Raw genomic sequence first — 72,089 nt, 5'->3', positions numbered from 1 at the left:
TCAGCCTAATTTCATTCAAGTCTTACTCTGCAGCTGCTGTTAAATTGAGTCCCTGAAGAGAATATAAGTTTGGAGGCATAAGAGGGCAGAACAGAGAATGTTTCTTTAATTGTTATTATCCACCACTCGGAGTCACTAGAATAGAGGAGTAATTAGGGAATTGTGGTATATTTCAGTAAAAGCACCACTTCCCTCCCTTCCCTCTCCTTTTTTGTGGAAACCATATTTCAGAGTTTGTCACATTTATAAGCCCTAGCAAGAATCTCATATGCAATAATCCCAACCTAATCATATCTTAACTAAGCCCTTTCTGCTGAGATTTATGGTGACTGAAAGAAGGCAATAGTAAATAACCATAATAGCAGGCACAGTGAGACATTGGGTCTGTACTTCGTGATTTTTTTAGCTAGCACCCCTTTTGCAGCTGGCCTGGGAATAATTGGTTCGTTCTTTGCTGCTACCCAGGAGGTGAAGTTCCCAGTGCACTGCAGTAAACAGAATTGCTTTGGGATCCCCAAAACATATGTGCTGTTTTTACTACGGTAGGGAAGAGTGTCAGCATCACCCTGAAAGAACAGACCGTATGAAAAGGCTGAAGGGTACAGCTTAACCGGCTGTTCCCCACAGGCAGAAACTGCACAGGGAACTGAAGAGAGTACAATTCAGGGAGCCTGATAAATACAGTGTACAATCATTTGGGCTCAAAGCATGGAGCTGATATAACCACTCTTTGAAGTGTGTGTTGTAGGAGGAAAAATGCCTCCATGAGTCTGTATTCTTCAGCCTGTTTGACTTGACTGATCAGGTGAAAAATTTATACTGCATTGACCTCAGAACAAACTATTTTAATTTGGCAATCATAGCTTTGGGCCACCATTCTCTGTCCAATAACCTCTCTTCAAAGTGCAAGCTGCAGGATGCCAGCAGAGTTGAGGGAATGACTGGGGGGCAGAAAACCAAGGGGTAATGCAGCAAGTGAAGGGTCTGCCCATGACCTTTAGTTTCCCAGGGTGAGAAGAAGGAACATAGCCATAAATAAACAGATTTTAATACAAATTTTGGCATCATGTAGTTCTACGTGCAGAACATGTGTTCTGCGTGCATCGCTCTAGGCAACTTAAGCATGTGGATGTTATCTTCCTTTCTAACGCACACTGTAGACATCTCAGCATCTGAGACCAACGTGTAAGGTGCCATCTCACATGGGATGATGGCTGATGCTCACCTACCAACATGTAGGTCAAACCATATGAAGGGAATGGCCAAGAGGACTGGGCTGTGTCCACTTACAGGTATTGTCTAGCCATATTCCTGAACTTTGGCTATTTTCTTCTATTTCAGGGGAAGCGAGGAAAAGAAAATAAATCACTCGTTTCATTTTCTTTTCCTCCATCAAATCTGAAAAATATCAGTTATGTTCACAAGTTGAGAGACTCCTTGAGTAACCACTTAATTTGGGGAAAACAAGTTTGCTGTTTTTTTAGCAAGAATTAATTAGCCTCAGTTTCCCTCACTACTGCCTCCAGCAACAAGAAGGTTAGGCAGAGCTGCCACACAAATGCCTTTTATCTTGCTACGCATTGCTCTTTGCAGCTGCCTGTTGGACTCATGCTGTTGAAAATCAACCTTTTTATCTTCCAGTTGGTAAGAATTAGTAGTTTTCTGCTCTCAGGCTGCACAAGAACTATTTTCTCCAGGCTACCTTAGAAAGACTGAACTTACACAGGATCAGTGTGTAGCACTGATAAATCCACTATCTGTGGTTTCCCATCTGTTAACTGCTCCTCAGTCCTGATATCCAGGTCGGTGTTTGAAATTCATTGGATAGAGTTTTGTAGTGAGGAGACTTCAAATCACTGCTGCTTTGCTTCTTGAATTTGATTCAAGAAGTAAGGACAGGTCAGGAAATAAAGACAGCCTCTTATGCTTAAACATTTGGTACAACAGAAGACCACTAAACATGTCCAGTGGCATGAGGCCTAATTCTTCTTTACTTGTATCAGTCCCATGTTAATGTAAAGCACTTGCTGCATCCCTGACATAGCCCTACTTAAATCAAGTCCTTTACATGAAGTATGGGTTAGTCTGGTACTTCCCTGAGGAGTCCTCTTCAGGTGTTGCTTGCAGGGAAAGATAGATGGCACCAGCATCAGAATTGAGAGCAAAACAAGTCAGGATGGACATCCTTCTGTGAAACCCACTGTTTCTCCCGGTTCAGTGACATCCCAGGGACCCTCAGACTTGCATGTTCAATCCCTGGAGCTGGATCAAAGGATCTAAATGTATATTAAAGCTCCTTTGGACTTGGTGTGCCCATTTACGCTGGGCTCCAGGAGGTGCAGAGCAGCACATAGGGACCAGCTTGAGGTTGCTCATGTTACAATCTATTTGCTGGAGGAGAGACTGAAGTTCACAGTCCACAGAAAAGACTTGTTCAGCTGCTGGACACTGACAGACCCTGAGTGCCTCTTGGCTCCTTGGGGGAAGAGCTCAAAGCACCTTGGACTCATCAGGGTCTTTAATATTGGGATATCACCTATAAGCGGTGTTGCACCCTGGCATGGTTTGAGGGACATTTCTTTGGGAGGTGTTCTGTTGCTTTGGCATAACAGTGAAGAGCATTGTCTGGAGTGGGAGAATCTCATATAGGTATTATCTCATTTTTGCCCAGCAGAGCCAAACAGCTGGGTTGTATCAGGTGGGGGAATGCCTCGGGAGCCCTATGAGAAAACTGTTTGAACTGAAAAAACAGCTGTTTTCAAAACCTGCAGGTTTTACTGTGAAACCCTGCTGCTTGTTTCAGAGATGGTTCTGTTGCTGCTCATCCTTCCTTTGTGGCTTTTCATTCAGTTTTTCTTCTAAGATCTGGTGCAAAGTTGATGGCAATTTTCCTGTTGACTCTGATGGGGCTTTATATCAGCACTTAACTGATTTACTAGCTCTTTTCCTAAAGCAGCTACACATACACATTATTAGATACACCTGATAATTTAATCATGCCCTCAGATCACGACATCTAGATTCCTCAAGATCTGAGGGACATCATTCAGGAAATTTAAGGTTTCAGCTATTTCAGTCTCCTCTGGCCTGGGTGAGGCCATTTCCTCACCTAGAGCAATTGAACATTGTGTGTGGTTTTGCCAGTTTTGTTCTGCGTTTATCTGCTAAATGCAGCAGCCCTACCTGGTTATGTTAGTCATGAGACATGTAGATTAACAAAGTGAGAGGGTGAAACATGTACTGGCCTCAATATTTGTCTGTCTGGCCAGTAGAGGTGGCTGCATGCAGATTTCTTTCTCATGATTTCTTCTTTATCGTGTTATGTACTTACAGATCACAAAACAAAAAACTTTTTTTTGGTGTATCAGCATCCCCTTTCTCTTCTGCTCCTAAAAACATTAAATCAGCACCATAGTTTTCTGGAACTATATTTTACATTTTTACTGCCTTTCCTCCCAAAATCAATAAGCCTTTGCTGCAAAGTCTTATTTCCAGGTGATAAGCAGACAGTAGCTGCAAAACTGTTGTATTCAATGATGCTTAGGAGTTTTGATAAGGTGGTACATTTTTTTAGGGAGAGGCAGTGAAATCCTGAAAACCCTGAGGTGATTTCTTTCTGTCAAGCAATATTTGAGATTCAAGTTCTTATAGCGGAACCAAGAGTTTTTGTTGAATATTTGAACTTAATAGGTATTTATTTTTATGCAGAAAAGGTGCTGTGCAAGTCCTCATTGAATAATTACATAAAACTTTTTCATACCATTAGGTCGCACTGGTGGGCAGCGTACGCAATTTCAGTATTTAAAACCTTTTCAACGGTGATTAATACTTCAGTCTTTGATTCAGTGAGTGACTGCCACTTTAAAAACCCTTATGGAAAAGGAGAGGGAAAAGAGAAGGGGCGGGGGGAGGGAAAAATAATCAAGTGTCAGGATAGTGTGAGAAATGCCCTGGGGAGGTGGCAAACATTTCTGCAATTAGCGGTGTGAAAATGGTAGATTTGTTAGCGATCTCCATGCATTATTAAAAGCAGCAGAAACAAGAGGTGCCCACTGTTCTCTCTCCTGATAGGGATAGTTTCCTTATTTTTTCCTTGTTTTGGCTCCCATCTGGTCACTTTATCTGACACACTGGCTTCGTTTCAAGCCTGGCTGGGAAAGCTGTCCTGGGCACTCACTCTGAGCATCAGCAATTTTTTTTCCTCCCCAGCCAACTGCTTGGCAGCCACGTCTGAAACTAGATCGCCCCTGCCCCAGCCCAGATAAGCTAATCCCCTGCTTGCCTGGCAGAGCTGGGGCTTGGTGATGGCTTCAGGTGCTGTGAGAGATGGTTGTCCCACATCTTTTCTGTCTTTTCTGTATATTACCTTAATCCTTCACAAGCTTGCCCTCAGCAAACTCACACAGAGACAGGAGATGTGGGTGAGCAATAATCTTCTCTCCTGCTCTCATAGCCAGTTTGGTCTGTCCACATTATCTCCCTGCTGCAAACAGGGACATTAATATCTACCTACCTCCTCCCAGAAACAGGGCTGACCACATATACCTGCCTCCAATGCTCCTTTCCCTATGCCAGAGCTGAACCAGCTCTGAATATGTTCTCAGGTCCTCTTCTCCCCTGATACTAGCTAAGCACCAGCCTCTCTGCACTCATTGCAACCTCCTGATCCTCCCTGCCACAAATCACTATATTCAGTTTTTAGTCCTCAGCACAAGGGATCCAATATTGTACCTGCTGCACGCCATGTTGCACCTTTCCCTCAATCTGGAGTGCTTTGAAGCACAGCTAATGAGAACTTAATAATGACACCATCTGGGCACTAAACTGCATCTTCTCACACAATTTGTCCCGCTAACAGTGCTGGTATAAGAAAGTGATACATGCACAAATATGCCCTAACACAAAATTGCCTTATTGCTGTAACTTGTTATGCTGGTACAAAGAACATCCTAGATTGCAGCTAACTGCTCTCACACCAGGTTTTGTACTGGTATATCAGTACATAAGCTACACAAAGCACAGACATCTTAAGCTATAGGGAGTAGCTGGCTGGGGAAGGCCTTGCTGAATTTCCGGAAGGCAACAGCAAAGAGCTGTCTCTGGGCTACTCTTCACTAATGAAGCCTCTCTACAGTAATCATCTGTAGAGAAAACGGTTTAAGCCCAGTCCTTTCTCTGGAAAATACCACCTGGTGCAATACAAGGGTCTGTTCTAGCCTCCCACTTCAGTTCCCCTACGCAGCTTTGCAGGGTGGGTCCCAAATTCTCACTGGATGAATTGGGAGGCAGAAAGATGATGTGAAATTCAGGTTTACCAAAAGATGGGGCTAGAGACCTCCTTCCCCAAGAAAGGTGCTGCCCAGCTGGCACCCTGGGTACCTGCCTCTGAGCCCTAAAGCAGCTCCGGAGTCCTGTTTACCAACAGATAGTGCCAGAAAGCTTCACATTTTCAAGCTGCCAGGCTTCAAGGAGCTATTCTGTTAAAAGGCAAGTGTCAGCAACAGTAGAGCCATTATATTTATACTTTAGCAAGGCAGGACAAGATATATTGGGCCTCCTGGATATATATGTTTAAATTCTGATTTATTCAAGCAGGAGGGGAAAGCATCTTTTGTGCATGCTTATTCAGTAGCAGCACAAAACAAAAACTAATTAGGTCAGTTCAGCCCGAAGAGGAACTGTAATTTGCTAGCAGCTCAGCCACTAAAGTAAAAGCTAGTTTCTTATGCTAGATGAAAACGTGCTAGTAGAATCACCCTGTACAATCAGACCTATATTTCTGCCAAAACAATGTTTTCTTGATTAGTCCCACAGATGCCCAAAGGCAGGTGTCTCCTCTGAGGTCCTTTACAGCTCTTCAGTGTAAGATGCATTCAGAGATGTATGTGAGAACAGGCCAATGGCTCCTTGTCATCCTGCATTCACAAGGACCCTTGCATACCATTGATTTTTATTTTTTTTTCAGAGGAATTAATGTTACTTGTCACAGTCCAGCTCCTCCATCTTCAAAGCACCTTGGCAATCTTGAAAATCTAGCTGGATTTGTTCTGAAGTTGGGTAGATTTGCCTTCTCCCTGTGTTACATGATTTATCTGGCCAAAGTAGAGATGGATTGACGAAACTGCTGTGTGGAAGAGGGAAGCTTTCTTTATCAATGCTTTTGCAATACAGATTTTACAAGCTGACAATAGGGCTTAATCTCTGAATAAGCAAAGTTAAGTTCCAAACAAGTGCAGTTCATCTTAGTTCACAGGCTTGTCGTCAAATGTTTTACAAGCAGGCTATATTATAACAAAGTAGTAAAGCTAGCAGCTTGAATATTTTCAGGGCTGTCCGGCTATGATACATGCTGTAATACATTGCTAAGTTGTTGGCTCTATATGCAGCCCTTAAAGGCAAGCACATACATAAGCCCTTGCAAGATTAGAGTTTAAGAGTTAGGCCTCCAGCTCCAGTTGTGGTGGGAATTGGGTACCTACTGCTTAAGCTGCTTTCAAAATCCTATCAGCTTCTGTACTCTCTATTAACCTGCTGAGACAAAACTGATGGCACGATATATTTGCACTGAACTGTTTCTTTCATGATGTACATGTTTGTTGCATTCAGAATAGTTGAGTCATTCTTAATACGGCCACTGTGTTCTTCCGCTAGGTGCAAATATCATCACTGTACTGTCATAGGCAAAGGTGGAAGGAAAAGTTGGTGTCAGCCTTAATTCTGTGTTTCCTGGAGGCTTAAATTGGTTCAAGAAAGACCTTTCACACCACTGGGATGACTTTTGGATTTCAGCCCTCAGGGAGAAGAGGTCAGCATGAGTTTTACAACAAGTAATTTATTTGAAAGAGCGTGGTCAGGTTCATAGGCCCAGAACTATTCTGCTGCTTGCAAAGTTCACATAATTCTTTGTGTGCTGTTTCTAAGCAAATCTATCAGAGCTCGTCTTCCTAAAAATAAACCAGCAGATGCAGCCCAATATGTCTGAGCTCCTCTAAAGTATACACTGAGTACACAGTATCTGAGAAACATTACTATGAAGAACTGGGAAAACATGCCTTAAAAGTGTTTGTAGGTATCTGAGCATATAAAATCTGGTAGTCTGTGAACCTTCACATTGAAGACTTGATTAAAGACAAGCCTTTCTGCTGATACTGATGGGCTTGAATTATAAGTGTCTGCACAAGCAATAGATGCGTTGTTTGCAGAAGTGCTCATTGCATGCAGTTTGGAAGGATACTCACACTTTCTTTTAATTTTTATGTGGTAGACTTAGTCATGTTCATTGGCAGATAACTGAGGAAGAGAACTTTTACCTGCTATTAAATGTCAGGAAGAAAAGACAACATTAAATGTCTCATTGACTGATCCCAGACACAGTATTGAATGAGAGCTGGTCACTACTCAGGCAAACCAGCTAACAAAACACATGGCAAATTTGGTGATGCCAACTACTCCAGAAAGGGCAATGGCTGAGAATTAAACTCAGAAGCATTGCAGACAGTAAACTAAAAGTATGGGCAATTTAGAGATGGATACGAGGTATTCTGTGGGCAGCCCAGGCAGCCTCATTGCCCAAGGGAATTGAGGAAGCTGTGTGGTCATGGGTAGGAGGACATTCCTGCCTGGGCAAAAATGTGATGTGCCCCCACATTGAGTCTGGAAGGAGCTGAAGAAAATGAATCTGACCTTCTGGGCCACATAATAAAGGGAGATAAACACTTAAGGCGGAAAATATATTAAAAAAAAAAAATTCTTTAACAGCATCTGTTGATAGCAACAGCACTATTTCTAGTGAAAATGTAATAAGCTACGAGATTAAATGTGTATCATCTTTGCACTATGAAGCAGGCTGAGATAGCTTCCAGGGTACAGCAGAGAGATTTGCACAAACACATGAGTAAAAGCAATGTTGTCTGGGCTTCAGGCTCAATTTCTGCTATTCAGATACATAAAATTATCTAAATCCTATCTCGCAATCGACAGGCACCAGGACAAGGTCAGTTAATCACAGCAGAGTGGTGGTGGAAGGGAACGGTTACTCTGATATATATGGTTCAGAAACAAGAGCAGGTTTGCCAGGGTTTCAGCTGATCGTTGCTTCTCCTATCTCACAATGTTAAAAGCAGCTCTGTGTGGGTGACCGTGTGGGAGGCAAACACGAAGAGATGGACTCCTTGCTTGGCGAGACTGCAAGGCAGAGGGCCATCGTGAGGTTGAGTAAGGATTTGCTTTGCTTGCAGGGAGTGGAAGAATTACTGTGACTAATTGTAGGGTCCTGAACTGCAATTTAGACCTGAACCATGTTAGAGGAGCCAAATTTTTCTAGGAGGAGGACAGTGATTAACCAGTTAGTTTGCACAGAGAATTTTAAAAAGGAAGAAGAAAGGTCAGGGATAAAAAAGATTAAGAGGTCTGTAAGGATGCAAAAGCCTCAGAGGGGGAAGAAAAACCCGGATAGATAACAGAAACATGTATTCACCTAAAATTTGCATTGTTGAATCTGATAATCACAGAGTTAGGGCTGAAAAGACTCTGAAATTATTACATAATCCATCCTCCTGTCTCAAAGCAGGATCAGTTATACCTCTGTCACATCTGGCGGGTTTCTGTTTGCCTGTTGCTGAAGGTTGTTCAGCAATGAATCCTTCACAGTCTCTGCAGGAAGTCTTCTCCACAGCTTTACTACCTATTGAAAGCTTTTCCTAATGCCTAACCTAAAACATCCTGCAGTAATTTGAGCCAATTCTTGTCTTAGCTAGCACAAATACAAATAGACTGTTCCTTTGTCACTGCAGCTCTCTTCAATATTTGAAGACTGTAATATTCTCTCAATTTTCTCCTTTATGCACATTAACCTTTTGTTAAAGATCGGATTTTTCTAGACTTTAGGCTGTACTTGTTTGCCTCTCCACTTTCTCCATTTTATCTTAAGTCTAGCATCCAAAACTGTGCAAGCATAGATGACTCTAGCTACAGCCTTTCCAGGAGTGAATAGAAATAGTTCAAGGTTCTCACAGACTCTTTTGATCTGTGTATCCCTGTTTGAGGTTGGTCTTTCTTACCATGGTGCAACATTATTGTTTTATTGTGATCCGCTATTGCTCCCCAATTCTTACCCAGCAGAGCAACTCTCTGGCCTGCTGTGCCTATCAAACACAGTGTGCTCTAGGAAGACAAAAATACACATCTTGTCACATCACAAGGATGAAATATCTGATTCGGGTCTACAGGCACTTTTTTCAGTAAAGCTTAGTCCTCTTCCATCAGATTTTACGGTATCACCCATAATATCTCTCGTGACTACTTTAAACAAGTTCTGTGAGAAATACAGAACTACTTTAAAGCTAAAATATGGGCCTTCCACTGATTAGCTGAGTTTTGTGGTGATAGCTGTTATCCCAGTAGGAGGCAATTAAAGCCGTTCCTGTGGGTATGTATGTGCTGCAGTGGGATGGGAGGAGGATTCATCTTGTGTAGCTGCAGCCATGGGGACCTGGGGGTGGGCACAGGAGACTCCAGCTCCCTCTTTAGTCAATGGAGAGAAAAATGCTTCTATGGAGGGCAATCCCATGTATTTTAGAATCACAGAATCATTTAGGTTGGAAAAGACCTTTAAGATCGAGTCCAACTGTAAACCTAACACTGCCAAGTCCACCACTAAACCATGTCCCTAAGTGCCACATCTACATGTCTTTTAAATACCTCCAGGGATGGTCACTCAACCACTTCCCTGGGCAGCCTGTTCCAGTGCTTGACAACCCTTTCGGTGAAGAAATATTTCATAATATCCAGTCTAAACTTCTGAGGCCATTTCCTCTTGTCCTATCGCTTGTTACTTGGGAGAAGAGATCGACACCCACCTCGCTACAACCTCCTTTCAGGCAGCTGTAGAGAGCGATAAGGTCTCCCCTCAGCCTCCTTTTCTCCAGGCTAAACAACCCCAGTTCCCTCAGCTGCTCCTCGTAGGACTTGTGCTCTAGACCCTTCACCAGCTTTGTTGCCCTTCTTTGGACATGCTCCAGCACCCGAGTACAGGGAGATGATCACTTCCCTAGTCCTGCTGGCCACACTATTTCTGATACAAGCCAGGATGCTATTGGCCTTCTTGGCCACCTGGGCACACTGCCGGCTCATCTTCAGCCGGCTGTTGACCACCACCACCTTTTCCGCCAGGCAGCTTTCCAGCCACTTTTCCCCAAGCCTGTAGCGTTGCATGGGGTTGTTGCGACCCAAGTGCAGGACCTGATGCTTAGCATTGTTGAATCTCATACAACTGGCCTCAGCTCATCGATCCAGCCTGTCCAGATCCCTCTGTAGAGCCTTCCTACCCTCAAGCAGATCAACGCTCCTGCCCAACTTGGTGTCGTCTGCAAACTTACTGAGGGTGCACTCGATCCCCTCGTCCAGATCATTGATAAAGATATTAAACAGAACTGGCCCCAATACTGAGCCCTGGGGAACACCACTTGTGACCGGCCACCAACTGGATTTAACTCCATTCACCACAGGAATGGAAGGGTAGAAGCAATTAGGCCAGATAGCTTAGTCAAGCTGAGCTGGCTATGGAGGGCAGCATTACCCCTTACTACTGGAAGATTTCCTAATGATTAATTCCTGTACTGAATCACTTTCAAATTACCCAAGTCACTAAAATGCCTGAAGTGCCTGGGACAATTAAACAGGAGCATGTGGCCATGCATACTACTCGCCAAGGTAAAATGGATCTGAGGTCTGTTCCGTCTCCCCCCCCATGTCAGTGCCTGGTTCACAGCAGAAGCTTCTGGAGGGGAAAACCACACACAGTGCATTATTTGGTCTCTGCTGCACTAAAGGAATAATGTTTTGCTCTTGCCTATTCCTTTTCCTTCTCCACTGCAGGTGCTCACCTGTCTCTGGCCCAAAGCATGAAGGTCAAGAGCTGCTTCTTTGTCCTTGTCAGTGGCTTGGTGCAGGTGCTAATCCAAGACATATAAGTGCCTAATCCTATTTTGAGACTGACTTGTTAGCCCTGTAAAATGCAACAGTTCGCAGGTGTTTGGAGGAATAGTTTAGCACATTAGTACACTTTTTTGGTGATTATTTTCATGGAGCTCTTTAAATAACCATTAAGCTTTGACAGCACCAAGCAGAGGCAGCAGCTATTTAAAAATAAAATGAGGAGAGGGATAAAAGCAGTGTGGTTGTAAAAAAGTAAGCAGTAGGCTCCAGTTAGCCAGCCTCTCCTTTGGGATCAGACTGCCTTTGGGGAACTCAGTACTCGCTTTGCTGGCACAGACCTATAACAGATTTTTCTGTTGATTTCCATGGCATTTCTCTGCCCCTAGTTATACTGCTGTTCTCATTTCTGTGCAAATGCATAGTAGGAGTTCCTGCCTCAAAAGCGCAAGTGCAGTTAAGGATAAGTCTAACCCCACTCTTGAATTTAGCTTTTCTTCTCAGTTTTCTCATGCTAACATACAGCTGGGCTGGATTTTGGCTGAACTCCAGAGCTCACTGGAGGCTTCATGTCCTGCTGTGGCTGCCTCTGTTTCACCCTCTGGGCTCCTGTACCTGTGATTTTGATGGATCAGGTGTAGGTACCATCCCACGTCACTGCCTCATTATGTAGCTAAGATTTAGCCTTGCCAGTCACAGCATCATCCTGTTTCCTTCTCAGATTTGTTTTATGTTCACAGCAAAGCTGATCAAGGGGTTTCTATCATGGCAAAGAAACATCTTTAATTTAAGGCCTGGCTTCTATAGGGATATGCTTGTCTAACTGTGGAACTGAGACACTGTGCTGGTTTTGGCTGGGATAGAGTTAATTTTCTTCATAGCAGCTAGTATGGGGCTATGTTTTGGACTTGTGCTGAAAACAGCGTTGATAATACAGAGATGTTTTTGTTATTGCTGAGCAGTGCTCACAGAGTCAAGGCCTTTTCTGCTTCTCACCCCACCCCACCAGCGAGGAGGCTGGGGGTGCACAAGAAGCTGGGAGGGGACACAGCTTGGACAGCTGACCCCAGCTGACCAAATGGATATTCCATACCATATGACATCATGCTCAGCACATGAAGCTGGGGGAAGAAGAAGGAAGGGGGGGACGTTCAGAGTGATGGCATTTGTCTTCCCAAGTAACCGTTAGGCGTGATGGAGCCCTGCTTTCCTGGAGATGGCTGAACACCTGCCTGCCGATGGGAATTGGTAAATGAATTCCTTGTTTGGCTTTGCTTGTGCGCGTGGCTTTTGCTTTACCTATTAAACTGTCTTTATCTCAACCCACAAGTTTTCTCAGTTTTACCCTTCCGATTCTCTCCCCCATCCTGACACGGGGGGAGTGAGCGAGTGGCTGTGTGGTGCTTAGTTGCTAGCTGGGGTTAAACCATGACAGACACACACAAAAAAAAATCCCCTGTTTTGTATTTCTAAGGGCCTTGTCCGGCTTAAACCCCCAGAGATCCACAAAGTGGGTATGTTTGTCCTGTTTGTCTCTTCCTGGTGCACTGCCCTGCATGGGGAGCTCTGCCAGCCGGAAGCTGCTGCTTTGGAAAGTCCTTGTGCTTGAGCAGCTGGAGCAGCAGCGCTCTGTACATAGAGTGATTTCATTGCTTTTTTTCAGCAATGTTGGCAATTTATTCTGTGCTTTCTCCTGTCTTCTCTGAAATAGGGAAAAATGATGGCTGTGCCACTGAGTCACAGCACGGAAGGATGCTCTACGAGTGTGTACACACGCAGGTAGGCAGTGCTGCGAGGTTTCCTGGGCTCTCCTCTCCAGCTGCAGGGCATTTCTTTGAGCAGCACTGGGTGAGCTGATGGCCCGGACCTTTCGCCATCTGAAATGAAAGGAACAGTAATTGGACAGGACAGAATTCACACCACTTTTGATGTCTGCAGAAAACTATGTTAAAAACGAGTACCACAACTCCTGGAAAACAAAGGTGCTCGCAAAGGTAAAAGGCCAAAAGCAGCTCACACCACAAAGCAAACAGAGGCAGGATTAAACGCCTGCCACTTAGACTGATGAGCAGAACGAGAGAACAATGGGAAGAAAGTATTAAGGGTTAAGAAAGAAAGGGGGAAAGGAGTCCTTTATCTAGGCATTAAAGGTTTAACCCAGCAAATCTCCCTCTTTCTCTTATTTCTGGGATAAAAATAAGAGCACTTGGAATGCTTAAGGGCTGGATTTGAGAAGACAGCCATGAGTATAAGGACGCTCAGCCACAACTGGGGACTGTAGAAATCCCTAAGCTGCTTTTTCTTAGGAGAAAAAAAAAATTACCACTTAAGAAAAGTCTTATGATGTGTCTGCATTTTTAGATGACTGCAGTTTTTAAAAATGGCCTTATAGTGGCCTTCATTTACTTAACTTCACTGGCAGGAGCAAAACTTGAGGCATTGGGTCTGCACTTGCCATGCAGCTGTGGTCACCAGAAGCACCTGGGGAAAGTGGTCTTTTTCCAGGCTAAAATCGGTGTCCAAGGGTGATTAACCCTCTGGAAGTGCTTGCCTCTCCTCATAACCGCTATAGCAAATCTGTCCCACTAGCTCAGATGAATGAGGTACTAGGTTTCATATAGGTAAAAATGAATGCTGCCCTACGTGAGTACCCGAAGCTTATCTGTGTGCCAGCTCTAAAGTTTTGTTCTGCAAAACTCCTCTTGGACAGTATAGCTTTCAGGTTTGAAGTGGAGAGGGGCTTAAAGACTAGCAAGCCTGAATCCCCTCAAACGCGAACCATTACCAGCTCCAGAATGGTTTGGCCCTGAATTCAAAACTCTTAAAAACTAGACAAACGTTCCCAAAGGTAGTGTTGTTTTTGTTGCTTTCCCAAGTGGACCCTGTAAAGAATCTGTTTTTCTACAAAATCTGTGCAATTTCTGCAAAGTTCAGATGTGCACAGAGCAAACTGAGTGTGAGCTGTACAAAATCTCTATGCACCTTGTTTTTCCGTGTTGATCACAGAGGACTGTCCTGTCCTCTGTACTGGTGAAGCAGCCACTAAAATGTAAAGAGAGAGCGAACCGAAGACTAAGTCCTGAGCACACCTGGCTTTCAGAAGTGTTTTCCCTAAAACCTGGTTCTCCTGCAAAAGGAGATCTTGGATTAGGATCTCTCTCAGCAGCTTTCACACCATGGCTGATAAGGGCAAGAAAAGGTTCTCACGTGGCTGGGGCTGCGTTTTGCACCCTGGAGCAGGGAAGTCAAGCTGTGCTCTCGGCTTCATGTTGTTCATCATCTTCAACATGAAAGATCCAGCAATGAGACCCTGCCTGGCAGGGTTCGCTAATGTTTGCATGAGACAAACTGGAATACAGCTTTGCAGCTGTATTAGATGGCATTAAGAACTAACTTTCCCGTTAAAGTGAGAAAATGGAGCTGCTCAGGAGACATGCATAGAGTGTATACTGAGGAGCTGTTCTCAGACTCAATTTTATGGCCAGAATCACATTTGAAGCAGATTCCTGTTAAGACAGGAAATACTGTGCTTACTGCAAAAAAACAGGCCTCTTCCATAATGTACTTGGGGTTATTTGCATTTTATGCCAGCAATAAAACACAGCAGATTTACAGGGAATCTGCCAACCTGTTTATTGGACTTAAAATCTGACGTCCCCCTGCTGCTTTGTAATAAGCAATAAATGAACAAACATTGTTCCCCAAGCTGCATCCATGCCAGCCGATACAACCCAGGATGCTTCTCTGCAGGGAGAGGCTGAATAAGAAAGAGGCCTCTGTTGTCTAGATCAGACATGCTGGTTAAAGTAATGTTGGGCAGAACATTAGCTGGCACTAGTGACAGCTTCAGTGTCCTCATCTGGAGGAGTTTGCCGCTCTCAGGACAGCTGAGTCGATACTGGGAGATACGTGGGTCAGTCACCTCATCTGATCAGCTGGTTTGTTTCATAGGCTGATATAATGCTTGTGAGCTGCAGAATGCTCTGAATCTTCCTGCTAAAGAGAAATCATTCTTTCTTGGAACACAGAATAGTTTTTTTTAAGAACAGATTTTCTTTTTTTCTTTTAGATACAATGTAACATTAACAGCAGTCCAAATCTAAATGTTTCTGGACTATTTTTGTTACTGCAATTAAGAAGTCACTATTGGTCATTAGCATTAACAATTTTGTTAATCAAAGAACATTTAGTCATTTAGAGATGAAAAGAGAGGATTCTTTTCGGCAAGAGGACTGGTCTTTCTCAATTCCTCCCCAAAAGGAAGATAATTTTGAAAAGAGTGGGGAGACTAAGGAAGGATACCCAAGAAAATAGGATTTACTATCAAAATCTGTGCACTACCATTTCCATATGCAATGCTCATGCAATGGACTGTTAAATAAAAATTAGATCATAAAAAGTAATCATAAGAAAATCAGAGGTCACACTGCAGAAGTGCAACCCCAAACAAAGAAAGACTCCTTGCACCAATGTTTTTGTAAACAGCATCTGCTTAAAAATTAAATCTTAGTATACTACATGCATATAAAAACTGGCACCTGTGAGTAAATCCAGATATAGAGTCAAAATTACTGCATTTAACAATATCCGCACAGACCTGCATCCACCACTGCTTTGGCTCTTCATCACCCTTCCTCCAACTTAGCTCTGTTCCTTCTTCCACTGCAACCATTGCACTGACTGAGATTTCTCCCACCTAATTTTAGCCATCTAATAATTTGGCACGCATTGTAATACAGTGCTCTAGCTTCCCTCTGTGGTTAGTGGAGACAAATGGGGGAATGACCTTCGGGAGGTACTTGGTTTGGATACCTACCTTAATGAGATGAGCCACACTCATTTTCACATTTCTGAAAGCTGGGAGAGAGGATCTGTGCTGTGACAGGGAGAGTAGGGAAACTTTCCTTTTAATTGTATTTCGGTAATGCTTGAATGGCTACCACACACATAGGAAAAGGCGATTCCTTCTCCTGCAATGCAGAGATGGAGGGAGCCCAAGGCTCTGTTTCCAGCAGGACAGTGGCAGAAGCAAGAACAGACTTTGCCTCTCAGTCCCTGCTCCTTCCACCCATACCCAATGCAGCCCTATTTCTGTTCCCACCCTTCTACCTCTCCCCCCTGTTTCCAGCTAGGCTTCTGTTTATGCCAGGTTTCAGGCACAATTTTCTCTCTGCTCAGATCACCTCTGTTTCCGCTCTGAAAACAGGTGGACAAAAATGATTTGATCCCAGTGGAGCTAAACCTCTTTGTGGTTCAGTGAGCTCCTTAGGAGAAACGCAGGGAGATATGAAGTTCTAGCATCAGTGAGATTATTAGAGCTTAGTGGCTTAAACCAGCAGCTGATAAGGGCAGCTGTGGAGCACAGCCTGGTTCAAAAGAAAATCTGTAGTTTGGTGTCCCCTCAGAGGAGAAGGATAGGATGTGACCTACATTAACTAGATCCTAGTTTCATCAATTGTCAAACCTAGAAGAAGAAATGGGAATTTGGCTAAAGGATTAAATATAAAAGAATAGTACAAATAGAAAGGGACAGCACTAAAAAGGCAAAACCACAATTCGATCCAAAGGAAAAGAGAAAGAGCACAATTGATTAAGGGTATTAGCAATAAGAGGATAACCAGAAAAAAAGCATCTAACCAGGAAAAGGCTATCTTACTGAAGAGATGAGAAACCTAACAGTTGACAGCAAAATGGAGGTTGAAACATTTAATACACTTTTATAGATATTACCCAGTTGTCACTAAAAAAGACAACCATTTTGTAAATAACCTGTCCAGGTGCTTGGTACAAAGGTAGAAATTCAGAATAAAGCAAGTATGCATAGCTCATGCTCCTTACAGCACTTTCATTGGGATCTGAACTGATATAAGAAACATGTAACTTGCCCCACAGTGCATCTTGCTGCATGGTTAGTGTTTCACCAGCCCATGATACGTCCTGGTGGATTTTGACACGGTAAAGGCTCTGGTTATCTTCAGCACTTTTCTAATATAGTGGTCACTTACCAGTGCGAATAGTCTAATTATGTTGCCTTCAAACTGGCAATGCAAAACAGAAGTAGGTGACATAGTTCTCAGCATCACGTATAAATCCATTACACATAATTTTAATGATTTTAACTGCACAGGTGGAAAGATATTCACTTTTCCTTTCAGCATTTCCTTTCAAGTGGATGCTTTCAGGTTGCTAGACACTGATCAGGTACAAACTTATTGCTTGGGGTGGACACTTGATTTCTGAGGGAGAGCTGAGCAATCTAGGGTTTTTTCTGATAGTAGATGCGCACTTCAGTAAGGGAAATGGTCTTTAATAGAAGCCATTCATGTGAGCTAAGAATTAATATTGGCACATCAGTGTTTCCAAATCAGTTTTGGGTTTTCTTCATGTCTTTGCATTCTGGAATATCCATGTAGATTCTTCACAAGTCAAAATTACATGCAAATATTTTTCAGCCTCAGTTTTATCACTAATCTGTGCTCTAATCTCATCCCATTGAAGTTTGAAATTAACCATATGGGCAGTCATTGAGGTTAGAGAGCAAACACTTATTCCACAAATAAACCTGTAAAGAAGTCTAGTTCTGTGATGTCAAGTCTGGATGCCAGCTATTCTGAGATGTCAGCTTAAATGCCCTTATATTCGGTGAAATGAGAACATGGTGAATAATTTAAACTTAAACAATGCATGTGCACAGATACACATTGTCTCTTCAGTACAGCCATCCAGCAACAAGGAGCAGATCCTGTTCTTGACGGTGTTCAGAAGCTATTGCAGCTTTGCTCCCAGACCTCCTCTTAACCACACTTGGAGTTCCTGCTGCAGGGTTTGAGAAAAGGTTTATCTTACTTCAGCCCCCAAAAATTATAAACAAGCCTCCTGCTGTCCTTCCCTCTCACTTTTTAAAGATTTACTTTGCTAGCATATTGGGAAATTGTCATTAGAGGCCTGTGTTTTCCCTGCTAGAAGCCATTCTTCAAGCTGGTAAATCAACCTGCAGGTAGCTTCTGTCATCAAAGTTAGGTGACAAGGATATGCATATGATAAAACTTTGGGATATGAAAGCAAGATGGGAACTAAATTAGCCTTAAAATCTGTCAGACACAAGGCGCAAATGTACAAGTCTATATCTCAGTAACTAAAGTAATTTCCTGGTAAAAAGCTGCATGCTGTTTGGGTCAGGATGAGTGCTAGCAATGAGGTTCGTTTGCATATACTGCATGAAAGGTAGCTCAGACTTACTCTGCAGTCTGAGTCAGGGGAATAAGTAACTGAACTTAAAATAGTTCAATAAGTCTGCAAAAGGTAGTTTGCAGTTGCTATGCAGCTGAATGGCAAGTATAAGGGAATGGGACATTTTAATATCAACTGCTCTTATATCCTGCAAGGACTACTGAAAATGAATGCAATGGTAGTGCAAGTATCACAGCTTGATATCCTGTCTTCCTACATCCCAGTGCTGAGCATCACATAAAGGCACAGATAAATCAGTGTAAATACCAACAAAACAATTGCTTTCATGAAATTTCTAATGTGTTGTTAGGATAGGCTGTTCTGTGCTTATTCTAGCAAGAAGGGACATCAATGTGGTGTGTCCTCAGAAACATGAAACAATACAGAAACGGGAAGAAAATAATGAAGTGGAGAAGTTGCTGTACTTGCATCACAGAGAAGGGGAAAGAAGGAATAAAGTGAAATGTGTAGAGATAAGCCTTTGAGAGATAGAGTCTGAGATACCAGATAGGAGTCACATACTAAATGAGCAACACAATTAAGTCTCCAGCAATAAAGAGGATAAATGAAAAGGGACTGAAGAAGGGTGACACAAATGAAAGTGCAAAATGAACTCAGAAAACAAAACAAAGATTGAGTCAGTCAGTGTGGGTGTGCACGCAGGTGTCTGTGTTTGCAAGCACAAATATAGAACAGGAAGATGCTGATCAAATAAAAAGAAAAGATTTAAAAATCTGCAAAACATTCTGAAGCTGGAAGGATAAAAAAGTGATTGAAATAAGAACGTAAGTAGAGAAAGCTGTAAATTAAAGGATAAATGGGGAGGAATAGCAATTGAAAGGTTACAACGGTTTCAGCATTTTTGTGAACTCCAGTGACAAGGGAGAAGAGAAGCTCTAAAACCTGAAAACCTAGAGGTTTAGGACAATACTCAGAAGGTCTTTCACCTCAAAGAGACATGGAGGGACTCTAGACCTCCCTGGGACAGGGAATGCAACTTGGGAGCACCCTCTGACCCTCACAGCTCACATGGCTCAGCCATTTTCATTTAGTCTTATTCTACCAGCAGAAGGCTACTGGCAAGATGAACGGGCCAAGTGTCACCAGTTTGTCTTCAAAGCTCCTTGCTGGTCAACTTGGCTCACCAAGCTATTATACTGGCATCTGTGGATGAGCTGTAGGTATTGTACTGGTGGTGTTGGGACATACAAAGACCTTGATTGTTCCATCTGAAGAGTTTTGCCATGAGAAGATTTTGAGCCTATTGTTTCGTGGATTTGCAGTCAACTGCTTGTGCTTTCACTTCCCAAGCACATTGGAAGCAATTTATGGCATTTCCCAGGCAGCAGTGAATGGAATGAAAGCATATCCAGAGCTCAGCTTTCTCCTTTGCAGTACATTGTGGCAAGCTTCTGGGGTGAAACAGAAGTGTCTGTTAGAGAAAGAGAGACTTTTGGCTCACTTGCAAGGCTACAGTAAGCCATAAAGCTCATATATATCTGTGGCCTGGTGAGTGGTTGGGGTAAATTGAGGAAGACAGCACAGCCCTTTAGGGATGGTCTTCTGCCTGACTGCTGTCTCTGCGATCAGATGACACCGCACACCATTGCGAGCTGCTCCTTCTCTCTGGTCCCTTTGTAGGCTAGTTGTGTGTAATGCAGCCTGAAAAGGAGGCTGTGTCGCACTGGGATCTGTGCAAGACATACAGGAGCAAGCAACTGCATGAATGTCTCTGCTTTCATGAGCACGTTATCTTCAGGTTGGATGCCCCGTCAGGAACTGCTCGCTATCAGCTTGGCCTAATTCATCTGTTTAGGCTGTTGATATGAGTTAGAGATTGGATCTGCTACATGACTCGACTCTTCAGGAACTGACAGACACAGCAGTTCCCCAACTCCCTGAATTATTTTCAGATGCCTTAGCAGTGTTCAAGCACAATACAAATTGTGACACAGGAGATCTCTTTACAAAACACTGAACTCAACCTCCTCCTAGTCCATTATATATCCTGTCTCCACAGAATACCCTTTGAGACAGCATAAATCATTCCAGGAAGCTTAGTCATGTGTCCATCTCTGATTCAGATGAGCAGCCTGAACACCTGAATTAATGCAACCTGGTTGTCACCTTCCTAGTGCTTTTCATTGTGCCAAGTCTCTCTAAGCAGAACTGGAAGTGACCCGTGTCTAAGGGAAGGACACATACCTATGTACAGAAAATGAGGATGCAGCTCAGCGGAACGCTTGCCTGTTCCCACTTCCGTGCTGCGGCTCTCCGTCACCTTGCTTTTGGCAGCACAACCTTACATAGGGCTGTGCTGTAAAACAGGTCACTCAAATGATCCAGGCTGAAAATAACCTGCCATGAAAAAGAAGAAATTGCTTTTCCTCTGATCATTTTCAGCAATGTGGTCTCCTAAGAAGCAAGTTCTTGATGGGGTCGGGCACACAGGAGAGGTGCTTTTAGGCCGGCTTGTTACCAAAGTGAGCCTCCCATGCAACTACACTCTAGGCAGCCACTCCTTAGTGTGCAGTAATCCCATCCGCAAGACCTTTCTGTCACTGTGTGGTTAATTAAGTGACCTTCTGAAGCTCAACAGGATGTGAGAGGATGACTCATCCCTAGTCTCACTAATTCCAGTTCTCAGACTGATCTGGATAAAAACTGCCCTGGTTCCCACGCTACCAGAAAATCAGTGTCTCCTTACAGCCTTCACCTTTCTCCCTGGGTTCGCTCCTGAAGCTAAGGTCCTGTCAAAGCAAAGCCATTAAGTCTCCCACAGCATGGTTCCCAGCAATGAAGTTGTCCTGGTCAGCCTGCATTCTGCATTGTTACATTCCACCTGTGATTTCAGGGGTTTATGGAGTTCCTCTTTATTTCTCTTCATGAAATGCCCTGAAATAAAATCTATATCCTGCCTTCCATCCAGCAGATACTGAATTTCAATGGAGAATTAAGTGATTCATGTCATTTCTGCTGAGTATAAAACACTGGGGATCTGTCTGACACAATATAATCAAACTGTGGACCATCTGTAAGATGTCCAGAATGATTTCTTAAGCATTAGACATCCTTTGGCACCTCCATTACTCAGGTATCTTTGATCATCCTAGCAAGCAATCTTGCAGCATTAGGCATATAAACAACTTAGAAGTTGAGTCTCTGCTTCTCTGTGGGTACCAATCACTAGTTGTCTTCATTTCTACTGCATAACTTTCCAGCATTTTCTGATACTCTTATTGCTGTTTGGGGGTTTGCTGAAAAAGCATCCAGAGAAAAAAAAAGGAGAGACCATCCCTCTGCACTAAGCAATACTTTGGTTTAAATACGTGCCTACCTAATAGTGAAAAATGTAGAATAGGTTGGTAATGAAGTCCTTGCAGCAGTTGGATAATTGTACTTGTCTCAAAAACAAAGCAAAAAAAAAGCATACATGATGAATGGCTCAGTGCAATGAATACAAATACCAGGCTATTACGTATTGAAGTTAATAGCAACCAAATGTTAGTAAGATGGCTCAAAAGGAACAAGAGTAGGAATGTCTGATAGCCTTTAGATATTCATCAAACAAATGCAAGTCGTTAGTAGAAAGTGTCACAAAAGAAGAATGGGTGATATCATGCAAGGTGTAAGGTAAAAGTCATCATGAGCCTCTGATTTAGTACTCATGCAAAGCACCAACCCCCACTCCCCAGCAGTTATAAAACAACATATTTTGTCATCTTTCAACGCTACATCCTACAGCCTGTTTTGGTGCAACTTGCTTATTTAACAGGCCAGGCTGAATACCATCCACATACAAATGGAAGGTGAAGTTTTTACCCTGTGCCAAAAGTGATTAAGGCTCCTGGCTCTGGTTGCATAATGGCAGAAAACTTGGGAAAATGGTATTTACACAGTCATCTTCACAGTCCTCTCTTTGTCCGTTCTCCAGCATCGCCTGTCCCTCCGTGCTCTGACTCAGTGTTGCCCCACGCGCCCACCTGCCTGTTATCTGCAGTGAGGAGCTCTTGCAATTTCTTGTTCCACTGTATGACTCACGTTCATGTAGCCCTCCATAGCGGTGTCTGCCTTGACAGATCGTGTTTTAAGGACCTGTAGAGTTTTCTGTAGAACTGGGGGGAAAAGCTAATAAACATCAGCACTCAGTGAAGCAGAGGTTTTAGGGTTAGGGTGGGGGGGGGTTAGGGTATGGTTTTTCTGCACCCTGCTGAGAACAGCCGAACTTCCCCTTGCACCTTGACTTTTGTAGGCTAGCTGTGAAATCTGGAAAATGCATGGGTCTAGCCGGGTTCACAGGTCCAGCTGAGGTGCAGCACAGCTAACAGCACAGAATGGGTGCTGCTCTCTCCAATGTTTTTAGGGTCCAACGCTGGGTGTTCTCCCTTTCCTAGAACAAGCTGCCTTGTTCTGGCAGCACACCTTGTCCTGTTTGCCATTTCACCACCAGACCGGTCCTGGGAACTCCATTCTAGCTCTGACACTGTTCATGATGGCAAAGAAGTTTGCCGGGGATTTTTCTGGTGATTTACAAAGCCAGAGGAAAAGCTTTGCTTTTTCATTGTGTGTTGATGAGTACAGCTTTGAAATACTCCTAAGGTCTAGAGTTTAGATACAGATCCAGAAGTTCAGATGCTTATCTGAACTGACTTTAAATTGACTGTATTACTCATTTTCCTTCCTGCAAGCAATGAAGAGATATACACAGTGAGGGGGTGGGGAGGGGGAAACATGTGATCTGGTAGAAGTTTTCCCGAGGTCAAAAATTATTAGATTTGACTAGTTCCCATTTTTCACCTCCCACTTTAAACTTTTTGAGGGAGGGCAGCTGGTGTCAGCCAGATCCTTTCAGACTGCATCGTGCTGTAACTAAGCAGCCATCCACTTCAATGGTAGGGGATGATAATTGCAAGTCCTAGGCTGCAGACTGACGTCAGCTCTTCAGAGGAGGATGCTGACTGCTTAATGAATATCAGTAGACACTGTTTAGCTTCTGCTCAGAAAAGAAAACTCAAAAATGGCTTTTAGGGAGCAGTCAGGATCCATTATCTTCTTTCTGATGATAATTTATAGATGTTTCTCCTTTCATTTGAGAAAAAGAGGCCCTGGGAAGAGTTCACTTCCAGAGCAGCAACTTCAAGTGTGATTATGTGGCAAAAAGAACAAGGTGACATATAGGTCTAACTACAGGGTCTTTTTCTAGGAGAAAATTAATTTCTGTTACATGCTCAGCATGGTACAGATAGTTCCATACTGATTCCTTGCAGAGCCTCTTTACTTCCTTTAAGCCATACTGTTTATAATTCCCTCTGTAAAGCTTAGAAAGGTGTATTCCCCCCCATCATGCTGCTCATTTCCCCTCATTTAAGGTTTTTGGAGTGTTGGGCTGCTCAGGCAGGCTGGGGGCGGGAGGTTGTTTCCTTTTTCTTAATAACATGAAGAAATGGAATCGATGTGGGTCCCATCACCATGTGTGTTTCTAAGGTCCTACTGTTACAACCTTGTTACTGGGGACATTTCCACATGCAAATTCAGAGTTAACTCAATTCTTTGCAATTCCTTGAAGCAGAGGAAACAGACCTGTAGGGCATTGCTTGTTCTGGTATTGCACCATTCCTGTATTCTTGCCTTCTTCCCACCACCAAATTCCCTCACAGGGACGTCATGAAGAAGCCAGCTGAAACAAATCTGACAGTGGGGGGTTGTCTTCATCTCAGTGGGCTGGCTCCTGCCTCTTTTTAGTCTACTTACGATGCCAGTGAAGCACAGAGGACAGAAAATTAAGGAGCATACATTTTTCAAACCTGCGCTGTATTCATCATGATGTAGCTCTGCAGAACTCAGGTATTATACCTGGGGATGAATTTGATCCATTAACTTTTCCTGAATGGCCAGCTTCTAGCGAGGATGTACTTGCTTTGAGGTCTTGCTGGGGGAATTAATTTAAATTGCATCTTTGAGAGGGGGGAAGAGATTTTGGAAACCAGAAAAGACCAGAAAAAATAAAGGGCTGAAGTACGAAAGCTAGTAAGTGTTATGGAATTGAGCTTTGTTTTCATTATCATGGTATGCAGCAAAATGCATTTCCCAGCGTTCTTCAAAACATTCCAGTAATTCGTCTTAATTAGCATGATTTAGGCGGTTGTTTCTAGCCTTTGGAATTTAGTACAAGGTTAATGTACATAAATGTATGATGACGTATAGAGAAACTATAATTGTCTCTAAGATGAAGTGTTCTAGCAGCATGGAATAAGTAAGAAATTGGCTGAGTAGGTGGACTTATTTCTGTCGCCAAGACAAAATATAATAATACGCTGAACTTCAGGACTGCAGATATGTTATTCACAGGAGGTTCAGTAGCAGGAAAGTAGGGGTCAGAAGTCCCTCTGAAAATGCTCTTGCTGATATATTTGAATGAAGGCTGGTTTATTTTTAAGATTGTGGCTCTTTAAAACCTAGCATTCGATATCCAGCAGGGTTTCCTGTGTTTTAGTGCATTTAATTGTATGGAGCTGGGCAAGCTCAAACTTGCCTTTGAAAGCCAAACTCTTGTCTATACTGAAAAGGTGGTAGTGAGGTATAGGAATGTGCGAACTTACCTGCCAGGGACTTTCAAGGTCTTTTGCTCTTCATGAGACAGTTGTCGCTCTCTCTTTCTGCCCTGTCAGCTACATGTGCATGTGAACGTCCTTTCCCAAAGGAAGGGCTCTAGTAGCCCTTTGCACTGAAATCTGTTCTCTGCCCTTGAAGTTTTCTCGTCTCCATTCACAGGAGGCTCACACCCCTCTGCTTGGGCCTGGCAGATCCCTCCTTGCTCTCTCCTCTTCTTCAGGAGCATCTAGAGGTTCCTGGAGATTTAGGAGCTTCTGCATGTTACGTTGTATTGTAATGTACTGGGGTGGGACTGACTCTAGCGTGTCAAAAGGAGGTCTTAGGGTAAACAGCCCTGTTCTCTGGATGGTTTTGTCCTTCTTTTTTAATGGTGGTACGTGATCATATGCCCCCACCCATACACACATTGCACACACAAATACATACTGCTCAGTGTTGTCTCAACCAAAAGGCCAGAGGGAGTAAGAAGCCACATTATGATATGTGTCCAGCGCAAGGTGACCACACTGTATGGACGAAGATCTTCTGCAAGCATGTTGGGATTGTAGCAGCCATGCTACAGTTGCTCAACTGCTTTGCTTTGGGAGCTGTGAAATAGCGTTTGAAGCCACTTAGGAGCTTTATATCCATGCACCACCACAGATGCATCAAACTGTAGAGTTTCGCTCCTAGTAAAGGAAGATCATGGGATGTGCAAAAGGAGGTGAGGTTCCAGTGAGACTTGGCCTGGCCTGTATTTGTTGTGTGATGCAAGTGAATTACATCCAGAAGCCAGTCTTCTCCCTGCCAGGTCCCCAAACTCCTCTGACTAGTGTCTGCTTTGCATTAACATGAGTGGTTTTCCTGTTTTCCTTCAAGGGGTGACGCATGGTGTTGCATGTCATTGTTTCCCTCAGAAACACCAACTGTGTTACCATGGCTGCTCCATCTCTGAGACAACGCGAGAGATGTCAGCCCCTACAAACTCCATGCACAGTTTGCTTAGTAGCAGGAAAGAAACAGCATTTCTGTCTTCCTTTGCAAGTGGCTGCAAAGTCTCCATGGAAACATTTGTTGTTCCACAGCATCAATTCTTTAGGCCATTTTCTTCCTTCATTCTGATCCTTCACAAGGGAATTTGTGGATGCTGTGTGATTTCCTGGTGCCTTGAGCTGAATGGATGGCTTACACAGCAAGGCTGTCCCAAGGAATATATTTAGTGTCTTTGTCCCTCTGATGGGCAGAGCACCAGCGGTCATTTTTGCCCCTCAAGCTCTGCTGCAATTATCCAAGCTGTGGTCAAGAATTTTTGGCACAGCATCTCATTTCTATGGATAGAATTCTGTTACACAGATAAAGTGATAATCCTCATTACCAGAAGCTAATTAATTTCATTCCTGAGTTTTCTTTGAGGTACTAACTGGAAATAAAAGGACTGAGACTGATGGAAGGAAAAAAATAGGGTGTTAGGTTCTATCAGATCTTCCTCTGTGAATCTGCTCTGAAGGAGAACAGCCTCTTTGCAGAATGTATTAGAGCCACGTCATGTTAAACTGCTGAGGTGATGCCTGAGGAACAGTTAATGCTACTGGGAAAGTGTATTATGCAATAAAGGAGGCGGCGAGAAGTCAGGGAGAAACACAGGTGCGCCAGGGCTAGATATTTATCACTATTACTTTCTCCAGTGATTTTGTTTTGCACAAGTGTACATGTATTTGTTACGTGCATACATGTCCATATTCGCATGTGTTGTATGTTTAATCATTCCGTACTTAAAAGCTCACGGTTGGTAGAGGTGCAGACTGGTAGCCAAGGGCAGGCGTATGTTTGTTTAACTCACAGATGTGACTACGTGTGTCTCACAGGCCAACCAGAAACAATCACACTATTCAGAGCATCTTCCCAGCATGAGTATGGGCAGCAAATCCTTTTTTTGCAGATGGCTGGAAGTGCTTCAGGAGCAGTATGCAGAACAATTCTTTGCAATCTGGGGCAGGGGAGAACACACAATTACCACTTACTCAGATGAACTTTTTTTCTCAAGGTCTTATCTCATCTTTGTTGCCTCCAAAGTATATCCTGTAAAGGGTGAAAGAAGAAAGCTTGTTTCCTCCTAAATCCCCTAAAATCCCATACGGACCTGCTCCTGTAAAAAGAGCTGCAGTGCTAAGCACATGGAGATCTGTAAGGTGAATACACTGGGCGCGATTCATGCAAATCACTCCCATCACTATTAACGAGCAAAGAGGGTGTGGGGAGCGCAGAGCAGTACCAGGGGGAGGTATCCTCAAAGCGTGGGTCTCGGTGCGGGCTGTGCAGCCACTGCAGCGGGTGGTTTATTAAGCATTCTGCATGGGCTGTTTGCGGGAGGAGGCAGGCAGGGCTGCAGCGTGGAAATGTCAGCCTGCGAGCGGGCGTTAACCTACTTCCACCAGAGAGGCTGAGAACAACCCGGGTGCGCACTCCCTGATCTCTCCTTGAATCGTAAGCCACGGCTGAAGAGGAGATTTATTTTCTGTGGGTTTGAAAGTGTGACTGAATACTCATAGGGAGGGTTGTTTTGTGTTTTGAGGCTGCAGCTCCCCTGCTGTATTTCATGTTTACAGTTTATGATACACTGAATCCTTTGGTGCCTTGTTCTCAACCCTGCAATAGAAATGTCACGAAATCCATTGCAGTGTGTGCCGTCTTCTGATTTTTCCAACCACTTGCTAATGCTTTCAGTAAGGTCTAAATCACAGCTCCCCTGGAGAGTGCTTTCTCTCAGAGCTCTCTGATAGGCGGCCGTGGGTTTTTCTCCCTCACACTAAGCTGGCCTAATGTCAGCCTTTGCCTTGGGTCCCACCAAAGCTTGCACACTCAGCAGCAAGCGTTAGCAAGGCAAAGGCATGTTTTTTGGTAAATGTATGTTTCCTGTTCATCTTCTCCAGACCCCTCGTGAGTATATTGTACCACCCCTCAATTGCCTTTTTCCAGGCTGGAGTGTCCTAGTTCTTTCAGTTGTTCCTAATCTCCACTGGCTTAAAGAGAAATAAGGAGCGTGTGGTAGTTTTGCATATCCCCATAGGTACTTATCTGTTCCTTCAGCTACCCAAATACCTTTATAAATGGATAATGCAGTGAAAGACTTAGATAAGCAATGGATTTATTCCATCATGTTAGCAAATCGTGCAATACTGACCCTCCTTCTCCACATAGCAAAGGAGACTCCATCAAAGTTAGAGAGATTTCTATGTCTAAAAGACAGCAAGAGAACTGGATGGCTCCAGTTCTCTCCAGAAAATAACCTAATCAAAGAACTGGTAATCCTGACACAGGCTTTCCCTACTGCAGTCTGACCATGTTCTAGTTTCTCAATTGTCTGCTGTTCCAAGGGTAATTTGCTCATATTTCTCCCTAGAACAAACTTTTTCAGGGTCCAGAGGAAAGGTGCCACAGATATGTTTTAATTTGAAAGAGAAATATGGAAAACTACCTGGGAAAGAGAGTGGAGAAAAATTGCAAGCCATCTCCTGTATTTTTGCTAGTTTATTGCGCTGCCTGGGAGTTTCTTCTCCTGCAGCAGTATGTCATTGGAATAATGAGGCAGCATGTTGCTTAACTGTGCGGTGGCCAGATCAGTGGGGATTTCAAGAGATAAGTAATTCTATTTGATTTTGTATCCAGGAATGATAATTTACATTCCCTTCCACCTTAGAGAGAGAAAGGCAGTCTGGGCTATAATTAGGGTTTTTTTCCCTGTCTCCTTTGGTCCTCTGTTCCTCTTATTGTCAGGCAACGGTGGCAGCAGCAGCCTTAAAAGCAGGGAGTCATGACAACTGACTCTTCCTGGAGCAATTTGGGTTGTTAGAAGGAAAAAAGAAATATCCCTAAAACACAAGTGCCTGAAAAAGCAATTAGATCACAAAGCTGTATGAAGCAGGAAAATGACAGCAAAGGGCTGGGAACCACCCAGGAGTTGGGAGTTTGCTATCTGCATGTTCGACTTCCAGGCTTGGTCTTTCACTGGTAAAAAGTGAGTTGGATTCATTTATGTAATCTGAGGGTCTGGCTGTGGCTTCATGTCTGTAGTTAAATAAATGCCCACACAAATAGCTAATTAAGTGCAGGAGGAGTGTCTTGCATAAGAGCACGTTAATGGCTGTGGAGCAAATGCCCTGTTGAATTTCACAGGGTGAGATCTCAATCAATTAACAGTTTAGAATAATCCATCCTCAAGCATTATGTCTATGTAGCAGCGTACCGGAGTGCTCAGTGCCTACCTTTATTGCAGGCTTGAATGGATGAATTTGAGCTTCCAATTTAAAAAGTTACCCCAGGCAGTGAAACATTTGACCCAAATCTTAGATTGCAAACAAAAAAAGAGCCACTTTGATTGAGGTAAGGAGTCTTCTGAATTGCTGTGACTGGATTTCTGCTTAGCATGGCAGAGGATGTTTTCTTAATCTCCACCCTTATTCTTGTTATCTCTCATACCAATAACAAAACTTCGTACTTATCCCCAACTCTTTGCAGAGGAGTTTCTTATTGTTTGCACATGTTGATTAGGTGAATCTTTCTTTTGAGTCCCACAAGATATGATAGCCATGTGGTTTTGCCAGCTCACAGGCACGTGTTCCGGTGTTGACAAAAGAAAGTCCAGATCCATCTGTGATTTTCAGGCAAATTCCTTCCAGCTAGGTACCACGTTTTCTGTTTCAGCAGAACATAAGCATCTGTGTGACTTGCATATGGTTACAAAACACATGAATATGGGAAGCCAGGGCTTCACACTTCTGTTCGCCTCCTAACCAGTGAATGATCTAACGTCTCTGTGCAAATCAGTTATCATAGCAAAGTCATTTATTTCTTTGAACTAAAGTTTAAGTTAATAAGGCTTCTGCTTTGCCCCTGTGGTCCTCATTCTTTTGGTATAGTACTATTTGTCTGTTCAGTATGAAGGGTGTTATGTGGGAGATCCCATATTGAAAAAATCTGTGGTTTCCATAAACATCCGATTTATATTCTACTAAAATCAACCAGAAAAAATATTTCAAGAGCGACTTTGTTTTCAAATAGCTCCAGATGCAAAATGCTCCATGGCTTTATGTCAGGATTGTAAAAAATGAATAGAGCACAGTGAATTAATTTTGCTAATGAGCTTTGCAACCACATGATGCACTTAGGCATCTTCATACAATTAAACCACAGAACTAGGCAAGCAGATCCCAAGTGCCACCCTTTGTCAGAGCACTTCAGGACCCTCCAAAGTGTTATGTATCCCCCTCCCTTTAATTTCTTTCCATCACAAAGAAGAGAAATATACAGATCGGTTGTTTAAACAATTGAAAAATGATGTGCGGTGTTAGTTGCAACAGTATTTTTGTAGCTCTCATTTATTCTGCTATCCAGACAAGAAAGGCAAAGCAGTAGCATTTTATAGAGCAGAGAACATTTTTACACTGTTCTCTTAAATCTTTTTAGCAGGCCTTGAACAAAATGTTTACACTGTAAACAGAATTTAGTAAATGATCCACAAGATTTATCATGACAACTTGCCTATCCCTCCTGAACCATTGTATTTCTATCCCATTCATTCCTAACATCTGCTGCTGCTGACCCTCTAGCCCATATCTACCCAGTTATAGTACTCTCTCTGTAGCCTTAAAATATTTCCTGTTGATTTACATCCACTTATCTTCCATTGTCTGGTTTTGGCTGCTGGATTTTCTGTTTTTCTTTTTGTAAAGAGAAAGAGGGAAAAAAAAAAGGTAACTGATTTTCATTGCTCATGGTTAAGAACCTGACAACAATGTGAATAAGCCCTGTACAAATGGCCATGATCAGTTAAAACCAGGAGTAAGAGATCTGCATGCCTCCCCAAAGCTCTTCAGCCAACAGCTAGCAGTCCTGCAGAGCTCGTGGGGTGTCCTTCCTATGCTCTCCTACCGCTTCTCCTGACCTTCGGTGCTCCAGCTCCGGCTTCCCTGCACGGTAAGTGTGGCTCAGCCCTAGCCAGAACTCACTGCCTGCTTAACAGGGTCTTGAGCTCACGAGTTCTGTGAAGTCTAGTGATTATTAGGCTGGTATTCAAGGAGAGGAGCAAGGGTAAGCCTGAAGAGAAGGCCAGTGGCTTACAAAAGTCAGGCTCTGACCTCAGGTCTCTCAAAGTGAAAGGTTTTACATGAACCTACTACACAGTCAAGCTGTTTTAATAAGAAAAGAAAACTCATTTTTCTTTAAAAAAAAAGGGGGGGGGAGGGAAGCAGCATACAAGGAAACATAAATCTGAGCTCTGTGGAATTAAACTTCCACTAGGAACCACCTCTAATGCTAATCTTCTATCAGGGACATGCCTCTGTTCTTTCTCTCATTGTGGTTTTCCTCAATAGCGGTCAGCCATATAGGAAGTTCTATAGATAGAAAATAGAGTGATTACCACCAGGGTAAAATAGCAACTCTATTTTTGTAAGCCAGGGAAGTGTGGTTAATTGCAAGCAACTTACCCCTTCATCAATAACTCTTAAACACTAGACTGGCACTCGGGAAGCCTGGTTTCTCAGCTCAGCCACAGACTTCCTGGGTGAATTTGGGCAAGTCAATAATGAGGAACCATTGCCCCATGCCTCAGTTTCCAGCTCCAGGTAATGGAGCAAGGCAGACTCCCATTAATGGTTGTGCTAAAACTACGTACAAGGATACCAGCTTCGGAGGCAAGCACCAGGCAATTCCTTCAAGACTGCAGTCCCCATCAGTCCCGTGAAAAAGCCATTTCAGACAAAATTCTCAGGAAAATTCTGCAACAATTCCTTTAGCGCTTAGGGTCTCTGTCCACTGTCTGTAGTACAGACAGATTAATACCCTCCAAAGATTTGCATCCTAAAAAACAAACAGAGGAAATAAACCTGCCATTCTGTCCAGTCTTTCTCCTGCCTCTCTACCAGCTGGTTAAGTGGTCAGCTAATTTATTTTGTGTAGCTTTCCATTAGAAGTGGAGGATTGATGCCTGGAAGTATTTTAATGGCACTGTTGTCCTTGATAAGAAAACTGTCCATTCTGGTTCATATTGGTAATGGCATCCAATACCCCCTGAGTCACAGAGAAGCCGCAAGTCTAATAACACCACCGGTGAGAAGTCCCATAGAAAGACGTTAGTGGAGAGGCCCATTTTCAGTGCTGTCTCCCATCTTAGGTCAGGCCCATCAGCGCTGTATGTGATTTGCCTATCCATTAGCAGATATTTGGGGCTGCGGTAATGCCCAGAACCATTTCCACACTCTCTCCTGCAACTTGCTGGGTGCTCAACACCATATGACACTGACAGCTGCAACTGCTACTAGCTGCTATCTCAGGGCTGTGTGTAATTTGGAGAACAATTTACATAATTCTGAAACCTAAAAATACCCCTGCACAAATGAAATGCATTAATATGTGCTATTCTAACAGACGTGGAAATGGCTGCTGCTTTCCCAGTGCTTTTTGAAACGGGGATTCTCAACGCCTCTTCTTCATCTGATGGGGCTGACATTTGTGAGAGACATTTAAGGACACAGAGCAAGTGATAATTATCCTCAACGTGCATCACAGGCTTTTTGTCAAATGATTAAGAGAGGTGCCTTCCAGAATAATTAGCTTTCTGAAATGGCTGAGCCCCCCGTCTGCTGCATGTTGACTAAAAGCGAGAAGATGGCAGGTTCCCACCCCAGGGCTCACCTGTCCACCCATTTCCTTCCTCAGCCCTGCTGATAATGTTCTCAAGTGTGCAGTGCCGCCCACCCCACTTTGCTCTGTTAAATAATAGCACTTGCTTTTCACGTCTCCTTGGTGATGTAAGGGGGATATTTGTGACCTTTTCGTTTCCATGTAACAAGCATCCTTGCAGGTCATGGCAGAACAGTCTGTGACAAAACAAGCTTCCCTGAGCTACCAAGTCAGCGCCACGAGGAGGAAATGCTGTTTGGATCGCTGCTAAAATATGTAAGCTAATTACCTTCAGCAACAATATGTGTATGTATCCCAGAGGGATCTGCCTGAGGTCATGGTGACTTTGAGTTATCCACTGCAATGGTCATGGCACTGGCAGTGAAATGTTGTATTTGTGTCTGGCAGTGATTTTTTCTGCTCACTGGTGGGATCCAGGAGTGTGCTTGCTTGGGGATAGTCTGGGAGGAGGCTACACTGATCTCTGTATAATTTTAGTCTTCTGAGTTTCCTACTGTGAAGTCTAGAGGGCTATGAAAGATATGGCCAAAGAGTAGCAGCAAATCACATGAACTCTTGCTCTCTTTAAAAAAACATCAAGATATATGTACTAGCTCTCCATGTAGTCTGTACGCTTTAGGTGTCTTGTACCTAGCAATTCTTGAGGACCAGAAGATACGAGAGAAGTCTCTGTGCCATATTGGTAGGATCACTGTACCGAGCTGTAAATGATGGCTGAAATGATGAACAGGGAAAAGAGACCATCCAAAAACAGAGTAATGACTCAGGCATTGCACTGCTTGCTGTGATGTTCTACTTCAAGAAACGCAAGTGGATGAATCTGACAAAAGGTGTGGCAAAACCCCAGCCACTAAACTCACTGTCAATAGAGATACTCGACCAAAAATCAGGTCCAAGCAGCCATGAACTTGAGTATGCTCCAAAGCTGGCTCTAACCTTCACTGGGCTGAGGCTTTCTCAGGAGGGAAGTATTTGTTGTGATAGGACAGTAGTCAAGTGGTTTGTCAACTGGAAAATGCCTAGACAGCAGCTGCTGAACATTGCAGGGGTGTCCAATTACAGTACATGGGCTTAATTATCACTCTTTCCCCATACATTCACAAAGACAGTCCTTGGTCTGTATTTGCTTGGCTCAGCTGCTAGATTTCCCAACTAGGTTCATCAAGAATGTACTTCTGTGTCCAAAACTGCCACAGGCATGCGGCCATGCAGTTTTGTCAACTTAATAGAGCTGTACTCATGTCAAAACTGAAAGTGGTGCCTCCGCTGTGCTGGCGAAACTTTCAGGAATACCCTAATTGTGTAACTGATTTCAGTGGAAGTCAAGAGCTCAGAATATTTGTAAAACATTCTGGGCCAAAATTAGGCCAAATGTCAGTAGGTACCAACTCCGTCTATTTATTGTTTGATTTGGGCTAGAGCTTGTCTCCCTTGGTTCGTTTAGGCAGAGCCCAGCAGAACAGGCACTCAGCTCAACATGTTCCCACAAATGAAAAAAAAAGCATTTTGCTGTCACTCAGTGTCCCAGTGACTACTACATTTTTACCCAGGACAAATTGTTTACCTTCTTCTCACAGGTGGCAGACTAATATTTTATTGAGAATAGCAAATATTTGGCTTAGGACAAAGGCATATTAATCTTTTTTTCTAGGTTTAACACTCCCTACCTTTCTTTGCCCTCAGTCTGTTTAGAAGCCACTCATTTGGCAAAATCAGAAATTAATTCACCTCAGTGAGAGGACATGGTATTAATGAGTCTGGTGCTGTGTAAGGGAGACACAACTGAAACCAGTGTCATATTGAGCTCCTCTAGGAAAAACAAGGAGTTTGACTTCTCTTGGATTAATCTGTTTTGCTCTTTATTCTAATAATTTTCATTTCCTGGTTCTCAAATCATAAAAATGTTTTCTCCTTCCATCCTTAGTTGCCTTAGGTAATTCTATTCAAGTCAGTGGATTTACACAGATGTCAAAAAACTATGAAAAGCCAATCACGCATTTTAGTGATTGCCCTTCACACCCTTGCTTTGTTTGCTACACGCTTCTGTCAGTGGTGTATAAGTTACATTCATTTTGTACCATCACTGAAAGCCACATCAGTCGAAGTTGCACTTTATTACAAACATTTGTTTTCTTTCCTGCTAGCACAGCCAGGCTGACTCTCATCCCACTTACACTGGTTTTACAGCACATAGTGACAGTGATCACAATAACTGTTCCTCATTTACTGGCTTGACATAATACTCAGACCAGTAAAATACCATTGACACCACTACACTGGTGGCCCGAAAAGTGTTTGACATTGTACATTTAAGATAAAGTTTAATGTGTTCTCCTCCGGGTTTTTTTCCCTTTATAAAGACAGAACTGCCTGGGATGAAATAGTCCAAGTCAGCTATTTTTTTCAGTTCTATCCAATTACACATGGACAAACCAAGTTGCACGTCCTAAAAAAGGGTAAGACCAATAGATTTCAAGTAGACTTGCTGTGCAGGCACAATTGATCTGAGCATTTGCAGCACATCTGATGTACCAAGGATGGATTGAACCCTGTGCATACGTGCAGATTATTTCTAAAAGCAGTAGTGGACCATCTAAAGCAATAGAGTTGGGATGTCTGCGTGTACCCTCTACAAGAAATATGTATGTGGTTTTGCTGCTCTTTGGTTTCAGATCAGGCCTCTTGGATGCTGCTTTCCCAGCTCCGACAGCAATGGCAATGGATGTATCTGTTGCACAAAGACTTCTGTCAGGGGCAGACAGTGATGAGACTAGCTGCAAGCCTCTTGGCTACCCTTGGTTCTCACAAAAAAAAAAATAAATCTATCCGTTCAGAAGGGTTATGAAAAGAAACCTACAGTGTTATTTTAAAATCCAGAGAAATTAACTGTGGGAATGTGGACGCGTGTCTGGTCTGCGTGCTTTGAACCCCACTTAGAAGAGAACTGGTCCTAGGTGGTTGCTTTGCTGTGCTTGTTACAACTCAATACTCTCCCCAGACATGTGGTATTCACTGAAAGAATAAACAGCTGTCAGTCCAAGCCTGCCAAAATTTCCTATGCAGCGCAATACTTCTGCAGTTTTTCCAAGGTGCTTTTCCCATGAGCAAACATTACATCTCAAATCAGGAGTAAATACAGCGGAGGAAAAGGGGAATGTCAGAATCTGACTTTGCCTTGGCAGGGAATGATTTCACAGCTTTCTCATACATTGTCTAAATGTACAGACAATTTTTCTCTCCCATTTCCCCTCTATAAATGAATGAGTAGGCTAGGAGCTATATATTCAAATGAAAACGAGTTTTCTCTAAGAACATGCACTGTTATAAACAGCCTTGAGTTTTGTAGTGAATGGGTGAGGACCGCAGTATACTGAAGACCATTCAAGAAGATTAACGTATGCTCAGAATGTCGTCTTGAAAACTGTATTTCTCCTTAATCCTCCTTATTAGAATTCTTTCCTGCCTCAAAAACCATCTATGAATCAAGAAAACAAGACAACATTTGGCGGAATCCTGCAGACTCTCCACGTACCCAGCTGTCACATCACTGAGCAACTAGCTCAGTTGATGCGAATGGGAGAGGGACACTGCCCAACCGTCAGGTAGTTATTCCAGGCAATATGGGCTTAGGCTCAATGTGCCAAACACTTGAACATGCGATTAACTCTCAGCTTTTCCTTAAATCCAACTTCAGCGCTGAAGAGCATTGCTAAGTAAAAGCGGACATGTGTTACAAGTTAGGAACGTGACTGAGTGAAGAAATTCTGCTCAATCCCATGACACTGAGATTAACAGGAGGTCAGTCAGTGATTCCCGTGGGAGGTGGACTGGGTTCCTTGGGCTGAAGTCAGAAAGTATAATAGGCTTATTGGGTGGACAATGCTGTTTTGCAAAGAGATGTAGAGATGGTAGGGTTTGATAGGGGACCTCAAACAAAGAACTCATAAAGAATGAGGACAAATGCACATTTTTAATGAGCTCTAACAAAAGTCTATTGAATAGTTTGTTCAATTTAGTTGTGTTTTGATTATTTCCATTGTCCTTTGTTTCCTGTATGTGGTTGTGATGCATCCAGGAAAAAATCACGAACATTTGCATTGAGAGTCATCCAGAATTTCCATTTAAAATGATCCACTTTGTTACAGTAATTAGCCTTGTAAGTGGAACAAAGCACACAACATTGACAATAGTTGCTAGTGATCACTTCACTTCCTAATCAGGCTGCTCCTTCAAGCATTCTAATTTATTTTACTAATGATTATAGGGCAGATGCTGCACAGATTTGCACCTCTAGGAACTCCAGTGAAACAGAGAAGCAGAAAATCTTGCCCAGTATGCCTAATCCTGAAGTATCCTGAGTAATTTGAGGGCCAAGCAGTTATAAATAAAAGACTTTCTTTTCAGAGGTTTATTGATTTCAGATTTGAATTCACTAACTTACATCAATTGCTCTGAAGTATGTATATCTGTTCAGTAGTGAAGTGTTTCTGGGAGAGGGATGGTCCGTGCTGAGCCCCTCTCAGAATGGCACTGACAATCCTTGAAGATGGGGATGGGTCGCACCTACTTATTTTGAGTTCTCCATAAGAACAAAAACCTCCCAATTCGTTCTGCACCTTTAAATCAAAGCACCCACTCATGTCAGAGAGAAAAAACTTAGCTTCCTTGAGAAGAATGATAATAGGGGCTTAAACTGTTAATCCTGTGGCAGAAATACATATTTTTTTTATTTAAATACATGTCCAGTTATATCAGCGTAATCTTCCACAATTAAAATCCCAACTGAGCATTAATATTCTCCATCTTTTATGATTGAAAGCCGGTTCAGATAGTCCCTTTAGTGTGCTCTTTTCCATCCTTATACTAGGGATCCATCAGGCAGACTTTGGCTATGGTTTGCCTTTTGTGAAAGGCCAAAATAATCTACGTGAGTACAACAAATTGGTGTCTGTGTAAGCAAACTCATGCATATATAGGCATATTCGAGTGCTACTGGGAACATTAGAGGGTGCCTTTTCTCCATGTCCTTGGCATGACCCTTACCACTTTTAGTTTCCTCTAGAACTCACTGAACTGTTGAGATATCTGCAGTAAACTTGTGTCTGGATGGACTTGGGATAGGAGTAGTGACTTTGGCTAGTTTTTATTCTGGGTGAAAACCATCAGTTGAATCAGTGTACCAGATAGACTGCTGCATTGCTTTGCTGCGCTCCCTCCCTTTCCCTTGGTCTCTGTGTCCATGTGTTGTTTAGCTGCCTGGTGTGTTGTTTTGGAAAGTGCACAAAGGGGCGGGGGGAGGGAATCTAAAAAAGTTCCTGTTTCATCAAATAAAAAATAAATTTGAGATCATCAAGCTTGAAACAGGGAGAACATTTCAAAACACTGTGATTTCTTTCATGCAGTCTGTGGGATGCTATCAGTAGAAGAGCCTTCATCCTCCAAAGGCTCAACTCCTTCATGATTTGGCCAAGCAAGTCTCTGTGTTGACTCGTAGTAGCGCAGAACTTCTGAGTTACAGTTGAGCACTTCTCGTCACAGATTTCTGCTGATTGGTTCATTCATGTCTGGGAGGCAGAAAAAAAGTGGTTTGAGACTCACGGTGTCTCTTGGACTTCATGCACAAGAACCGTAAGTAGCCTAAACTGTCACAACGGCAGACTTCATGACCACAATATTTCCTCTTTCTAACCCCTTAGGACTTTGCTATTGCTGCCCATTTCCCCGTCTACAGTTATAATCCTATTTGTGGTGTCACATTTTTGTTTGGAAGAGCTGTGTAAAAGTAAACATGAGTGATATTTGAGGGGAAAGCATATAGAGACACAATTTTCATGTCTTACGATTGGAGCTGATTCCCATCAGCAAAAAGTAAAACTCAAGGAGGACAAATGCAGACAGGACTAACATGCATAGGGACTCAGAATTAAGGAACAGTCTTAAATTCCACCCCAATTCTGGTCTGCTGGGATGGATTTGGAGTTGCCATATGTATGGCACATTCATCTGTCCTCCCCACCACAGTTTCTCTGTTTGTCACTAGGAGGATAAACGCTTATTTATCCAATAGGGCAAGGATGCATCCATCAGTAGTTGCAAAATACATGTTACTAAGAACACAAAATATATTGTATGTGTTACCAGAGAGTTAAGACCTTTTGTTCGTTAAGATGCCTCTGAGTGGAAGAATCAGTTCTCTGCCAAATTCATCCTAGAGGCTTTGAAAAGAAAAACAGGACAGATTTCCTGCAGTCACCATTCAGGCCTGCTCCTGCCATGGCTAGCAGCAATAGCACCCCTGTTGCAGCCCGCAGCAAGGGGATTCAGCCCTCCCTGTGCATAAAGCAGAGCTGCCCTTGGTGCAATGCCCAGAGAGGACCGAGGAATTAAGCCCAGCCGTGCAGAGTTTAGCATTTCCTTCTGCTCACAGGTTCTGCAGAAAGGCAAAATCTGCAAGATCTCGATGAGACCGAAATATTAATTCTCTGTTATTGCATCAAGTTTGACTAACTAGCCGCATGAATAAATCTGCAGTCTTAGTTCCTGCCAGCGCTAAGTTTCTATGGCAACAACAACCCATCTCATCTTTAGGAATTTCATTAGCAAGGGAGGGAAACGAAACAAAAAAAATCCCACCCCAAATCAAAAAAGATTTGTCAAATTAAGAGCAGCATCTCCCTTCTCCACCTCATTTTTTACAAAAAGTCTGCTTGGATTTTTTCTCGTTTGTAAAGGTGTTTTTTAAAATTCACATCATTGTCTTAGACAAAAAAACAGCAAATGTTTTTGTACATCCGAATCGGAGAGGGAGGGATCGTAAACGTGCAGACTGGAGATGCACTGGAGGAGTGAACATGGCTGTTGCAGTGTATTCAGCATTCAGATGAGCCCATTTGCGTATGCACACAGAGCTCAGCGCTGTCTCCTTTCCCGACATTTGGAAATGGGAAAGAGAGCTGGGAATGGGAGGCCTTTTGGTGTGATCATAGTGGAGGTGCCTGGTGATACAAACACTATGGGAGGACCAGGCGACATTTGGGAAGTTATAATGGAGCTTTATCCGTTTGTGTACGCTGTGCTTCTGCTTACAGAGCCTCAGTGTTCGATATTCCTGACATGGGAATTGAGTTTGTGGGATTTAGAAAGCGTGGCTGTGCTTTCTCCTCCTCTCACCTTGGGCTGCCCTATACCCTTGTGACAAATAAAATAAATGCAATTTAAAAAGTCAATTGAATCAAATTGTTTTAGAAAAAAAAAGCCACATGCACACACAAAAAAGGAGGAAGTGATGCACAGCCTCTGCTGTGTAAAATAGGTTGGTGTTTACATTGTCCCACCACCCTCTCCTCTGAGTGGATTTGTTACCACCTTTAAGCAATAGGAGGGGGGACTGCAGAGCTGTTGCACTTCTCAGTTTGCGGAGTTTGGCTTTGGCCGCACTTAAGAGGTTAAAAAGTGTTACCCTTAATACAGTGAGCATCAGGGTCTCAGCTTTTGCCCTGGATCCTCTGGTGCCACGGTGCAGGAAGATGCAGAGAGCCTGCAGCCCTGCATGCAGCGTAGGAAAGATGCTGATCCCTGTCATTTCTGGTTGCCTGTCCCGAGGCTGCAGAGGCAGCACCACAGCCGTGCTGGAGGGGACATGGATGGGAAATGACAGGCTGGGAGGAAGAGTCAGCTCATAGTGGAGGGGATGGGGCATGGGCAAAGGAGCCCAGGCTATGAACTTGAGGAAGGATTTTGGGGCAGGGAGGACATGGTTTAATCCAGTGTTTGTTCTTTCTGTTCACCTGGAGTTATCACTGCAATTGGAACAAAATGCTGTGTTACAGCCTATACCACTATAAAGCAAATAGCAGCTAGAGAAGCCTTTATGAACCCTCTCTGTTGACTCACGAATACACAAGCACACCAGATTCACTGGGAAAAATCCAATATAAATGATAGGAAAAAATGGTTAAAAGAGTGTTCTGCTTCTTCTGTCATTTTTATCTGTGACCAAATGCCAGCTAGGAAGCCCCCAGAGACTGTATTATTTTAGAAATACTGACTGTAATGCCTTTTTCACCTCAGTTTTACAGTCAGCATTTCTGCTGACATCAGTGAAGCAATCTCCCAATTATGTCAGTGTAAGTGGATGGAGAAACATACCTGCCACTAACAAACATCCACGCTTATATTATTTTCCCCACTTTGCCTAGAAATGGCCAATCAAGACTTTTACAATCACAATTCATTCTACACTCCCTGGTGAGCTATATAATTCATCCAGTCGGAGACAGTATCACAAAACATAGCTAACATCAAATCACAACATGAATTTTGTATAGTGAATTACAACTATTCACAAACGGCTGTTAGTGAACAATCTCCAGCCTAATTTCATTATTCATGGAAGAAATTTATAAGCGATTCTGAATAACAAATAAATCTGAGAATTTTGTGAACCATCCAGAACCAATTCAGGAGCTAGGAAGGGAAGCAATATTTGTGGAATAAATTATTTGCTGTGAAATTGGTTGGTTGGTTCTTTCCAGCACACACTTGGGGGCTACTGGCCTGATACTTAAAAATCAACTAATGCATATTCCAAAAAGGGAGCTGCAGTATTTATTCAACTGTATCAGTGAAAATGCAAAGTGACAGAGGTAAACAAATTCTTTGCTCAGAATTTCCCCACCAGTACAGAGATGAGTTCTGGGGAAAGGCATTAGCATTTTCTTTTTGATTTGTCTCCTAGCTGTCCTTCTGTATGATTTATGTTTTCTCATGTCCACAACAAAATCCAGGTAGCTTTGAACAGAATGTCTGGCTTCTAGGTTTTGTCATAACTATAAATTCCCATACCCTTTTTCCCCTCTCCTGAGAGTCTGCAGGAAGGCACTCAACAGTGGAAGCTCCTGGTAGGTGTATTTGCTACCAGGGAAAGAGGGGACAAAGCAGTGGAGTCATGCACATTGTCTCTCCATATTTCTGGATGTCAGCCTGGCCTTAGTATCTATCGATTGTGTTGCATGAATGCAGCGCAAAGGTAGTTTCAGGATATGTGCTCAGACTAGTGATCTGTCCTGATCACCTGCCAAAAGAATAAGTGCCGGATGTCATGCTAAAGCATGATTTCACGGGGCACTATTGCACGTTCTTGTCTGTAGAGCTCCAAAACTCGAGCTATACAGGCCTTTTAGCATAGACATGGTGGTTTATCATCACCACTAGTCTGGTCTGCAAAGGGGACTCGAATCCACACTTCCCTGGTAGTGTTAATGCACCCTGATAGCTGCAAACAGACTTTGGATTCTCAGACAAATCTGCCAGAAGGGAATAAGCACTGAAAGTGCCTTACTTGTCCAGCCAAACTCTAACATACTAAACTGAGAACATCCCTTGTTTAGTGACAGGGTTACTCATTGCCATTTGCCTTGAACAGAAGTCACTGATGAAAAATTGGTGTTACACCATTCGGATGCTCGGAGCGTGTTATTTGATGAGCCCTTCTAAAAGAACTTACGATTGGCTCTATTATTAAAAACAAGAAAGGCTTCCATGGCCATAGCTACACTCTTGGGCCAAAGAACAGAAAAATACAATATTGCAATGTATTCTGGTCAAACCATTCCAGCTCTGAAAGGGATGTAGCGAGTGGTTTTAGTTTTAGGTTTTTACTGAGCAGCCAGATCCCCGTTGTACCCTTGATTCATCCTTGTTACGTGATTCATCCTAATTGCATTCGTTAGTATTGTTGCAGATACTGTACAGAATGTTCAAAGAGAGCTGGCTGGGGAGCTGGAGTGGCTGGCATCCCTAATGCAGGAAGACTAGTGCCTCTTTTCTCTTGGTGCCGTAAGACAGAATCCTAGTGCTATTTTAATGTTGCTTTTCATTACACAAGTTTCCTGTGCCCACCAACGAGAAAAACATAAGCAGCAATTAGATAACTTGGATCAGCTGCACTCAGGGTCTTGGATCCACCCTACATTTCACCACCCGAAGAACCACACAGTGCAAGGGCATGGTATGAATAATGAGGATGTTTCCCATTAGGGAAAGTGCTTTCCATTGTCATTGCAGACACTTTCCTATTGTCTACATGTCCACCAGGCATTTTGCAAAATTTTCTTCTCAAGACCAGTCTTGCATTCATGTGATTACCATAAAACCACCCGCTCTTGCACCAGCTTTCTGGGGGGAAGCTCATGCTGTAGGATTTCCATGCATTTTTCAAGAGTCTGATACTCACATTGCTGACCCTGTTTGAACACCTTTCTTTGGAAATAGGCTGAGACTTCAGGTGGGAAAAAAAACCCCAAAGCAGGTAATTTCACATGCTTTAGCATTTTGTTTTACAAACCAGTTTTTAAAATATCAGTAGAAAAATTATTTCATAGGCTTTTTCCATTAAAGCTGAGTTACAACATGGCAATTTCTCCCACGCTGCCACTATTTCACCATGTAGCTCTCAACCAAAACATCTTCTCTTCTTCATTGTCTGTGGACATCTGCTTGTGCCCTTTTTCTATTCCTTGTGTTTGTTTCACTTGGCTGTATGTGTTTGCAGGGTTCAGCATCCCTAATCAACCTCTCCGTAGCCTGCTTTTTGTTGTAATTATATATTTGAGACCCAGTTAAGAACAGTCTCCATATACTACATGCAGTATAATGGTGAGAAATACTATATGTCTCAAAGACTCTGCAGGTTAAATAGACCAGACAGATGGAGATTGAGGGAAAGGGTCTATCATCCCCACTTCACAGATGAGAAACAGAGTCACTGAATGAAAAGGTGACATGATCAGGGAAGAGATTTAGCTGAGCTCTGAGCAGTATTAAACTAAGCACCATTTTATAACTCTCTTTAAAACATTATAAGGCAACTAGGAAAAAAACTAGAGAAAGAAATGACAATGTATAGATGCTGCGGGATAAATCTTGCCCTTGTTTGCTTCATTCTCTCCCCTCCCCCATGGATTTCAAACATCACTCAAGAGCAAGCTTCTATTATTAGGCAAAACTCTCTCTGATACTTCAGAAGGCATTTTCCCCCCTTTCTGTAAGAAAAGAGGGAATATGATGGTAGGAACCTAATTATGAGCGCTCTCAAAAAAACCTGGACTAGCTGATTTGCACTTAGCCCCTTTGACGGAAAGCAACTGAACAGTATACTTGAGCTGTAATTATTATTATCAGTCACTCTTCACGGTGACAACAAATAATTATTTTAAAAAAGCACCAAAACAGAATTAACCCTTTCCTCAGACATTATCTCTCTAAAGTGGCACAGTCAGTTGTCGTTGCAGTTCAGAATACCGGTTGCGGAGCTGTTGATTTTGATTGTTTTTTCTCCCATTAAAATACCCTGGACTGAATTCAGAGTGCAGTTTTCGGCAGTAACTGGTGATTTGGAGTCCCTTAGCTCCTGCAGGTTAGCTTGGCAGAGTCCAGGTTTCAGAAGGAGGTTGCTCAAGCAGGGTTTTTTTTAGCAATCAATCAGGCCTTTTTCAGATACTTCAGAAATGGGTGCCAATTTCTGGTGATACCCTTGGCTTCAGAGTGAAATGATTAGTTGAAATTTCAACACAGAAGTGTGTTTCAGGCTTCAACAATGCCATGTCTTAGATTCACCCAGTCTCGCATTAGGTAAGAGCTGTGGCAGTGACATGTGGCTCCTCATCAGGAGCATGGTTACTTTGGGCTTTCTGTAGGGCCAGAGATTCAACATTGCTCCACCACCAGCCCAGGACTGCAGTTACCTCCTCTGTACCCCATGAGCCTGAGTCCCATCCTGACCTGCACTGTCCACTCTGATATTCCTGTTGTCCCTCAGCCCTGAAAGGTCACTGTCCCCCAATGGATAGAGCCTGGGCAGGTGCTTCTTGCTCTCCTGGGATATTGATCCAGCTGTAGGACAGTGAAAACACAAAAGGGTGGAAGGAAAAGGCCAGATGTAGGACACCACTCAACCCTGGTATGCAACACTCATTTCTGTAGGCAGCAAGAGTGAGTGGAGCGTGAATGTTAAAGCATGGTCTAGGACACTGTGGCTTAATTTATGGCTTTGTTTGTACATCTGTTCACATTTTAAGACAGGCACAGATTTAGCTGAATGGTAGGGGGGGCTGTAGTCCCTCTTTTGGGACTTCTCAGTGCTGCCTTCAGCTCTAACTCATCCCCTTCAAGGCTGGGGCTCCCAGCAGCCCTGTTACCCTGTGGTGGGTGAGGTGTATTTCAGCCCTGTTAACCCAGAGTTAACCATATCAGTATTTCTTTAGAAGCAAAATCAAAGATGCAGGATCAGAAGTACGTATTTCTTTCAGCCTGAAAGATCTCACAACCTTTAATACAAGGGAAAAATCTACCGAGGCCGTTTGAACAGAGAAGGCAACTGAGCATGGAGGAATCGAGTGCCTCATCTGCATCCCTCCAGCTAGGCAACTAGAAAGCTGGTAATCTTGGTCCCCTTATCTTCCTCAGCCCCTCAACCAACCCTCCTGAGAGGGCAGTGCAGCCTGGCAGGTATCCTGGGTTGCCATCTGTGGCTGTGTGCTGGCACGAAGCGTCGCCCTCGGTAACGCACTGGGAGCGCGGGGATGCCACGGCCAAACCTCCTGAGAAGGGACAAAGCGCAGCAGCCAGGGGAAAGAATGCAACAATCAATAAGCACACAATTTTTACTCAGTTCAATATGTGGCCAGTGTCTGCAGGAAATCTGTTTGCAATCGTTCCTTATTAAAGACAAATGACAAGCTGTTTTCCAGGCATAAACCTCTGCCTTTCTTCTCTAGAATGCCAAGACAATTATTTGTGGCATTATTATTTTTTTCCCTCGCTTTCTTTCCTTTTCTCAAAGGGTTCTCCCACACACATGGAAACTCCTCATTTCCAACGCATTTACAGTGGCAGGAGTTAATAAATAGAGTGTTGCACTATTAAATAACAACAAGCTCAAACACAGGGAGGAGAGGAGGGCCTCCCCACTGCTCAGTAATGCTTTGATTCAAAACAAAGTGAAAGAAAAAAAGGCAGGGAAATTTGCAGTTTCAAAGCAGACCCATCTGTTGTTATCTTGCCCTGTTTCCCTGAGTGTTACGGCAAAGTGCATTGTACATCTGTAGAGTTTCCCAGGCCCCACACACAGTGCAAGGTGCTGAGAAGACAGCACTAGAGGTGACATGTTTAGCAGCAAAAGATGAGCAAGAAAGAGAGTAAAACAGACATTTCATTTTCTGAAGTGATTGCTCTTAAGCTGGCTTTAAATACTTCTGAGAAGTAGCAGACTTGCTTGCCCCATTGGCAAGTGCCTAAGATAGATCTGTGTCAACAGTCACTACTTCCCATGGAGACCTTGAACACTCAGATCTGTGAACTCAGCTTCCATTTGCTGCTCCTGGAGGATCCTCACACTGATTAGAAATTCCTCCTGTTCACTATTATCTATTCAAGCTCTTTGCGAAAATTTGCAAATACAGAAAGTTAAATGCCAGAAAAGGACCAGATGCTCCTTCTCAGTCCCAAAAAGCTATCAATGCAGGCAGAGGCAGCCATAGCCATCTCCTGCTACATTTCAAAGAAAAGGAGGTTAAGAGATGGGTCATGTTGAGCCAGCGCGGATCAAGTGGGTCTCAGCTGTACCAAGGCTTTAGCACTCTGGCTCAGGACGTGGACAGAAGGACCCTCACACCTCTGGTTTTCACACGCTTTCTGTCTCTGCCAGTCTGTACAGCAGCTCTGACCCTCCTAAGGGAGTTGCTTTTAAAGTCCGTGATTCCTAGGGAAATGATCTAGAAATCTGCATGAGCCGGGACACACCAGCCTCTTGAAAGCTCAGGAGAGATCTGTTATGGCCAGCTCTGGTAGTCTCCTTTTGGGTAGTGACAATGATGATGGCATTGGTGGAAACTTCCCCCCAACAACTGTTGCAGGAAAGTCCATATGGAAATGCCATCCTTTGTGCTTCAGTCTTCTCATTATTTTTTCCATGGAACAGAGTTATCTAGACCACAGTAAAGGTGTCCTTGGTCCCATACCAGGGAATAGGTTACTGCCAGTCACCAAGAGCTTCGTGACAAGGAGCACAAGACACTAGAGAAGGCGTTAAGAGAATGCCACATAAATAGCATTTCTTGTGGCCCTGAGACAGACTATTCACAACTATCAAGCAAAGGCCAGATTCTGGTCTTCCCACTTAGGGGGAGAAAAAGACATCACCAAAGCTCCTGTTAAAGGCACTGAAACGGTTAAAAGCACTTCTCTACCACCCTTTCCCAAATTGCACTGTTGGAACTAACCTGAGCTTCACTGGCCACTGTATAATTGGACAGAACAAGAGCTTTGCCCAGGAACAAACACTTGTTTGCTTAATTCCAATTCTTCAGGCTCCGAGGACCTTCCTGGTGGGTGTTTAAAAGGCTATTGTTGGAGCTGAATAGAGCCATCAGGACCTGGCCCTAGAAGAAACAATCTAGGTAATCGCACCTGGATTTGCAGAGTAAATTTGAGACTGAAATGAAGCATGATTGCATGAGTAATTGAGAAATGGGTAGATAGACTTTAGATAGGAGGTATTATTTTTCTCTTGTTTTAAATGTGGGAAGGACACATCATCTCAATTGGATTATACTTATGTCCTAAGAAGCTTGCGTACATAATCACCCTACAGCCATGACTGATTCATTCTACCTCCAGCTATTTCGTTTTAGTCTTGGGTTTTCTGGTTTCGGTAATTGTTCCTTTTGTTTTACTTTACTTGCCATCAAATGGTGCTCTGGAGAGTATTTCATAACCACGAGTGATTTCTCAGTGTGTGGAGGGATGGTGCGTACATACAGACACACACAGCAACCAGCAAACTGATCTTCTGCAAATGAGTGCATAAGGGAAGACCAGCCTGAGTGTAGCAGTCTCTAATTTAGCCTCTAACAAAAGTGTCCAGGAGAAACAAGTTTTTGGGGGGAGTACTAACAACATTATCCTAACTCGACAGAGGGATAACCTCTTTTAGGCATGTCAATGGTTCTGTTACATTTTTAAGAGCTGAAACCTGCATGTGGACCTCTCAGGGGCAAAAGGCTTGGGGAGTGCAAGAGGGGCAGGTCTGATGTGAACTCACCTTCCAGATACCCATGAGTGATGTGCACCAGCGAGACTTGGGCAAAAGGGAAAGAGAACACATACTCCAGGGCTTGCTGAAGAGTGAGTGCTCTCGTAGACATTTCAGACAGGCTGCTGAAAGCAGGCAGCAGCCATTTCTTGCCTGTGCAGTCTCTTTCTTACTCCTGATACGTCCACACCCACCCACGCAGGGAAGGGAATGTAAATCAAAAAACTGAAGCAGTGCGACAGGTCTGTATTGGCAGGGTTAGTGTTCTTTCTTTGAACAGTGCTATATACAAGGGCTGAGATTAAAGACAGTTAGAGTAATTGCATCATTCACTTTGTGCCTTCTTTTTACCTCTAGATGTTCATTTAAACATAGAGAGAGAGTGTGCGCACACAGGAAGACAAAAGCTTTTGACCTATAATATCCTGATAGTGAGAATTATCAACACTGCTCAGAAAAAAAGATGTGGAAATGTTACTCCTGACAACACAGTCATGAGCTGTGAAAGCAACCCTCAAATGATGGGACATGAATAATCAAGTAAAATAAAGCAGATGGATGGAGGGATAGACACACAGATAAATAGATAAACAAGGGTCTATATCTCCAGATGCAGTTAGGCAATTAACTCTCAAAGAAACCAAAAGGAGTAATTCAAATTAATACCTTGGAGGATCTAAGTTTATGTCAATATAAAGAACTATAGTGAGATTTGGCATGAATTCCTCACCTTATTAAAGATAATAAGGTCCAGGTCCCTCCCGGAGCCATAGTTTCGTTCATTGTTCTGAGATGCATATCTCAGTACTTGCTGGCCATTATAGGCTTTTCCAAAATTGATTGGCATTGACCATCTGGGCCAGATTTTCAAAGGAATTTTGTCTCCTTTGAGGCAGGGAGCAGATTGCATGTCACAGTGCTCCTGGAGGGTATTGAGATGGTTTGCAAGTCTGGCCACAAGTGACACAAAAGAAGCAGCTGGTTGCTGAGCACTTACAAATATGATTCTAAGCCCCTGCAAAAACCTGGATCAGGCATTTGGGGATGTGTGCAATCAACATCATCTTTTGATTTGGGGTTTTTTGCAAACATATTGTTGCCACAAAGAAATATCTTCACCACGTTAAGTTTTTGACATCAGTACCTGCATGCCTACCTCTCTGTCTAGCGAGCAGCCTACTCTCTGATTACAGTGTAAGGGTCTTTTCTTGCAAGATCACCCTCTACTCTCGTTTCTCATCTTCATCCCAGTGAAAATAATAGGGCTAGTTGCAAGAAAGGCCGATTTCACCCATTTACAATTCAAGGAACCTACAGGTATCTTGGATGAAGGCCTAACCCCAAGTAAGTTCGATTGTTTCTTTCCCCAAATTGCTGATTTACAGAGAAGGGGGAAAATTTACATCCAGAGAGAAAGTAGGAGAAGGTTATTGGGGGAGGGAGGGAGAAAGGATGGCAGGCTAGGCACAGAATGGGCCAGCTATTTTTCCTCTTTTCTTTCAAAAATCTCTGCCAATATACTAGCTGTGCCATCTGGCATCCGTGATAAATTTGACTATGTGTAATTGCAAGCTGCAGAGAATTTTAGAGAGGCTGGAAATTTCTCTATCTAGGTTCTTATGTAGCCATTATCACTGTAATCATTGAATACAGGGAAGCAAAATTTTCTTTTTTCATATTCTCCTGGAATGAAAAGCTCTTCAGTCACTTACTGTCTTTTTCACTTCAGTTTGTTTCATTTGAACAGCAAAGCAAAGGTGATATTAGTTCCCTCCCCATCCTCCATGAATATTTCATGTAATTTTAAAACTATCATTTTAGAGAGACACAGAACATAAAATTAATCTATTTCTAAACAAATTCCCCACCATAGATTTGTAAATGAGGCAAGAATTTTAAACTTTGAATTTACATTTCAACTTTTCTCCATTTCTTTTGCTTCATGTTTTCTTTACACATTTCATTTTGAGCAATGAACCTCCATCAGTCAGTTTCACTCCTATTTCTAACTATTTAAGCTACTTTCTGCTTTTCATGTATTATTTTTACATTTCTGGAGTATGAGATTTTCTTTTGTCAGTAAAGTAAAGCAGAAGCAGAGAACAAGTATTCAAAGGAGGCCTTGCCAAATCCTTTTCCATATGTATGGTTGCTGCTGTTTTTCCCTTCCTAGAATGTACATTTACCCAGACAAAAGATAAAGACTTTATTAATCATTAGGTCAGGTGAAGGAGGCAGATGGGATACTATTTAGGGATTCCTGCGCCCTAGAGAAGAGCTGGACCCCACAAAGCTCTTGCATGCTTTACAGCTGCCTGGGGATGCTCTAATTTACACTGTTTGGCCATGACCCCTCTTGGATCATCCACCAGCACTGTGCATTTAGAGCACGCTGCGTTCAGGTCATGCCTCTCCCCATCCCAGCACAGCTCTCTGCACCAGAGTTAAGTGGATAGTGGTGAACATATTAGTTCTGCACCACCTGCCAGTCTCTGCCATGCCAGAAAAATTATCACTGAACTGGCTCTGGATGCCTTCCAGGTCTTGTGGGCAAAAGGGCAGGACACCAGGGAGACTGTGGCATCCCAGGACACAACACACAGACAAACCAGGGCATGCCGCTTTATGAACAACGAGAAAGCTTTTGCACTGTTCCACTGACCCCTTTCCCTTTGCAATTCCCTCCCCAAATTACAGAAGCGTGGGGAGGCGGGGGTGCTTCTGTATCACGCTGTCCGTTTGCTTCTTTCTGTACGTGGAACAAAACTAACTGCAGTCTTAATCCTGCGAGTGCATTTGCTCATGTGTTCCCACTGACCTCGGCGTAGTGCAGTAACACATGTGAGTGACTCCTGGGCTGGAGCGTGGGCATGAACCGGAGCAGCTGAAACAGGGAAAATTCAACCTGAGCATGCAGAGACACCCATGAGTGAAATGAAGAGCCTGTGGGGCAGAAGCTGTGTGTAGACTGTCTAAAGTAACAATGGGAAAAGAACGAGTAAACATATGTAGTGCAAATAATAGGATATCCAGGGAGGAGGGACGTGTTAGCAACAGGTCTATAACCGTCTGGCTGCTACTATGCCAGAAATGCTATCGCACCAGCAGATCACAACCAATCTCTCACCTCTGCCTGCCAAGTTCTCGTCTGGTTGCTCTTTAGCTTATTTCAGTGAAGGGAGCCAAGCTACTTCAAATAGTAGATCACTGCTAGCTTAATTGGTTTTGATTGAAGGTCATTAAGGAGTGACCACACCAGAAGCTCAGCCACAGCCGAAGGGCAGTGAGGACCAGGTGGCAGATGGTGGGGACACTTTCCTTTCCAGCCTTCACCGTTGGTGCCAGAAGAAGAGCTGTGTCCACAGCGTCAGTCCCAACCGCTCAGAGAGGTGGTTCAGATCCAGGGCTGCATTTACTCAAATCCTTCCCTTAATATCTTAATAGATCAACCCTTCTCTGCTTTCTCAGTATTAATATGCAGGGAAACGAACAGCAAACATCTTGCTATGAAATAATTTGTGTGTTGAAGAGAGAAGAACCTGAGAAGGAGGGAGGTCTATATTTTCCAGGGAAGCAAAGGCTGTGTTGTGAGCCCTGGAGAAGGTGAAGGAGCAATGAAGCCAAATTGGGTGTGCCAGGCAGGGTGCCAGCAACCATCAGCCTGGAGTAAATGAAGTAGTAGCTTTGCATGTGCACACACCTCTTTGGACTTTGATCCTGGTGCTGCAAGCAACTGTGCAGGACAACACAGCCAGGGAATGCAAAAGTGGCTGCCGTGTTCAACTGTGAGCTCCAGCCTCTTCCGCAGATCCAAAGAAAAAGGTGCAATAATTCTGTGGAGCTGACCACAAACTGACATGTGAGGTCCACAGGTACATCTGACTGCTCGCGCAAAGGCTAGTGGACATGGGCAATGCAGGAAGCACCCGGGTCCTTAGCTGCTCTGTGAAGGCATGTGTTTTAAGTGAGAGCATAGCCCCTGTTCCTGAACTCTCATAGCAAACCCTTAGCCTTGGGGAACACGCTCAGAAATCATCACAGAACCTCTGTGGGGATAAAGTCAGTATCTAGTTCAAACAATGTCACTGTGTCCCCGCTGATAAAACAGACACAGAAGTCAGGACTGGTTTAACAACCTCCTTTCTCAGAAGTTCCCAACCATCAAATTTCAAGGGTTGTTCCTTTGATCTCGGAAGCACTAGAAAGATGTTTTTCTTTTTTCTTTCCTTTTCCTTTTTTATTTTAATTTCACTGGCAGACCGTGGCACAATACCTAACCCTGCATAGCTCAGAAGACCTCTGCTACTCTGGTTTGTTTTTGTTTCTAGCTAGTCTCTAACTGTTCTGGTCTTGCAGAAGGGGGAAGGGAAAGGGAGGATGGGAACGTCATCAGTTTGAGCATCTCGCTAAGTGAAAATGAGAAAACTAAGAGGAAAAAAGAAATTGGTGCAGTTTGTAATTGTTTTTGTTCTTCAATCACTCAGGAAATAAATTGCTGTAGAAAAAAAATAAAGGGTCTTTGAACATCCAAAGCAGAAGAGAGCCAATAAAGGCACTGCATTTCTTTGAAAAGCAGCCCCTTTTCCTCAGCCCATTTCCACTCCTTCTCATTAGTTCAGATAACTCTCGTAACGCTAATTCATTAGGCTCTTCCAGGATTATTTCCCTTCAAACAGCTGCTGAGAAAATAGAAATAATCTCCTTGTCGCTGATTGAGCCCATGATTGCGACTGCCAACAATACGTCTCCTGCCGGCGCCATGGGGAGGTGCCAGGTCTCAGCCCCGGGTGGCTGTTTGATGTTCAGGAGAACAGAGGGAATGAGGGCAGGAAACCTGATTTGGGCTGAGTTTTATGGCTTGCATTTATTTCATAGATAATTGGCAGCCGTGATTTAAGGGGGAATCCGTCTTTGAAAGCAAAGAACAGTCTCTCCTGACAGTACTGGGAATGGTTTCTCAGGGGGTGAGGTTTAAACGGATCCTAGGCAGTGGGGTTTTTCCCCCTCTTTTTTTCCCCTTTCACCAGCATCTCACAGCTGCAATAACTGTGGGTATCATTTTGATGCCTGGGAGATGGCTATTTCCCAGCAGCTATTTCTCAGTCCCTCTGTGTCCCTCTTACCCTGGGAGGCTTTGGCCCCAGGTAGGCAGCTCATCTGCAGTCAGGGTGAGGTTATCCAGTGTTTTGCATCCACCTTCAAACTGAGGACCTCAGTTAATGCAAATAGGGAGAAGAGAGAGGACTAAAAATGCCACTTTCTAAGCCTTTTTCTTTCTCCTCTTTCCAGAGACTTGAAAGCAGAATCAGAAAGCCTTTCCTGTAACCCAGCATACAGCAGTGAGGGTGATCTGAGCTGCAGTGGGTTCCTTACCTCATATGGCTGCAGCACATTTTGTGGGAAGAGAAGGGGTAGAGAAAACCCTAAAGCAACTTCATTTTCTTGCAGTCTGTCCTTGGTCTGTACAGAAAGCCCTCAATCTTCGAAGCAACAGAGAAGAAATGAGGTGATATATTATGTAGGTCTTTTTTTAATTCAATGGGACATGGACTATGATGTGACTTATGGGATGCAGCCATGGTTTTCCTTAGCGTTAATGGCCAGCTGTCAGTCAGGTTCTGCAAGCCTCAGTTTCCCCATCTGCGAAAAAAAAGCAGAGAAGAATACACAATGCTTTGCATTAGCGGCAGTACGGATAAGATCCTTTTAACATATAAGGTGGTGCATAAGATCCTGCATGCTCACAAATTTCCTATTACATCTGCTGGGTCCTACAGCGCAGAGCGTAGCCCCCAGAGTCTGCTGCGTGCAGCAGCCCAGGAACCACCTGGTGTTGCTCAGGGCTGGGTAACACGGGCAGCTTAGGACAAGGGAATACAGTCCTTGTTCTTGGAGGGGATGGGAATCATTTCTCTGCAACGATTTTTCACTTTTCTACCCCATCTTCTTGCCTTCTTCATGATGAGATCATCCAAATCCAAGAAACATGTAAGGATCTTGTGGCTGTGTAAATGCCAAGAGCTTTTTATTCCACACTTGCCAGCCCTTCACAGGTTTTCTGGTGCATCAGTGCATTTTGCGAAGCTGTTTCCAGCTCTTTTCTGTCTGTTGCAGAACACAAGATAAATTATCAAGGATTCAAAATAGCACAGAAGGTGTCACTTGATATTCATTAGTCAGCCAGATATTTCTTTATGATCCCACATATCTTCTACCTATTTAAGAAAGCAGAAACACACACATTCATATTCACAAACTTTTTCAGACACATACCAAATAACCCAATGACGAGAGGATCCTAGCACTTGAATAAGAATACCTTCCTTCCTTCCGCCACGCCGTCCATTCATCCCCCGTCTCCCCAAAAAGATAAAAATAGCCCAACATGTGAGCTGCAATTTGATGTGAGGTTTCCAGCAGCTATGGGGATGTGTGGAAGACAGCCAGGTAGCCTAGCAACAGGGTGCAGCTATTTGAGGCTGGTCCAGACAAAAAGCAGAGGAGGACCGATTTTCCTTGGGGTGGGGGCAGTAGCAGGATGAGGGTGAGTTCTCCCTCCATGCCCAAAAAGCAGGCGGTACCCAGGGTTGTGGTTGCATTTATACCTCCATCCTGCTGCTTGTTGTTCGCTGGGACAGAGAGACTTGCAGTTTATCCACATGAATGTCAGGGTTCTGATGTACCACTTGTGTGAGTGGGGTGGAAATCAAGACCTGAAAGGTGTTAGGACTGGGGGGAGGGAGTTACACCTACAGAAAAATGCCTGTGTTCTCAGAGCATTTTAAAATGGTCCCTATACACTCTGTGTTACCAGGAGAGTTTGTCTCTAATCACATCCCTCACACACACAGAGCAAAGATTCACATGATGACTAAAGGGAATCTTCTGCAATTTATGGTCTCAGCCTGCATCCTCGCAACCGGTGGGGCTTTTGCTGGAAGCTTCAGCAGTGCTTCGTCAAGCCCTTGCCTCCCATCCTGACAGGGCTGCCCTTTCAAACTGACTGCATGGCAACTATTCAACGCCCCTTAAATCACACCTGGCCCTTCTTTCAAATGATCGGCTCTTGAAGCCTGCAACAGAGATTGCGTTACCTACCACCTCAGCCTGGGCAACACATGAACGCTGGAGCCTTTCCTCTGACACTGGCTGGTGGTTGACCTTGAGTCAGCTATTTGATCTCACCAGGTTTCAGTTTTGCCATTTGTGAAGGAGGAACAATGATATTTACCTCCCTTCATGAGGCATTCTGCAAGCTAGACATGAAAAACACCTATAAAAGTGCAAGCATGACTATGATTTATTTAACAGCTTTTCCACCCCAGTCCTCAGCCTCTTCATTACCAAGATTGACAACTGTGCTGAATGCAGAAGCAGACAACATGTGGGTTTCCTGAAGTGAGCCTGAGCTCCCCCTCGCAGGGCTCTGAGGCAGCAGGAAAGGAGGACTCGGCTAGAAAGGAGGTTTGGCACATTAGCAAAGGGATGCCCTGGTTCAAATGAGGCACCTTAATCCCAGGGTATAATGCCACATGCAGGAGGGCGGTGGCTGGAATTAACAGACGTGCTGGCACAGCTCATCCCTTGTGACTGCAAGGCAGAACCTAGCACAAACCACAACCCAAATCTGCTGCAGGAGGGAGGGAGGAACGTGGACAGAGCAGCTCCATGAGAGCGGGACAAACCATGACATGGCACAGGATTTCAAACCAAGGAGAGGGGTCCCTTTTCTAGACAGATTGGGCAATTTATCATTTTCGCTGTCAATTAAAATAGCTTGCTGAGGGGAAGACTTCACTGTCGGAATCAATAAGGGGCCTTCTTCCCTTTCCATCCTTACTGTGACCAGTTTTACTCTCATCTAAATGCAAATCTATTACCAGCCTATAAATGAAAGTCTCAAATAAAAGGGGCAAGAGAAGTGCATGGACAATGTACAGGTGACTGATTCCCTAATGCCAATGCTATTAATAACGCCCCATATCAGCCAGTGTACTTTGGAGCTGAATCCTAGTGAACAGGATGAGAGGTCTTTTAAATGATCTATACACTCCTCACCAGGGACTCCCTTGCATTGATCTGTAAAGATGGGCATTTCATTTCCATAATTTGTCTCGCATAGGTTTCTCTCCAAGTTCTCTAGATGTGTTTGCAGTCAGCTCTCCTCCGTATTTCAAAATCCTTTTCAGCCCAGACAGGAGAATTTGTAAAAGGCTTATATGTGTGTGCATGTGTTTTGTGAGTGGCTTTAGCCAAAATCTTTCAATGCAGGCTGCTACTTTAAAAGTAAGCGTTAAATTATATCTGGATAAATTCCTTTTTTTCACTTTACTACTAATACAGAAGACCAAGCTCTTACGGACACGTGACAACCCCTAGGACAAGAGTAGGGGATACCGCTGAGTGACATGTTGTCCTTCCATTCCCACTGAGAGCTCAGCACTCATCTTCACATCTCTTTTCTCACCTTCCTCCCCAACTCCTCCTCTCTGCTACTGTTGAATAAAACTGATGCAGTTCTCCATGCAAATAGCCAGTCCTGCGCCCTTCTCTTGAGAGCAGCCCTGACCCTCTGAAAAAGCAAACTCACCTCTTCTGACCTGTGGAATGGCTTCACATATTTCATAAGAGCCCAAAAAGCACTGAAGCAGACAACTCTGCAGTCTGTTTCACCCTGATTTAACATCAGATTTTAGGTCTGAAATGTCATCAAGTTAAGCATATAATGATAAAACTAGGTCCCAAGGCAGCAAAGCATTTAAGCATGCATTTTAATTTAAGCATATGAGTAATCTCACTGACTGTGTACAGAAATATAGTTTTGGTGGGAAACATGATCATGTTCTTTGCCAGACTAGGAAGTTAGTAGCCCAAAATGTTAGTGTGTAAACAAATCAGGAAAGTACATGCATAAATCTTCACCTTTAAGCCTTTATGGGGGAAATTATTCAAGTACAGACGTAATTGCAGCAACTGTATGAGCACTTTGCTCCTGTCAATGAGTCTGAAAGTTGCTCAAAATCCAGGGTTTTACCTCTTTATACTAACATCAACATACTGATGCCTGAAGTGATGTCTTCTACACATCCCTTTGTACTTGCTAGCCATTCGATTCTGCTGCAGCAGATCCTGAAGTCTTAAGCAAAACTGCAGTTTCATTCCCAGGGGATAGAGACTGAAATGCATTTCAGTAGTTTGTCTTTTCCATATTTATTGTTTCAGCAGTCTGTCTGGCAAGTCTCTGCAAGACTGGTGTTGCAGTTTGGTTAAGTTAATGAAGATTTGGAGGCTCTGTGCCTCATCCCCCTCCCAAAAAGGGGACCAGAGTTGCCTGATGAATCTCATCCAGCAGACTGGATGGCACCGGGGGGCTTTTCCTGCTCCTTTCTACATCAGCAGTGTCACCTGGAGCTGGGAGGAACCCCACTGGTTTCTTCATCACAGCCCCTTCGCTGACTTGCTGACTCGCTGCGCTGTGTTTCAATGCTGCCTCACCTACAGCAGCCCCATGGAGGACCCTGCTCTTGTCCTGATCTCACCCACAACGAACAGCAATGCGCAGGGAGTTAACCTGGAGGGTTTTAACATTCCCACTCTCGACCTCCATCATGCCAGATTTCCTCTCTGGCTTTGTTTTCTAAGCCGTTGTTTAACAGCATTGCTTCTCCCTCCTTGAGTCACAGCCCTTCAGTCACTCGCCTGATAAAGCTGCCCCGAGCCCCATCGTCCACTCAGTTCTCTGACACACAGATTACCCAACAGCTACAAATAAAGGCACCAGCTTTGCTTTTCTGGAAGGGATTAGTGTGCTTCCAGAAGAATGTCAAATCTACAAGCCGTTCCCTTTGTTCTGCTCCGCTTCATACACATGTGTTTTTGTAGAGCCTTATAAAAAATAAATGAAAAAAATGGGGGGGTGGGGGGGGACGGACACGGGGCGGGGAAGGGAGAGAGGGGGAGGAAAAGAGACAGATTGCTTCGCTATTGCCTGGCATTATCTCTCCTCGACTTTATCGGGGGTGGAGAGGAGGCAGCAGTGAGTGGATTCTCTGGATGGTGCAGCCGCTCACCATGCTGCGAGTCAGATGTTAATAATTATTTAGCAGTTGAGTGTGCAGAGGGGGGGGGGGGGGAATTGAATTTACATGCATCACTACAGTGGCCTTTAGAAGTCTTAGCATGAAAAATGCATGACTGCCCATGCATTATTTATTCAGCAATGAATAGAATTTCCCGAAGATCAGACTCGCAGGTCAAGACGGACAAATTTGGCAGAATTAAGCATCGTGTCTATCAGCCCAATAGCAGATATGAAGGGGAACGGTGCTTCAACATGTAAGGCATTGCCGCTTTGTTGCAGAAATCTGGCTTTAGAAGGACGTGCCGGGTTTACTCCAACCAGCACTCCCTTGCCAGCTTGTGTTTAGCAGAAGAGAGTTTTGTTTTTCCATTCCTCATGGATTCAGATTGGGTTCACTCCCTCTTTCCACAATGAAAAGCCTTTTAATGCTAAGTATCTGTGGCAGAATCTAGTTGTTTTGATCCATGAAGCACCATTTGTTTCAGGTTTTCTTGTGTTTATTCTGTCATCAGCAAGGCAGCTTGAATACAACCTTGAGGCTCTCAGCTGACAAATGCCCCCAAAATTCTCTCCTTCTCTCTCTTTTTGCCTTTCCAATTGTAATTCTTGTTTGAAAATAATTTTGTGCAGTCTCTAGTCCAGCTGCCTCCAGAATACCAATGAAGCACATCTGAGACAGCAACTCTATTTTCGCTAGCTGGCCTGATCCAGTATTAGGCAGTATGCAGACCCTACCAAATACATGTTTGCCTCACTATACACACAGGCATGCATTCATCGCTCCCAGCACAGTCTGTACCCCTACAGACCAAACTTCTAAGCAAAATCATTGCTGCCTGACAGTGCATCCCAGCGGCAGGGGAAAAGCTGGACTGTGGAGCATGGGGATAGCTCTGCGTGCAGAGCACCCAGCTCCAAGCTCCAGCCCAGCATTACCAAACCTCATTAGCTAATGAATGGGGGAACATCTGGTCACTCTGTGGGCTCTCATTCTGGAAAGATAAATCAGAAATGCTTGGAGTTCTTTCCCTGTCATGACTAGAAAGCCATGAAGACAAGCACACATCAGTTTTTTGCACAGCTTAGCAGCTTATTAAAAAAGAGCACGTTTAACTTGTGTGAGGGTGTCCTTACAGAGTAGTTTGTTAACCCGTTTGCCTTTGAGCTCTGCTGGGGAGACCCTTAACATAGGAGAGATGAGCTACTGGTTTTGAAGTCTAATAAACACCTACCCATTGCTTCGTGATGGGAGGAACAGATCTGCAGTCACCGTATTTTCCTTGCATGTATTGAGTTTTGAGTGGGAAGAAGTGCCTCTCTGTTACAGCTGCCCCAGGGACTCTGCCCCAGCGGGACCCTGTTGAACAGGGCAGACAGAGCCAGGCCACTTCAGCAGGACCTAATGGAGGCAAATGGCCTGGAGGCGTGAGGAGGGAAAGGGGTATGGAGGGGGATGAGCTGGATGGAAATCATCACAATTTCCATGGCAAGAGCCGAGCAGGGCAGACAAGCAAAAAAGGCAGGTGGGGAGTGAGACGGAGACAAGGCAATTTGGGGGAAGGAGAGGCAAATGGTGCAAAGCACTACCAAGTGCAGGCTGGAGCAGTGCACCCAAGCCCCTTCTTGCTTTGGCTTACTCCCATCACACGTAAGCTTTCCTGACTTTGCGCACACTTTCATCTGTGGAGGGCTGGGAAATGCTGCTTGGAGCAAATTGATGCTGCTGCTCTGCAGACTGTCTGTCTCCCATGGGGACGGAGGGCTCGGGGGATAGATATGTCACAGGAAGGGACAGCAAACATCTTGTGTCCTACCACTGTGCCCCATTCTTTGTGCTGAGAGGTCCGTATCATGAGCTCTAGTTCTGCACTCAGAAAGGAAATGAAAAATAAGGTTGTGTGAAACAGGCGCAATCCCTGCACACACTAAGGAAACCGTAGAGTTTATCAGCTTGGTACACTGTTATTCCTGTATAAGGTCAGTAAGATTTTCCCCACCACCATCCCCCTCACAAGTGCCATAAGTGCCTAATACACATCCTACAAGTACAGAAGCATCTCAGGAGCAATCTACTCTGGAGCTTGCTTGAAAATTGCTGTTTGCTGTAATGGTACCCAAGGGAGAACTGCTCTCTAATATTTGTTTAAAGCAGACTGGTAAAAGTAAAGTAATGCTCTCTTACTCACTTTCTGAATGCAGGCTGTTCCCCACAGAAGGAGGAATATAGGACTGCCTGAGAAAAGCTAGAGGCACTGAGTGTCTGACTGCCTCATACGTATAGCGTTGTGTTTCTACATAGGGCGGGCATAGTAAGTGGATGGGGTGATGGGAGGGCTGTTGCTCCACCATTCACACCTCCCAGTTAAGGGTTAGGGAAGCCTGAGCAGCCTCTACTGCCCTTCACCCACCTCCCAGCTGCATCCAGAAAATAATAATGCCCTGTGCCTAAAATATCTCCTTTCATGCTGAGGCTGCTGCTTTTCCATGCCCATGCTCTGCTTCATGATAGTAGGTCTGATGAAGGTGACATAGCTCATACATAGAAGTGGTTTTTTTCCTTTCTGTTGAAGTTGCTCAGTGTCAGTCTCTCCTTTTGTACAGCTGCACACTTAGGCTGTCTCAGTGAGGCCTCATCATGTCTACCCTCGCTGATATGAAGTGGTACCTTTTCATATAAGGTCCCTCAGCAGCACTCTAACCCTGCTCTGCCTTAATAACAGCAGCAAAACTCAGCCCTGGAAATCACCCATGCAAGGTAATAACCGTGTGTGAATCTTAGCATTAATGTTTGTGAAGTGCTTTGAGATCCCAGCAGGGAAATTGTGTTACAGTGAAATATTAAACTACACAGATCCCTACAACCTTGCAGGCAATCGCCAAGTGACCTGAGAGGCTTTTCGTTCTTCCCCAGCCTCTTAGTTTCTCTGTACAAACTATGGCTCACTAGGTACAAGATCATCTGCAGTTCAGTTGTAAGGAATATCTTCATACCACTTCCAGGCGGGAAGAGAGGGCAGATAATAGAATGTAATGCAGAATCTTTTGTTGTTCGAGTCATATTTATCATTAATTCAGCTACCATTTACAGATGCAAAAAGAGAACTAAAGTGACTGTCCTTAAAAAATATATTGGTTGAAATAATTCTAGGCATTGTTATTCCTATTGCACACTGTTGTTTTCATTGTTATCAGAATGGCTCTGTGAAATTGCCGTGGATATACGAGGCTATTTTCATAATTCACTTTTGACACACATTCTGGGCTGCTGCTTTTACAGTGGACTTTTGCTTCTTGCCTTTAATCATTTGGGTTGTATATTGCTCTCTCTGCATTCTCATCACAACAAGCAATCATCCCAGAACAAGTATATAACTCTCCTCAATTCGGTACTTCTGCACATTCCAGGCAGGTGTGGACTCATGAATTCTCAACGTGCCTCAATTTATCCTTATGGACTGCAACCACTTCAGAAACATTCAGTGTTGCACCCCGAGCTTATCCTGGGTTCTTTCAGAGTTGCATTTTATTAGGTTATATTGGATCACAAAATCCTGAAAACTGACTTTTTTTGGAAAGATTTCTTACAACACTTTGTAATTACTGTAATAAGTTCCATATGAAGATCTCCAAATGTACATTATCAAATGAGGTTTGCAGCACTCCTTGGAGGTGTATAAATATTATTATTCCCACTTCATGGGTAGGGAATTTAAATAATGAGGAGGAGAGGTGACGTATCTAAGGTCATGCTGGAACTACATTGGAAAGGATAGGGTAACATGAAATCAAATATAACTTTGACCTCCTAAATCTCACTTCATTAATTTGAACTCTGAATGATGCATCCTTCTTATCCAGAGGGCTGTACATTGATGTACTACCACTGGGGCTTTTTCCTGAGGATCAAAAGGGCTATGAGCCATGTTGAGCTTGGTTGGAGTTCTACGTCTTGATTACTCAATGGCTAGAAACACAGAAATGAGTTTTCTTTATTTGAAAGTGTAATTTCTAATGTAAAGAAAACTTAGTCATACCAAAAATGTTTCTTTCATCCATTTAGTGAGCTGGGCATGTTGTGTCTCTGCTGCCCTGGAGATCTCTGGCAATGGAAAGCTGGGGCTACCTGCGCAGGTGGCCTTTTGAACTCTGCATATGTGAGAGCTTGTTTATGTCCCTGCAACCAGAGTGAACTAGTGGACTTTAATTTCAGAGCTATTCCTTTGGTGTCCACCTCTTACTAACCTTAAATTATGCCTTCATGCTCACTCTCGCAGGCTCTGTAATTGACCACAAATTTAGTTGTGTGGTCCAAATCAAAGGTAAAGGCACATAATTGTACTAAGGTCAATTATCTTGTGCTACAGTTCTCCTGCAAAGTGAGCTGCTTCTGGTAAACCATATTATTAAACAGGCGGTTATTCAATGCTAAAATTGCTTTAGTTGTGCTTTTTCCTCAAAGTAACACTAACAGGTCATCACCATCACAGAGGGTTGCAGTGCTGGAGACAATAAGGCAGCCAAATCTCATTGCATGCCTGTGATCAGGGTTTGAAATTCATTAAAAAGGAATAGTTGATGGTGGACTATGGTTTTATCTGCTTTACAGCCGATTCTTCTGGAGGGTCTAAGATCTGAACCTATCAAAGTTTTGCAATATTAATTATGTCATCTAATACCCTGTCAAATTAGTATGCATTTCACAAATGAAAATGGAGCCCTCAAAGTTCCGTTTGTCTAAAGCCAGTCTGAACATCAGTGGCAAAGGATCATAAAAGCTAGAGAGGGGAAAAGCCTGTGAGAACATTGGGTCACTCCTCTTTTAATGCAGGATTATTCTTAAAGAATAATAGGCTGAACTGTATGCAGTAGAGGTTTTAAAATCCCATTTAAAAAAAATAAATTAAAAGTGTTAGGGTGATTTTTGTATGGTGCTGACTGGGAAATCAAGCTGTACCCTTGTTTTATATCTAAAAAAATGCCATAGAAATAAAACATCTATATAAACCTGGGGAACTGTGTCAGGTAGAGTAATTAGGGAACTTCTTGATCTGTGAAAGACGAATTCTACCTTCTATATAGCAGTACAGATTTCAACAGCCAGCAGGGGATTTCTGAATTGCACGGTGTTTTCACAGCTGAATTTCCCAAGGAATAGCCAAACTGAAATAGATCCTTGTATTGAACAAAACAAACAAAAAAACGAAGGCCAAAACTCCCAGAGCTCATGTTTTTCATCCCCAATAAGCCACAATCAGCGAGGAAGTTGTGTACACACTTGACTTAGGGTGAATGAATGGTCAGGTACGTACTGGAGCCAGGCAAGAGATGGTGTTCCTAGCTGAATTGGGATCAATTACCCGTTTGCACCTATTACAGATATTCTTTATCTCTGCTGTCATAGGTAGCTGTTGTTGGAGTTACAGACGCTTCTGCTGTTTGCTAAAAGCTATTGCTGTGTGTGGCCAAGCAGCGTTGTTTATATATCAGCTAGAAGCACCTGCAAGATACAGCTGTATTTCCCATTGCACACCATTTTGCTGTGCTATGAAGTATCACTCAGATTTTTTTTTCAATAAACATCACACATATGGAAAAAAATGCACATGGAAAATGTTGGTGTTTTCATTTACACAGTCTAATGCAGTGACTTTTAAGAGAGAGATAAGGAAATTGTACCACTATGTCAAAACTGAACTTGGTAACAGAATCAGAAAATAATCGCGGTTTAAGAGAGAAATGCTTCAAATTCCAGGAATAAAGGCACCTTATTATGAGCTGAAGGTCTATGAATAATCCATTATCTGGAATCTGCAGAGGATTCAATAGGAAAGCCATTGTTGTATTTCCTTTATACTTGCTGGAATTCAATTTCATTTTGTGTTCTTCTTTGACATTAAAATATTGATGTTTACATCACTACTACATCTAGATGCCAAAACTGGTAGTGGGAAGACAGTGGACTGCAGCTAACATGAAAATTAGGAGAAAAATAAGTTCTCTTGTAGGAGATTTATGGCTCCCAGTGGTTTTGTGGTGTGAGGTGGCTTGTACTGCTTGGGAAAGGAATCTTACATTTTTACAGCTCAGGATGGGAATCAGTTTAGGATTTTAGACCTTGACTGAAATAGCCTTGCACTTTCTTTTTAATTTCCTTACAGTCAATGTTTTTGGTCAGGATAGTCCTTGAATCTACAGTGCTAGAAAGTGTCATCTTTCTGTCAGACCTGGAATCATTCAATTTCTGTGTGATATGCATCAAACCTCCCAGCCTGCCAGCCGCTGCCAGGAGGCTCAGCTGTGCTGCAGGCAGGATCCGGCCCCTCGTTACTGAAGTTCACCCCAGGCACATCACAGTGGTCTGAGCCTGGACTCAGGTTCCCATCTTTCCAAGGGACCCTGTCGCAGGGGGCTCAGCCCAGCAAAAAGGAGACAGCCCCCAAGGACCTACAGTCAGCAGGCACACACAGCAGCCAGGTCGACACTTCCTAACCCTAAACCTGAGCAACTATGGGAAGAGAGCGTATCAGTTCATCTCATCTTGATTTAAAGCCAGGATTTCCGGACTTTCTTGATCACTTGTTCCAATGGTGAAGTGCCCTTGCTGTTAGAAAAATAAATTTTAATCATTTTATTTCTAATTTAATCTTTGCTGAATTCAACTTCCAGAAATTTAATGCCTTTGTCTGTTACAATAAAGAATCCTCTTGTATCAAATGTTCTCCCTATGTAGGTACTCACAAACTGTGATTAAATTGTCTCTTAATCTTCTTTCAATAAGCTTAATTGAACATCATAATATCAGTTGAATCTCCCAAAAACGGCCACCTCTTGATAACTGATTTTCCAAAGAATCTTAAAGCCACAGGAACAAAAAAAGTGTCCTAGTTCCTCCCTCCTGTTTTTCTCTTCTGGCCTCTATTAAATAAAAACAAAATATGTGGCAAGGAATCTGTCTTCTGCCTGCTTAGTTGAAGCTCATTTCCAAGGCAGGTTGATGATACAACAAATCGAAATATTAAAAATCCTCCATGGTGCCAAGGTGCTCTTGGCACTGAATTCAAAATTAATCTGAATAATGAAAGAAATGGAATAAATTCTGAGATATGTGGATAGGAGATATCCTCCAAGATATCTTGGTAGAGCTATTAAATGGCAACTGGTTATCTATTATCACTTTCACAAATTATAATTGCTTTTCCCTTTTTATGGCTGTTTTAAGAGATTGCTATTTTTCTTCCCCAGCAGCAGGCGAGCTCCCTGCCAGGTGCTCCCTCCCCTCATCGCCAGCCGATGCTGCTCGTGGGCCAGCGGTAAGGAGGGAGCATCTTCCCTGGGGAAGGGAGGACCTCCGAAACCCGAGGAGGAATCCATTGGAGATGTTCCCATGCTGCCTGTCTCCCCTGGCTGCTCACCCTGTCCCCCCCAGCGCCTCCCCACCTCTGCCTGGGATTCCCTGGGCCAGGGACCATTCTCCTGGCTGCGTTGTCAGAGAGGGGTCGGCAGTCTCCAGCAAACACAGGGGCCAGAAACAGAACTGGAATTACTGTGTAATTCTGAGCTTTGTGATGTGACAGGAGCTAATGCCTGGTATTTTATGTTCCGTTTCCTCATACGGAGTCAAGGACTAGGAGGTGCTTTTTCTTCTTTTGCCCTGTGAGATCTTTGCAAAACTCTCTCTTTTTCTGTTCGCATTGCAAGCAACACCAAGCCCTCAAACACTAGGTGTTCCTGCCTCTGTGTAATCCTAGGTTAAATGCACAATGTGATCTAAGGGTACGTAAACAGCTGTAAACAGCAGCAAGAGAGCTTCTATTGCCAAGACAGCTAACAAAGCTCAGCATACTACAGTTTCCAAAATATCTAAAACTTGTCAGACATTTTATTGACACCTCAGAAATAGGGGCATCTACCCAGCAGCCTGCTGACTTGTTCCACTGATAATCAATCTCACATCGTGCTGTTTAAAACACTCACAAGAATCAACACTACAGGAAAGTCCCCAGCCCAGCTGGAGGGCTGTGAGCTCACCGTGCATGAATATGGCCGGTGCAGACATCTTCCTCTCCTGTTAGAAGACTTTTTAATATTTTTTTTTTTATTTTAAATTTTAAAAAATATAATCTGAGCCCAGTGCAATACAAGAGATGTTTCAATCAAGAAACTGGGGACGTCTCTCCACAGTTGCCTTGTGCAATCGTTGGCAACGCTGTGAAACACCACCAGCAACAAACAAATGAGAAACATAGAAAATGAGCAATGGTGAGCTGAAGCTTGGATGTCAGCTTTGCTTTGCCGTTTCTTCCACCGCCTTTGTCAGTCATTTTGCCAAGGTGTCAAAAGCTACAACCTTAGTGTATATGCGGAGTTGCACTCCCTCTTACACATGTGTGTCTGATTTGAACATGTTCACTGAAAATCTGCTTCTGTGCAAATCCCTGCACATACATCCTCCTGCTTCAGCCGTGGGTAGGATCAGAAATAGTATCTGTATGACAGCTTTGAACAGATGGAAAATACTAGTGTCAATATGTCTCAATTATTAAGCTTCAATGTATTCCCAGTGATTGCTGCCATGCTCTAAAGAGCTAAATACATGCACTAAGCCTTTTGCCTAGACTTCCAGGTGTTGCTGGGTTTTGAGTTCTTAGTTCTGCAGAGCATTGCTTAGAGTAGCCGATCCATTGTAGTTATTGGTATTTTCTCTTTGACATCTTAACTCCTTCCTAAATCTCTAACATAAATACATCCCCAAACAAATGTCTCTTGCTCTTCCACTACCATTTTTATGTACTGCCAGAGGGCATGCTGTGGGCCATCACCAAAATAAAACAGTAATTGCGGGTAGATGTTTTCAATGCAAAAGCCTCGATGGAAAAAAAGGTACTGTGGTTGCCAGTGGGAGTCCATGGAACTGCAAGTCTCCTGGTCTTACATCTGTGTAGCCCCAGGTGGCTTTGAGGGGAGACTTCACAGTTGTGCACATACACACACAGAGCAGAGAACATAATCCTATAATCTGGTTATATCTGGTGCTTAGTTGCCAAGGAATTGCCCGCATTACAGCAGTTGCCAGGTCAATGAAACTCGATAGTCTTTGGTGCATATGCACAAGAAACCCAGAGGATGTCAGTGAAACTCCTCTTGAGTTTGATGTTAGGCATGTGCTTAACTGGGCCTTACACTCGAAAAGCATCTGTAAACATTCAAAAAGTCAAAGATGTATTGCTCTGAATAGTTTAAGAATATTTAGAATAAATTTCAGGAAAATATAGTCACTGCACATTGGTTTCTTTTTTTCTTGCTAATATGTTTCTGGTTGCTCATTCATCTTATAATTAGCAAACCCAGTGGGATAAATTATTGTTTCCAGCAGCTTAGTGTATAGTTCTTGGGACAATGGCCTGGAAACTCAGTACAACACTGTTTATCAGATATTTCCCATACTCTGGCAGCCAAATAAAGAACCCTGGAAAGTGTTGCTGTTGGTGTTCAGTCAAGTTGTTGCCCACCTCTTGGGGTGCTATAAACTCTGAATTACCCATGCTGTGCCTCACTAGGCTGTTGGACCTGGCAGGAAGCTGTTATGGCTCCACTACTCAGCCTCATCTATGGGGATATTGATTATTTATACCCCAGCTGCCTTAAAACTAAAGCAGTTGAGAAAGCGAGAGAGAAAAGCAGCATTCCCAAAAAAATGGCTGAAGTGGGTCCAGCTTGTGGTTCCTTCACACTGTGAGTCTCCTTCAGGAAATGAGTATTTTAATCTGTTATTCTTAAGGGAAGCACTTAATCACAAGCTTAACTCTGAACAAGCTTAAATGGTTGGCTGGATTTTCTGACTGAGGGGAAAAAGAAGGTGGGAGGGAAGAAAACAGCATAGAGGAGTCCAAAAGAATAAAAGAGAAAGCAAAAAAATGAAGTAAGACACACAGAAGAAATACAGAGCTGCAAGGAGGAATAAAAAGTTAGGTATTAAACTGGGAGGGGGAAAGGGAGAATTCAGACATAGTTGAAGGAAAATAAGAGCAGCACAGGCCAACCCCCCTCCCCCCCCAGGTTTGGTAATAAAAATCAAAGACAATATACACCTGTCTTAAACTTGAGTTAATGTTCTAGTGAATCAGAATAAAATATTTGTACTGTACAGCCCACTTCATGTTTTCCTGATACGCGACTGGAATTATTATTATTATTATTATTATTATTATTATTAGGAGGAGGAGGAGGAGGAGGAGGAGGAGGAGGAGGAGGAGTTGGTTTCTGGGGGAGCACTAACAAACCAGATCTAGTCGTTCCATTTCTCCTTCATGCTCTGCTTCTGCAAGATGAATGTGAATGAAATCAGAGCTCCAGCCCCACAGTCACACCCACAGCATCATGAGGCTGCGAGATGTCAAGTCACCCCAGGTATTTGCAGCTGTGGCAGGTGAGGTACCAATGCTTTGGTGCCTTTCCAATGCTGCAGTCAGCAAGAGCTGAGCAGCCTCTCTGCTGCTCCTGCCTGTGCCGCTCTGGCTCAGCTAACTCAAGATGGATGTTAAAAATCCTGTCTGAGAGGAGGATGTGCTGCAATATGCTGCTATATTCTGTGCTAGAGCTTATGCCATGCTGCAGAGCAGCAGCGTACGTCATATGTGCAAACCCAAAGTGCATGAACAATAAATATAGTAACAGAGTTCTTATGCCTTGTGTTCAAATACATTTCCAGGGTAGCACGTGCTGTGGGGTAGTGGAAGTTGCACGGATGGGATATTCAGGGCTGTAGCAAGGGAAGCAGGCACCTGTCACCTGTGAGTGACAGTAGCTCCTTGCTCTTAGCAGGACCCCAAATTGCCTTAGCAGCAGTGTCTCACCTCAGCAAGATGAACTTCTGGTGATACGCTCAAGAGTACAGAGAGAAGAGCTGCCTTTGCCCCTGCTGATTGCAGGGGCGGGGGGCAGGAGGGGAAGGAGACCTTTATCCTAGGACAACAAAGTGCCTTATTATGGTCTTAAATGTATTCTGCTCTATCACACACCTTGCTGCTCAGCAATCCTTCACTACAGGGAACTGCTGAGCTTTAGGACTCAAATCCTCATCCACAGCAAGCACACCTGCTATTGGTGCTTATTACCGTGAGTCTGTGATGCCAGAAAGAGTTACTGAAGTTAGGAGGAAAGTAAGTTTTCAAATCTGTTGCAGTTCCCTGCCTTGCTGGTTCTCCTCAGTACATTTGGGCTTCCTAGGCTGGCTTCGCACTGGGGTTTATCTCCTCAGGCCAACATGAAAACTCAAAAGGCAGCAGCTTTAATTGCAAGGGGTTCAGCCCAGGCTGATTAGCAGATCTCCCCTGTCACCCCAGAGGCGAAGGCAGTTTCTGCAAACTGCAGGTAAAAGCAAAACGGGCTGCGTGACCTGCTGAGGACATGCTGAACATGGCAAGGGGATGTGCAGAGTCCAGGCAGCGGAAAGCAGAGCTTGTTTTGGGAGCTTAGAAACTGAGCAAGCGTCAAGCAAGCACAGGCGTAGGCGTGAATAGAGGCAGTTCCCTGTAGACAGGGGGTTATATACGGTCCTCCAGTTTCTAGGCTGAAGGCTGGGGAATACAGGTGGTGAAACAGCGAGGGAGCTGAGTTATTCAGTTATTAGTCAAGGACCCACTGCAGGCTGCAATGCCACAGGCAGCAAGCTGCCTGCAGAAGGGAGGAAAAGGGGGAGCAGGGACATAGCGAGGAGTCCAGGAAAGGACAGCACGGTGCAGAGCTAGGGACATTTGTTTCTGCATGAACCTTAACCTTCTGGTGCTGTGCATGGTCTAAACATCAAAACACAATTGGGAAAGCAGCAAATACATAGAATAAGGAGCTGTCCCCCAAAAGCCGTAGATCTGCCCAGAGCAGCCCCCACTCTCCTGTCTCAGAGCACCAGTCAAGGCAGACAAAATCCCACGCAGGCTCTTTGCCCGGGGGAAGGAGCAGAGAAGGACAAAGGAAAGTGTTCCTCTAAACCTTGCACACGCACGGCCAAGAATTTAATTACATGCCATCTTTTGAGTCTGTCCCATGCCTTGGTCCCTCAGGGGCTTGCTGATTTCTTTCGTCATTGAAACTAATCCCAATCACCTTGTTTGGGCAATTTAACTCCTTGGCTGGCCCAGATGCCTTATTGCTTCTGCCAAGATACTGTTTCATTCTAAAATTCATATTTCATGACAGAAGACTCCTGATGATACAGATGATTTTGCTCAATGAACAAAAGCAATTGGGAAATAAGGAGAGCCTACTAACAGAAAAGAGAAGTGTCAGTTGGCTTGCAAAGCTAGAGGAGCGCCTGTCACTGGATGTCTGTTTTCTCAGAGGACCGATGAAGTTCTCTAGGTAAAACAGACAGTCATGTCCAGGGGTGTCTCCCCTTCCCTTCCTGGGATTTGGGAGTCATCCTTCCACAGCTGCTAGGAAATAGCATCTTGTGAGCATCTGCCAACAGTCACAATCTGCCAATCACAGCATGAAGGGATGGGTGTGTAACGTCAAGAATATGGGTAAAGATGCACAGTTAATCTTTGACATGAGAGCATGGGAGATCTTTGGTGGTATCTCATAGGCTAGCATTTGGGGCTATCCCCAAAGGAAGGAGGTTGGATTCCAGCTGCTTTGCTGCTGTTTGTTTGAATGCAGGTAATCCAGTGTGGCTCAGAGACACTCGTTCCTCACAGGGGCATTGCTTTGGTTTTGATCTTTGTGCAGTTTATGTCCAGCAATCCTCATCGCAAACTCTGCATGACTGCAAATTTGTCCTTGTTTTGGGTTAAAAAGTAGAAACTTCAGATCTGACTAAAGACAGGAGCCACTTGGAGAATTTTTCTTTGGGATCTATTAGTGAGGTCTTTCCAAGTGATGTCTTGGGTTGATGTTTAGTTCTCAGCCTACATGGAGTCTAGTGTACCGGTTAGTGTACTATGTGAAACTGGCTTTCTCTTGCACTCCCAGTTTGGTCCTGGCTTTCTCTACATTCATCCTCTACTCAGTCAATGCACAGTCTTTGTTACCATTCTGACTTGGGCTTCAGGTTTTGCTGGAACATGGGAAGGTGAAGGGAGACAACAAAAATGATATCCATGGGCCAGGGAACATATGTGACCTTTGCGTTTGTCACAGCCACTTAGAGAAGAGGGTGCTGTTTGCTTCATAACCATTGCAATATACTTCACAGATGCTTAATGCTTTCCACCAGCACATGAAACAATAATTGGATAGCCACTTTTTTAAGCTGTATGTAGCCAACCATATCAAGTTTATCACTAAATGTCACAGTTTATCATAATCTAATCAACACAGAGCAAGAAAAATGAGCATACCTGTCTCCATCAATAAACGAGTGATTATTCAGACAATAACTAGGTTTATTTTCTTTATTTCTGTAAATGTTTGAAGTCTTATGAAGATGCTCTGGAGAAAGGATTATGTGGCATCCAGACAGTATAGTGATAGGAGGCTTAGAAAAGCTAAAGAAAGATGTTCATTTAGAAATCATCCTAAAAGTCTTAATCATTTTCATTCTGGAAAAGGAATTTGGGACATCAGATATTTATCAGATTACAAATGCACTGCCTGTTCCATCTTGTAGCATGCAAGCCCAATGCAGAATAGCATCACTGGAAAGCCAGTAACAAGGAAAGAGCCAAAATTTCTACTTCAATTTTTATTTTTAAGATAACACAGCTGCTTTCCTGCCAATTGGCCCTTCCTCCACATCCCATTTTTGGAAGTTATATAGTATCAAATGCTGATGTTACCAAAGAAAACCACTCCACTGACAACAGTAAAACCAGTTTTGATCAGCATCAGAAAAAAATATATATATATAAAATATGACCCCAAGACTCCAGTATGTTCCAACATGAAGAAAGTTATAGCTTGTTCCCAGGGGGATGACAAACTGCATCTCTTGATGGCTGAGCAAATCTAACACCACGTGACACCTGGGCGCCCACGCGTGCCAGGAGACAGGTGTGTGTGCTGTAGTATTTCATACAAACAGGTGTCTGCAGCCAATGCACCAAGTTGCCTGAGCCTCTTAGGAGAAAATAGAGATGTTGGGAAAGGAAAACAATTTTCTCCATGATCCATTTGCCTTTGCAGCTATTCCTCACGCCTCCAGACTTAAGAGTGAACATCTGACGGGCATTCAGGCAGCAGCAGCGGCTCTGGGATTGCGAGGAGGAAGCGTATGAGGAAGAGTTGGAAAATAGTTCTGTGACAAAAATAGCAATACATCAGCCTGAGTGAATGATAAGAGATAAGGACTCTTTTTCCTCGCTCAAGTGGAAATACTAGTGACAGCAGTCTAGGGAAGCTTTGCCAAATTTGGCCACCAGAGTCCGATGGGTGCTTGCAGGGCAGTCCTGGTTAATGACTTCTTGCTTTACCTGCAGAGAGCTACCAGTTTGAGAGCATTTCCCCTCGATTTCCTTGGAAACACGG

The sequence above is a fragment of the Gymnogyps californianus genome, chromosome 14, assembly GCF_018139145.2.
Source record: "Gymnogyps californianus isolate 813 chromosome 14, ASM1813914v2, whole genome shotgun sequence".
Taxonomy (NCBI): domain Eukaryota; kingdom Metazoa; phylum Chordata; class Aves; order Accipitriformes; family Cathartidae; genus Gymnogyps; species Gymnogyps californianus.
The sequence above is the reverse complement of the archived record's forward strand: the minus strand, read 5'-3'. Positions refer to the sequence as shown.